Source organism: Mesoplodon densirostris, chromosome 16 (genome assembly GCF_025265405.1).
Source record: "Mesoplodon densirostris isolate mMesDen1 chromosome 16, mMesDen1 primary haplotype, whole genome shotgun sequence".
Lineage (NCBI taxonomy): Eukaryota > Metazoa > Chordata > Mammalia > Artiodactyla > Ziphiidae > Mesoplodon > Mesoplodon densirostris.
This window is the reverse complement of record NC_082676.1, coordinates 68,225,366-68,296,928: the sequence shown is the minus strand read 5'-3', so window position 1 is coordinate 68,296,928 and position 71,563 is coordinate 68,225,366. Positions and strand designations below refer to the sequence as shown.

At 46.0% G+C, this 71,563-nt stretch overlaps 2 protein-coding genes across 5 annotated transcripts; both read right to left on the bottom strand.

Annotated features, from left to right (window-relative positions):
- Window positions 1-25,604: 25,604 nt before the first annotated feature.
- KAT14 (lysine acetyltransferase 14) lies at window positions 25,605-65,974 on the bottom strand. 2 transcript variants are annotated; one of them, XM_060077689.1, is made up of 10 exons: window positions 65,716-65,974; window positions 63,434-63,552; window positions 58,518-58,639; window positions 43,365-43,546; window positions 41,374-41,793; window positions 40,696-41,261; window positions 31,332-31,468; window positions 30,252-30,427; window positions 28,538-28,728; window positions 25,605-26,582 (listed from the first exon to the last, which is right to left on the bottom strand). In XM_060077689.1, exons 1-10 carry the CDS (start codon window positions 65,972-65,974, stop codon window positions 26,409-26,411), a joined length of 2,346 nt encoding a protein of 781 aa, XP_059933672.1. In that variant the 3' UTR covers window positions 25,605-26,408. The 2 variants fall into 2 exon arrangements, with proteins under 2 accessions (XP_059933672.1, XP_059933673.1); XM_060077690.1 differs by having other exon boundaries at window positions 41,374-41,790.
- A 297-nt stretch (window positions 65,975-66,271) lies between these two features.
- Window positions 66,272-69,527, bottom strand: LOC132475994 (protein PET117 homolog, mitochondrial). 3 transcript variants are annotated; one of them, XM_060077693.1, is made up of 4 exons: window positions 69,341-69,527; window positions 68,627-68,878; window positions 67,627-67,911; window positions 66,350-66,425 (listed from the first exon to the last, which is right to left on the bottom strand). In XM_060077693.1, the coding sequence occupies exons 1-3, from the start codon at window positions 69,434-69,436 to the stop codon at window positions 67,900-67,902; spliced, it is 360 nt and encodes a 119-aa protein (XP_059933676.1). In that variant the 5' UTR covers window positions 69,437-69,527; the 3' UTR covers window positions 66,350-66,425; window positions 67,627-67,899. The 3 variants fall into 3 exon arrangements, with proteins under 3 accessions (XP_059933677.1, XP_059933676.1, XP_059933675.1); XM_060077692.1 differs by lacking the exons at window positions 66,350-66,425; window positions 67,627-67,911 and adding an exon at window positions 67,935-68,031; XM_060077694.1 differs by lacking the exons at window positions 67,627-67,911; window positions 68,627-68,878 and having other exon boundaries at window positions 66,272-66,425.
- Window positions 69,528-71,563: the final 2,036 nt, after the last annotated feature.

Sequence of the window (71,563 nt, the reverse complement as noted above, 5' to 3'; positions counted from 1 at the left end):
CTAACGGGTATGAGGTGGTATCTTACTGTAGTTTGATTTTCATTTCCCTAATGATGACTGATGTTGAGCTTCTTTTCAATTGAAAAAATTAGTTCTCAACATGAAGAATCTGGAAATTTCACAGCTCCAAATTCCTGGCCTCTTTTGACAAATCAAAGATCTGGCAAAGCTGGGCACTCATTCCCACAAGGCAGGTCAGCCCAGGGCAGGGTTGCTGTCTGGAAGGCACAAGCAATCTCCAGTTCACCACAGTCCCAGCCACTCCCTACTGCCTGACCCAGAGGGCACGGGCGTCTGTGACGTCCCCCTGTGGGGATGGTCAGCACTGCTCTCAACGTGTCCAGACACTTAGGCGAACGACTCACCCCAATCCAGCCACGTTTTCCCCACCTGGCCCCTCGGGCCTCTAGAAAACTGTCGGTCAGCTCTGGAGACCACATGTGACTGGGGTCTCCACTTCTTTTCCATATGCTTCTTGGAATCATCTCCCAAGGGGAGCCAAAAAGGCTTTGCCAAGCAAATAACAGAGAAGAACTTTCCCCGAAAAACTTAATAAATCCATCAAGAATCTGGGAGTGACCAGGAGTGACATCCTGAGCCCAGATGATCTCTGCCAGAGGGTTTTTGAAATAAAGAACAGGCTGAGCTCCCGGTCCCGGCATTATGCTTTTTTTTTTTTCCTCTTTTTTTGCGGTACACGGGCCTCTCACTGCCACGGCCTCTCCTGCCTTGGAGCACAGGCTCCGGACGCGCAGGCTCAGCGGCCATGGCTCACGGGCCCAGCCGCTCCGTGGCACGCGGGATCCTCCCGGACCAGGGCACGAACCTGCGTCCCCCGCATCGGCAGGCGGACTCTCAACCACTGCGCCACCGGGGAAGCCCCAGCATTATGCTTTTACAGATGCCGTGCTTTGGAGTAAATGGCATGACTTGATGAGGCTTTCTTGAGATGACAGAGTCAGAATACCAAAGAAGTTGCTGGCGAGGAGCATTTCTATTGCTACACCCACTAAACAAATGCGCAGAGGGCTTGCTCAGTGACGAATGCCCTCACTGTCCCCATGGGGAGAAGCCGGGGTGCTCCACTCTCCCACAGTTTGCAGCCCATACCCGGGATCTTTGGCAGAGACACCAAGACCTGCAGAAGAAAACCTGGGATATTGTGTGTCTGGGAAGACAGGCAGGACCCTCAGCGCCTGCTCCCAGACTGAAGCTGGTGAATCACCCAGCATCTCACGGTGAGGAAGGGCAGGAGCAGGAGAGTCTGGGGCAAATCCAGAGAGGAAAGGAGTCACCTGGGGCTACGGCCTTCCTGGGACCTCTTAGTCCTACCCTTATGCAAGGATCTAGTCCTATTAACCTGCCTAGCACCTTGAGGATGTGCACCCATTTCACAGGATAGGAAAACGGAGGTTTACGTCACTGTGGCACGTGACCTTGGATGTGAACTATAAAAGTGTTATTAAGCTGGGACGAAGTGAGAGAGTGGCATGGACTTATATACACTACCAAATGTAAAACAGCTAGCTAGTGGGAAGCAGCCACATAGCACAGGGAGATCAGCTTGGTGCTTTGTGACCACCTAGAGGGGTGGGATAGGGAGGGTGGGAGGGAGACGCAAGAGGGAGGAGATATGGGGATATATGTATATGTATAGCTGATTCACTTTGTTATAAAGCAGAAACGAATACACCATTGTAAAGCAATTATACTCCAGTAAAGATGTTTAAAAAAAAAAGTGCTATTAAAGGTCTATTTGGCTATTTTAAAATTCCGAGTCCCTAGCTAAGTTGATTACGTGCAGCCTGGATCAATTACGGCTTTAGCAAAAAGATGCTCAAGCTACCCATGGCAGCGTCTCATCATTTTGCAAATGTAGGCTGGCCCAGAAATCCTTAAGGGGCACTCGGGTTATCAGAACAAATGAGCAGCTGCATTATTACTGTAAGTAGGTTCATTGAGCACCTGCATCAAGCACTCAGGCCAAGTGTGCTTCTAAACCTTCCCACATACTAACTGTCACCACAGGTCTTCGAGGTCATACTGAATTCAGGATGTGGGGCACAGACAAGGTCTCAGGGCTCCGGCTTCAAGGACAGTGCTGTGAGCCATCATACGAGCCCATTCTTTCAACCACTCCAACCTCAGGGCTGTGTATGCTTCTCTACAAGAATTGCCATCTGCCCACCCCGCCTGCTCAGAGCATCATTCCAAAAGCAAATCTGCCCCCATACCCCTTTTTGTTTCCTACAAGAAACTAGAGCATCTGCGTCTGTGATTCTCTATTCCTCACGACCCAGTGAAGTGGGTGCTGATCTAGAACCAGGAGAGGATAAGCAGCGTGGGCACAGGTGAGTGGCAGAGGCGAGGTGCCCAGTCCCCCTGTCCTGGAGCTCGGGTCCCTGCAGTCCACCCACAGTGGGTGACCAGCAAACCTCAGGAGGATGAATAAGCAAGTCCAGGAGTTCTTCCAGGCTGCCCAATTCAGGTCATTGATGACTCCACCCCTACTCCTCTGTAAGGCACAAACTTTTTTTTTTTTTTTTTAAGATGTTGGGGGTAGGAGTTTATTAATTAATTTATTTTTTCTGTGTTGGGTCTTTGTTTCTGTGCGAGGGCTTCCCCTAATTGTGGCAAGCGGGGACCACTCTTCATGGCGGTGCACGGGCCTCTCACTATCGTGGCCTCTCTTGTTGCGGAGCACAAGCTCCAAACGCACATGCTCAGTAGTTGTGGCTCACGGGCCTAGTTGCTCCGCGGCATGTGGGATCTTCCCAGACCAGGGCTCGAACCCGTGCCCCCTGCATTGGCAGGCAGATTCTCAACCACTGTGCCACCAGGGAAGCCCCACAAACTTCTTGAAAGCATTCTGTGTTAACATTTTTGTAAAATACATTACATACTGTTTTCCTTGCATTTCTTTCTTCTTCAACTTTCAGACTTTATTTTAGTGATTTTGATGGAAAATTTACTAAATGGCTTTACACATCTTTACTTTTTTTTTTCAGAGCAACTTAAAAAAAATCTGTATTATGGAGAATTCTGAAGATACACAAAAGTAATTCATAGTAAAAACCTGTAGCGTGCACTCTGCCGGGTCTGGCTTCTGGGCTCACAATGCATTTGTAGGAACCATTCATGCTGTGAGTATAGCAGGAATATGTTCTTTCTCATGGTGAATTTTTCTTTCAGGCATTTTCTTTGCTACAAAAGATTATGTTGTGGCCATCATCAAAAAATCTACAAACAACAAATGCTGGAGAGGGTGTGGAGAAAAGGGAATCCTCCTGCACTGGTGGTGGGAATGTAAATTGATACAACCACTATGGAGAACGGTATGGAGGTTCCTTTAAAAACTAAAAGTAGAACTACTATATGACCCAGCAATCCCACTACTGGGCATATACCCTGAGAAAACCATAATTCAAAAGGATACATGTACCCCAGTGTTCATTGCAGTACTATTTACAATAGCCAGGTTATGGAAGCAACCTAAATGCCCACTGACAGATGAATGGATAAAGAAGATGTGGTACATATATACAGTGAAATATTACTTAGCCATAAAAAAGAATGAAATGGGGTCATTTGTAGAGATGGGGGTGGACCTAGAGACTGTCATACAGAGTGAAGTAAGTCAGAAAGATAAAAACAAATATCGTATATTAACTCATATATGTGGAATCTAGAAAAATGGTACAGATGAACCTATTTGCAGAAATAGAGACATAGACGTAGAGAACGACACGTGGACACAGTTGGGGGAAGGGGAGGGTGGGACGAATTGGGAGATTAGGATTGACATATATACACTACCATGCATAAAATAGATAGCTAGCAGGAACCTGCTATAAAGCACAGGGAGCTCAGCTCGGTGCTCTGTGACAACCTAGATGGGTGGGATGGGGAGTAGTAGGAGGGAGGTCCAAGAGGGAGGTATACATAGAGCCTCATACTTTACGGTTTTGAAACTTACTACAAAAGCTACAGTAATCCAAACAATGTGATATTGGCATAAAGACAGACATACCGACCACTGCAATAAAATAGAGAGCTCAGAAATAAACTTCATATATAGGGTCAAATGATTTTTCACAAGGGTGCCAACACCATACAATGGGGAATGACAGTCTTTTCAACAAATGGTAGTGGGAAAACATTTCAACAAGAAGATACACAAATGGCCAATAAGCACAGAAAAAATGCTCGACACCACTAATCATTAGGGAAATGCACATCAAAACTACAATGAAATACAACTTCACACCAATAAGGATGACTACTACCAAAAAAACAGAAAATAATAAGTGTTGGTGAGGATGTGGAGAAATTGGTACACTTGGGCACTGTTGGTGGGAATGTAAAATGGTGCAGCTATTCTAGAAAACAGTATGGTGGCTCCTCAAAAACTTAAAAATAAAATTACTGTATGATTCAACAATTCCACTTCTGGGTATATATCCAAAAGAACTAAAACAGGGTGTTGGAGAGATTTTTGTACACCCAAGTTCGTAGCAGTATGATCCACAGTAGCCAAAAGGTTAAAAGCAAACCAAGTGTCCATTGACAGATGAATGGGTAAACAAGATGTGGCATATACATAAAATGGAATATTATTCAGCCTGAAAAAGAAATGACGTTCTAATATACACCATGATATAGAAGACATTATTTGAATGAAACTTGAAGACATTATTTGAAGTGAAATGAGACAGATGCAGAAGGATAAATATTGTATGATTTCATTTATATGAGGTACCTGAAATAGTCAAATTCATAGAGACACAAAGTAGAATGGTGGTTGCCAGGGGCTGGGGGGAAGGGGTATAGGGAGTTACTGTTTAATGGGTACAGAGTTTCAGTTTGGGGTGATGAAAGAATTCTGAACATAAATAGTAGTTATGGAAATTCCCTGGAGGTCCAGTGGTTAGGACTTGGTGTTTTTACTGCAGGGGCCCAGGTTCAATCCCTGGTCAGGGAACTAAGATCCCACAAGGCGTGCAGCGTGGCCAAAAAAAAAAATAGTGGTTATGGCTGTACAACAATGTGAATGTACTTAAGGCCACTGAACTGTACACTTAAAAATGGTTAAAATGGTAAATTTTATATTACGTATATTTTATCAGAATAATAAAAAGAATATTATTTAATATTTTTAAAAAGCAAAGGAGGACTTCTCTGGTGGCACAGTGGTTAAGAATCCACCTGCCAATGCAGGGGACACAGGTTCGAGCCCTGGTCTGGGAAGATCCCACATGCTGCGGAGCAACTAAGCCCGTGCGCCATGACTACTGAGCCCGCACTCTAGAGCCCGCAAGCCACAACTACTGAGCCCGGGTGCCTAGAGCCCGTGCTCCATAACAGGAGAAGCCACCGCAATGAGAAGCCCGTGCACTGCAACAAACAGCAACCCCCGCTCGCAGCAATGAAGACCCAACGCAGCCAAAAATAAATAAATAAATTTAAAAAAAGAAAAAGAAAAGGATATAAAAATAAGCTGTCATTTGTGTAAATTTGTATGTGTGTATGTGTGTGTGTGTAGGAAATTTCTGAAGGCTATATGAGGAATATGGTAGGTCTCCGGGATAGCAGAGTCTTACCTTTTCAATAAAAACACTGGGTTTAGAAAGAAATATTTGCCATAAAACAGTAAAATAGTTAAGATCTAGTCATAGATCATCAAAATTCCTCCTGCCACACCAAACTTGCATTTCCCAATCTGCTCCCCACACCGGTCATACCACACCTACTGCTAGAGCCAATACTAGCCTGCTCAGCACCTTTGTGCAATTAGAATAAGGCAACCTTTCCTCTGGGTAGATGTGACCTTACAGGCATGCAGCTTGGCGGGCAGAGAGAAGGATGGGTTTCAGCCTCACTAGCCTTTCATCGGGGTGCCTTTTTTTTTGCAGTACACAACATGCACAACTGTTCGTGGTGGCCCTGCCTGAAGCCACTTTTTCCCTACTTGACCAGTGTTATTATTCATAGACCAATAAAGAACACACAGAGCCTTTGTTAAAAACACAATTTCCTGAAAAATAAATGTTTCTTTGAAAAGCTTACAAAAGGTAGAAAAGGGGAATATTCCCCTCTTTTCAGTTGTTTCATTGATGGTACAAAAGGCACCATCCAAATTTTCTGCTAATTGTTGGCAGCAGTGATTTTCATAACCACAATGACCTGTGAAACTTTCTGGTTACTTGAAATTTGATGTTTTTCTCTCAGAAGGGCCTAATTGTTTAGTTAGTAGGGAAAACTCCCTTGTTCTCTATTTTCCTTTCCATCAGTTGGGTCCACGTAACGGAAGCATTGTGTTGAGGGACGTGGTCTTTCTGGATGTGGTCTGAGGACTTTAATGCGCAATGTGAGGCCAGAAATTATAGGGTCAACATGACATCTGATTTCGGGTAAACAAAATGCACACCAAGTGGTTTCTGTATGGCTTTTTTTTTTAAGAACAAGGTACTGTATAAGCCACATTACCTCATGCAAAGAATTGTAATTATTTGTAATACTTTTGAGCCAGGGGTTCATTTGTACAAATCTGGAAAACCAAAACGACCTGGAAATACCAAGTCAGCAAGGGGCAAAGCAAGAAGGAAAGTCTCAGCTACCTGACAGTTGGTTTTTGGCTCTTTCTCCACAGACACACAAGTTTGCCTCTCTCAACGAACCTAAGTCCATGATAAACAGGTGCTTTGTAAAACCAGACCATTCTGAACCTAAAGGTAAATCTTTCTTTTTTTTCTTTTTTTTTTGGCCATGATGTGTCGCTTGCGGGATCTTAGTTCCCCGACTAGGGGTGGAACCCATGCCCCGTGCAGTGCAAGCATGGAGTCCTAACCACTGGACTGCCAGGGAATTCCCGCTAAATCTTTTACTATGAGACATAACATAGACCTACTTTCAAATGTATTCTATCCTTTAACACATTTCTTTAGACTTAGAGAAAAGTTTGTTACTTATCCTCTACCCAGATTCTCCTAAAGTTACTATCTAACATAACCGTATAAAATTAAGAAGTTGTCATGGGTACAATACTATTAACCAATCTGCAGACTTTATTTGGACTTCAGCAGTTTTCCCACTACTGCATTTGGATGTCACATATCCTTAATCTCCTTGAATCTGTGACCGTTCCTGTCTTCCCTTGTCTTTTTTTTTTTTTTTTTTTTTTGGCTGCATTGGGTCTTCATTGCTGCGTGTGGGCTTTCTCCAGTTGCAGCAAGCAGGGGCTACTCTTCGTTGTGGTGCACAGGCTTCTCACTGCGGTGGCTTCTCTTGTTGCGGAGCATGGGCTCTAGGTGCACAGGCTTCAGTAGTTGTGGCACACGGGCTCAGTAGTTGTGGCTCATGGGCTCTAGAGCACAGGCTCAGTAGTTGTGGCGCACGGGCTCAGTCGCTCCGCGGCATGTGCGATCTTCCCAGACCAGGGCTTGAACCCGTGTCCCCTGCATTGGCAGGCGGATTCTTAACCACTGTGCCACCAGGGAAGCCCCCGACTTCGATGTTTTTTAAGTGCTCTCTTGTGGGGCCTCATACATGGTGGCCTTTGAACAGATGTTGGTTCCTCTCCTAACCAGCATGAAAGGAGACCCTTTGCTGATGTCTCTTCAGCCTAATAGGGGTTAGTAAGCGTAGTAGAGCCTGTCAGGGCTCTGCCCAGACCCCTCTGCATCCCTTTAAGTGTTCGGCTATCACCCCTTGAATGTGCTTCTATGATTCACAGTGATACTCTTCACTAGAGCAGTGTTCTTGGTAAAAAGCTGGTAAAGTGTTGGTAGAAGTACCTGGGAGTTAATACTGTCCCCGGAGCGCAGCCCTCTAGACAACGTCTGGAGGATGCCAGAATTCCTTTGTCTCAGGTCAGGGAAACTCCGAGGCATAACTTACACTCCTGAGCCCCCAGGATGAAGCCACAGGACTTAACTTGAAAGCATAGAGCTGCTTACCCCTCCCGGTTCTGCTTCCCTTACTCCTACACCAGTCTTCCCAGCAAGCGCATCCTTAATAAACCATTAACACCCAAGTCCTCAGCCCAGAGTCTGCTTCTGACCCAAGACAGTCAGCTTCAGAACACCTCATGCAGAAAAGCTACATGATACTGCAGTTCTGATGGTCACAGTTAAAAGAACTGACCAGATGGTACATTCAAATCATTCACTACTTAACAGCCACAATAATCATACTAGTGACTATGCGTTCACGTGCCTAATACCTGCATTACGTTCAACACTAATCCTCATCACCAGCCTATAAGACAGGTAGTTTTATCCTTTGTGGCAGTTTTTTTAAATGGCACAAATCTTTGACTCTCTGTTAAGGTCTTTGTCCCTTCCCCTTGAATCCTGCTGCTTTTAGAGAGATCTGCTCTATTTTCATAACTTGTTCTTCTTCAGTTGACAGGACCCAGCCACCCAAGGATACTCTTCACCAGGTGAGGACATCCAGCCATGCGGGTTGATTACACTTCAATTTACCTCTAGTAGATGGCGGAGTTAGGTCTTGCTTTTACATTGGTAGGTGGTTCTAAATAAGTACATAAAGGTTGAGCTTTTCTTTTTGTTCCTTTGAATTAATATTCCTACTTGCCATGGTTTGTGCTTTGGTTTAAAAACTCGGCTTTGAATAAAGCATTTGCAGACTGAGTCATTTTGACTACATTTTCAGATGGTTGTGTCAGCCTCTGGGTGGTGGCACTGCGGTCATGGAGTCCATCAATGGCTTCTGCTGGCAGATGTGAACAGCCAGTGCGCAGGGCTCTACTGGGGTGGCTGCCAGCACCAGTGCCGGCCCTCCATCTCCCATCACTGCCGTGTGCCAAGTGAAGTAACTCTCCAGGGTGACATTCTAGTAAACGACCAGTAGGTAACAGAGCCAGGTCTCAGGCCCTCACGCTGTGCACCCAGCGGTGGAGGGGAGAGTCCTAGACAGCAGCCAGGAAGCTGGGCCCGCCACCGAGGGTGTTGCCAGGATCACCTTGTTAATTTTCTCAAGAGGCCTCTCTTTCTTCATGTTCTGAAATAACTCAGAATCCCTGTGCCCCACCAGCAAAGTTGGAAACACCATCAAGCTACACGAAATAAACTCCTAATAAAGTCCAATTGATCAATTTTTCCTTCATGGTTAATGTTTTTGTTGTTTTGTTTTACTGCTGTGTGTTGGCCTTGTCCATGGTTGCCTCTCAGAAAACTTGTGATGAATGAACGGGTGGAGGAATGAGCAGACCCAGTGGCCCGGAGGTGGTCTGGCCTGGCCTGGCCTCGCCAAGAGCCGCCTGGACTGGGAATCAAGGCCAAATGGCTAATGTTCTTTGTCTATCTCAAGATGCTCTTCTGGAAGCTTTATCATTTTGCCTTTTATGTCTACAACCCACCTAGAATCGATGTTTGTGTGTTTTTGTGTCACCCACTGTGGGCAGGTGTCCCCTGTCCTAACCGCGCTGCCGTGCGAGAATCAGAACGTGAAGAACTGGGGTAAATGCTGAAGCCCTGGCGACTGCCATGGCCGAGGTGAACAAACCACCCCTCACCTTTGACCCAGAAGACTCACATCTCCTACCAGCCCCCGTGAAACAGGCCAGCTCACTTGGTAACTTGGAAATAGGATAACATCTGAGACCCTTCACAGCTCTTGACACTCATGTGCAAGAAAATTGTCTATGATTGTAAATCTGTGTTGGGGGTGGTTTGCTACACGCCATGGTTGTGGTGATAGCTGACTCCCAGAGGGTAGATTTGGTCAAAGGCTGGGACTATTTTCAAGTTCTTGGTACATACTGCAATTTGCCTTCCCGAAAGGTGGCTCCCATGTACACTCCCACCCCCCAGGGATATCTGAGCAGATTTTTCCTACTGAAATGCTAAGGTCTGCTGTCCTTTTCCCCCTGCACGCCTCCCCTCAAGTAAGTTCTGCCTTCATGATGGTTTTTTTGGTTCGGTTTTGTTTTCGTGTTGGCAATAGGACCCAGGAAATGGAGTTTGTGAATGGCAGGTGGGTCTGTTGCCAGGAGTAACGGGAGTATCTGCAAGGCCCAGAGTGATGCCCCAGTAAACCCATGGCCTGCGAAGACTAGCTCCAGATTTACGTAATAAATTGCACCTCACAATCTACTCTCTGGCGCCTTCCTGAGTCATCTGCAACTGCAGGCTTGGTGGAAAGTGCCGGAGGAATGCAAGCTTGCCAGAGTTGGCCCTGAGGCCAACACTTAACAGCCTGCCTTAAACAGGACCGCGGCCCTTGTGGCAGGAGGGAGCCGCTCTTGCTCTGGGTGGAACTTTAATCCCCGAGGGCATGTCTGCACCTCTCTCCTCACCTGTCCCCACTCAGAGATGACAGTTCAAACACACCCACCAGCCAAACAAAGGGCCGCCTCTGAGCCTCTTGAGGGGCTCTTGAGGACCAGGATAAAGGCCAAGGAAACCCTTGGGGGTCAAGGGGGTTTGCGCAGAGAGGACAGCTGAGGCATTTAAACGTGCGACATCCACAGAAGCCACTTTTTCCCAGGTCAGAGCAGTTCTCATTGAAGCTGCAGCAGACCATGGTTGATGGTGGGTTTAGAAGATTCAGGGCAGGGGTCAGTAAGCTCACTCTGGATAAGGCCGGAGGATAAATGGTCTCTGTTGCAACTACTCAACTCTGCCATCGCAGCGTGAACGAGCCTTAGACAACACACAAACCAGAAAGCATGGCTGTGCGCCAATCAAACTTCACTTACAAGACCTGGTGGCAGGGAGGCTATGATTTGCTGACTCCTGACTCAGGAGATGGTGGTCAGAAAACAGGGCTAGACCTTGCCCTCAGCTGCTCAGGTGGAAAATATCTTTTTTTTTTTTTTCATGTCTTCGTTTAACAAACACTTAAACAGCCTCACGATGCCCCAGACATTTGGAAGAGCTTTATAAATACTGATGCACTTAATTATCACAGTGATCCTGTAAGGCAAGTAATATTATCCTCCCTGGTTTGGTACAGAGAGGTTAGGTAACTGGCCCAAGGTCACACAGTGGTAAGTGAGAGTGTCAGGGCTTGGAAGGCAGGCAGCTTGTGCTCTTACCCATCACCCTGTGCTGTACAGAGGCAGGCTGGCCTTCATGGAAGTCACATCCACTGGGCACGCTGCTCTGTATTAGCCTGGAGGGAAGGGAAACAGGGACAGAGGTGATTAAGACCCACTCCTGAAATGGAACAGGACCCTATGGGGCCTTCCCAGGACACAACCTCCCTACACCCACCCCACCATGTCCTTCATCTGCTTCTTGTCCGTAGAAAAGCTTAGCCAAAGAATAAATTTAATCAGAGAAATGAGAAAATATAGAAACAAAGGAAAGCCGTCAAACAGGACAAAATAATAATAGTTTAGCCATTAAACAAAGTTAAGGACCTTTAGTTCCTCTTCAAGGGCTATAGATCATATTCTGAGCCATGTCCTGTGAGCTGTCTTATAGATACTGAAACCCACACCAGGTTGAAGAAGTTAACTACCTGATGACCAGGCTGTAGCCATGACATAAACTGCCACAATTCCGAGAACTGGCCTCAAAGAAATGGCAACAAACCGACCCTGGAACTGAAGACAGACTGTGCTTAAAACAATCAAGATGATGCTGATCAGACCACTGGTGACATTTTGAGATGGCTGTCAGAGCTGACTGTGCTGTGCTGCATGCGGCCCCCTCCCTCTGCCTATAAAAGCTCTTGCCCACTGATAGGCAGTGGGGAGTTGGCCTTTGGACAGGAGTCCGCCTTCTCCTCCCATTGCTGGCAACTGGAATAAAGCAAACCCTCCCTTCCATTAACACTTGCTTCTCGAGTATTGGCTTTCCAGCTAGAGCAGCCAGAGCCCTCAAGGAGCCCTGTGGGGAGAGACCAGTGCAGATTAACGATGAGCGTAACCTCGGGAAAGCATGGGATGCAGGATGAGTTGAGAACTTGTAAAACTCACCTAAAGGTCAGAAAAGTGGTGGCCATGCAAAGTACAGATGAGTACAAGTGATCTTCTGCAGTGCTGGAAAGGGCTGGTGTCTTCAACTAGGTATCTCATATAACTAGGTGAAAAAGTCATCAAGCTGACGCAATAAAATACACAAATTTGGAAAAAAAAAAAAAAAAGAGCCTGGTGGTGCTGGGTGGAAGCTGGCAGGTGGTGAGGCAGCCATTCAGGCTGCTGCTCTCCAAGGCCTCTTCTGGGCACTGGAGGGTCCCTTGGCCCCCATCCCATCTTCTCAAGAGTTCTATGGGGAGGAAACAGGGTCATGGACAGTGACATGACCAACTATGAACCAGTGCATTTGGCCCGCCTGGCAGGCTGATGGCTGGGGGTGGCTTCCAGAGCAGAGTCAAGGCCTTTCCCACAAACCCCTTTGGGATGGGCTGGGATACTTGACACGCAGCCTGGGCACACATGAGGGATCCACAGCACAGTCACCCAGGTGACCCACAAAGAGGGATGGAGAAGGCCGCTCTCTTCTCTTTGGCCATCAGCCAGGACTTGTGCCTGCAGACTGTGTCCCTGGCCTTGCCCAGGGCCCTATGAGGGGACTCAGACTGTAAACTCCTTGAAGATGAGAGTCCTCTTGGGAATCCTGGTGCCTTGCACAGGGCTAGAGACTTGGGAAATGATCGGCCCAAACCCTGAGACTGAAGACTCTCTTGTAAAATTTGCTCTGGGCTCTCCCTCCTCTGAAGGAAGACTCTGCACTCACCGTCTCCAGCTCAGAGGACCTCTGATTGGAAAGGCCGACTCATCCCAGTGTGGACCCCACACCTCAGGCCCTCAGCCTGATGGCCCCAAGAAAGTCCACCTGGAGGCTCAGATTTATTTCCTGCCCCTCCACTTCAGAAAAAACCCAAGCGGAGATGAGGTGACAGTTGTCCTCAGCCCTCTCACATCATCCACTTGCCAACAAGCCGTCCACCCACCGATCCACTCAACCCCCCAACCACCTGCCGGGCCATCTGTCCACAATCTCCTCCAACTTCTGTCACATGCCTGTCCTTCAAGGAGCCAAGGGTCTTTGGAGATGATTCTCTCCTTGAGGTTGACTGGGTGTTGGGGATTTTCAGAGACGGCGAGATGATTCCGCAGTCAGGAAGCCTTCATGGACGTGGGCAGATGGGAGAGGGGCTGGATGCTGGAGCTCTGCTGTCTGCCCACCCAGGTCTGGACCTGCCATCTGCTGGCTCTGTGAGCTCAGGCGATTTAAGTAACCTGTCTGTTCCTGACTCATCTGACCTGCAAAAGCCGGTGAGGTAAACCACCAAAATGGCCACAGACCTTCACCCCTCCTTGTATCATGCCCTGTGCAACGTGACTGCAGCTCCTACCACCCAGAGGTGGAGTGATTTTCCTACCTCTTGAATCTGGGCTGACCGTGTGATTTGCTTTGGCCAAGAGAATGTGGCAAAAGTGATGATGTGCCGATTCTGGGCTAGAACTGAGCAAGCCTTGGTACTCTCTGTCTCCTGCTCTCACCCCTTCCCCCAGCACGTAAACACGCCCAGGCTAGCCTGCTGGGGGATGAGACACCACGTGGATGAAAATCCCCGTCGCTCCAGCCAACAGCCAGCCAACTCCCAGAAGCCTAGCTGAGCTGTAGGGAGCCGAGCCAAAGCCAGGACTGCCCATGTGAGCCCAGCCTAAACCATTCACTCACAGAATTGCAGGCAAATAACTGGTGGTTGTTTCAGGCCGCTAAGGTTTGGGGTGGTTTCACGCAGAACTGCTGTGACCACAGGTGAGTGATGTGATAGGATTATACAACTCTTGTACCTCAGGGTCACGGTGGGAGTTAAACGAGATGCTCTATGGAAAGTGCTTAGCTCCCTGCCTGGCACGAGGCAACATCCCATGGATGTTAACTGTTATCCCTGCTGTGGGACACTGTCCTGTGTGAAGATCACAACTACGATCTCAGCCACATCAACTGGACTACAATTTGTCTCCACTCAAGAATCCAACCAGCCACTCGTCCCCACCTACAGAAGCCTGGGCTCTGCCTGAAATTTCTAGTAAAACCTTCTTAAAGTTATATAATTAGCAGATGCATGAACTAGCTGAGGCGGGACGTGCCAGGTCTGGCTGACACGTGGAAATGCTGGACTCCCCGGCCACCTCAATATGGGGCCCCTGCCACAAGACAGCAGACCGTTCCAGCAGTCTCTTCAGATCCAAAGAGAAACGTGGGTGGGGGGGCACTGTTTTTCTTTTTTTTAAAGCTTTCCAGAGGACATTCTGGCCCGCCTTGGAAATGCTGGGCTTGCGTGCAACTGGACACGAGGGTGAGCAGATGGCTGGCCTCTGGAGACCAGCCTCACTCCCACGGTGCGACAGCTTTGAACATGATGAATCGCAAAGGGTTTGTGGTGCTACCTGACTCTGACTGAAATTCTAATTCCAGAAGTGAGTCACGGACTGGGCGCCAATACCGTGGGTGACACGTACAAGGATGGCTTCTGCTGCCTCGTCTGTGGTGACAAAAAAAACGGAAACTGCCCGAATATCCAACAGTAGGGGGATGGCTGAAGAAACTGTGGTACTTATAAACCTCTGTTTCAAAGTAAATTAAACCTATGTTGTTTGACCTAGAAGGACCGTTATGATGTATTGTTAAGAGAGAAAATCAAGTTGCACGATAATGAATGCACTGAGAATCATCCTATTTTAATAAAATGATAAAAATCCCATCTAAGTGTATAAATATTAGTACATGTTTGTGTGGGTAAGGAAAGCGTATGGAAGGATACACACCTGGAGGAGCGGAGTAGGGGGGAGACTATTAGCTTTTCTTTTCATTTTTTATTCGGAGATCATTTTAAACTTACAGAAAAGTTGCAAAAATTAAAATAGTACAAAGAATACCTATATATCCTTTGCCCAGATTCACCTACTGTTAACATTTTACCCCTTCAGCTTTATGATTTGTGCATGTTCCCTGTCCCACCTTCAGCTGATTGCAATCTACACACACACACACAGAGAATTCTTCCCTGATCCATCTGAGGGTAAGTTACATGCATCATGGACATTTACCCCTAAATACTGCAGCATGTATTTTCTAAGAAAAGAGATGTTCTATTACAGCACCACAGCATAGCCTTTGGCTTAAGAAATTTAACACTGATACAAAGTATGTTCTCTGATCATAAGAGAATTAAACTAGAAATCAGTAGCAGGAAGATGTATGAAAACATTCCCCCAAGATATGGAAACTAAATGACTCACTTCTAAATAACCCAGGGGTCAAAGAAGAAATCACAAGAGAAATGAGAAAACATTTTGAATTTAACAATGTTAATACAATCTTTGATCTAATCCACCGATGACACGCTGTTTATTAATTCTTCACGTCCTTTGCCATGTGACTTGATACTACCACTAACTGGCGTGAGTAGAATTTACCTCCCCTCCCTGCTGAAACTGGGCTGGGACATGGGACTTGCTTGGGCCAAAGGAAAGCGGGCAGAGTGAGAACGTGCCAGTTCCCGACCGACGCTGGTGTTCTTCCTCTATCCTGCGTCACTGCCACCATTATGTGAACAGCATCGCTCCGGCACCTGCTGCACTGCTTTCCTGGGACCCAGGGGGAACACCTGCGGGGCAGACCTGAGCTGTATGCACAGATTGAATGGGAGGGGCCGAGCCAAGCCCTGCCAACCTGCAGACACATGGGAAAGAAATGCTGATTGCTGTGGACCACCGAGAATTTCGCATCTGTTACGCAGAGATGACTGATCGTATAGTAGCCGACACACTTCCTTCACATGAGGGATTGTTGTAAGGCCTTTACTAATGTTAACTCACTGCATGGGCAACGGTCCTTTTTCACAAACAAGGACACTGAGTTTAAGCCGCCAGCCCAAGCTCACATGGTTAACACGCTAATGGTTAACACGCTAATGGTTGCATGACCATGGGACGCACTCCCTCTGGACGTCTGCTGGGTGAGACCACAGTTGGTGGTCCTCTGAGCCAGTCTGAGCCCGGGCTTCTCCTACTTGCATCTGGAAGTATCCTGCCAAGCCCACCTGCACAGCCTGCCTCACTCCCCCGGCCTTATCCTCTCCAGCCCCGGGGATGTCTGACGAGCTTGGGGAGAAAGACGCACTTTTCCCAAACACTAGTTTACAGTCGGGAGCCTCCAAGATGCCCCAAGGGTCACAAAAGCCGAGTCTGGTTTTCTGTCCACAGACGTGCAGGCAGGAAAAGAACAAACACCAACATGTGCGAAAAAGTGGTGCGACAATAAAATGGAATTAAACCCCGAGTCAGGAGAGGAAGTGGGCCCTGCTCTGGCTTCATCCAGGGAAGGTCAGTTACCAGAAGCTCAGGTAGGCCTTTGGGCTTGGAGAAGGGATGTATTTTGGAAAGTGAGATGAGGAGCCTCCCCTTGGGAGGCCCAGGGTGGCGGCAGGAGATGACAGGCAGATCCCCCGCTGGACTAGTCCTCCCAGCCTGTGCGTCTCAACCTTGGCCATCATTAGAATCGCCTGGGCTGGGAAGCCACACCCCAGTCCAACTACATCAAATTCTCGGAGGACTGGGACCCAAGTGTGGGCGATTTTGTGGCCAAGGCTGAGAAACACTAAGCAACAGCCTCATTTTAACTAGGGTCTCTCCCCTCCCCTGAGGGTAACCACCATTGTTCCATGGCCCCCAGCTACCAGGCAGCCTGCCGAGTACTCCACATGTTCTCACGGGTCCTCCTCACAACAAATCACAGGTTTTTAGCAAACAGGGAACTGAGGCACAGCCAGCAAGCAGCAGGTGGGGGACTTAGGCCCGAATGGTCCAGAAGCCAAGCTGTTTACAGCCATGCCACACACCTCAGTGATTCAAATGACCTGAGAACTAGGAGGACAGAAATTTCCAAGAGGCCCAAAAGGGGATCCGGGCTGGGTGGGCAGAAAGAGGGGTCTGCCGTCACACTGGGGAGGGGGGCCCAGAGAGGGAAGCGGGGTCCCTGGGATGGCCGGTCTGGGGAGACCAGGCCTTGGTCAACTAATGAGAGCAGATAAACGAGGGAACCAGGCCAAGGGCCCCAGAGACAGAGAATAGATGTCCAATTCTTCCCTGCAGCCTGCTCTCCCAGGACTGGGGGAAACCAGGACACGGGGTTGGCTGAGGACCAGGACCTACCTGCCTCCAAGTTGTTCTGTTTCTGCCTGGGTCCTTCCCTTCTCTTACCCCCTCCTCCACCCCCCTCCTTAATACCACAGGAAGGGGAATTTTGAGCGACCTTCTCCACAAATTCCCCAGATGGGACCAGCCAGTTAGACTGGGTTGAGAATCACCACTTCAATTGCGGGAAGAACTCATATGAATAAATGATGAGAAACACCAAGATCTCCCTACTCCCTGGAGATTAATAGACAAAGGATGCAACCAGGAATGCTACTAGGAAACAAACAATGGAAAATGTTCAACCACACTAATAATTTTTTAAATGGCAAATGACTGCCTATTTAAAAATTAGCAACAAGTACTTCAAGTGATAATAACTAATCCGGGTAGTTTTGAGGTGAGACTGGTACCTTAACATATTAATGACAGTGTTGGCAATGAGAAAGTGACAATGAAAATGTTCCCATCTTTTGACTTAAGAATACCATTTCTGGGATCTATCCAGAAGAAAAAAAAATCCAATCCATGGCAAAAAAAACTTAAGCACAAATGTGTTCACTGCAATGTTATATATAAAAGCAGGAATCCTAATGAGGAGCACTAAAATAATAAGAAAATAGAACCATTAAAGAATGGTCATGTAAACCATTTAGCAACTTGAAAAAAAATGACTGATATAACATGAAGCGACACAAGTAAGTAATCCCTAATCTATTTTGTGTCTCTATTAACTTGCCTTTCCTGGACATTTCATATAAAAGGAATCATACAACATGTGTTCTTTTGTCTGGCTTCTTTGAAATGTTTCAATTCGTGATGTTTCACCCCTGTTGTAGCATTTATCGGTGCTTTGCTCCTTTTTACTGCTGGGTAGTACTCCACTGTACGCATCTATCACATGTGTTTATCCATTCATCAGCTGATGGTCACTTGGGCTGTTTCCACCTGGAGGCTATTGTGAATAATGCTGCAATTAATATTCATGTACACGTCTTTGTGTGGATACATGTTTTCATTTCTCCTGAGAGGAACTGCTGAGTCATATGGTAATTCTATATTTAACATTTTGAAAAACTGCCAGGCTGTTTTCCGACACGACTGCACCATTTTACATTCTCACCAGCAATGTATGGGGGCCCCGATTTCTGCATAGCCTTAGCCACCTGATTATTTATGTCTTCTTGATTCTAGCCAGCTCTGTGAATATCATTTGAATTTCTCTAATGACTAATGATGCTGAGCATCTTTTCATATGCTTACTGGCTATTTGTATACCTTCTTCAGAGAACTGCCTAGTCAAATCATTTGCCCATTTTAATTGCAGTACCTTTTTTTAACACTTTATTTTTTAGAACAGTTTTAGGTTCACAGAAAAATTGAGCAGAAAGTACAGAGATTTCGCAAATATCCCTGCCCCCCATACACAGCCTCCCCCATTATCCACATCCCCCACCAAGGTGGTACCTTTGTTACAGGAGAACCTACACGGACACATCACTGTCATCCAAACTCCACAGTATACATTACAGTTCATCCTTGGTGTTGTGCGTACTATGGGTTTGGACAAATGAATAATGACGTATATCCATTGTTATACTATTATACTATCACAGAGTATTTTCACCGCCCTAAAAATCCTGTGTTCTGCCTGTTAATAATCCCACCCTCCCTCCCTAAACCCCAGAATCTGATCCTTTCCCTGTCTCCACAGTTTTACCTTTTCCAGAATGTCATATAATTGGAATCAGACAGCAAGCAGCCTTTCCAGACTGGCTTATTTCACTTAGTAATATGCATGTAAGGTTCCTCCATGTTTTTTCACGCTTGATAACTTGTTTTAGTGCTGAAAAATATTCTGTTTTCTGGACATACCAGTTTATTCATTCACCTGCTGAAAGACATCTTGGTTGCCTCCAAGTTTTGGCAATTATGAAAAAAGGTTCATGCGCAGGTCTGTGTATAGACATACATTTTAACATCATTTGGGTAAATATGAGGAGTGTGATTGTTGGATCACGTGATGAGTACGTATGCCTATTTTTGTAAGATACTGCCAAACTGCCTTCCGAAGCAGCTGTACCATTTCGCCTTCTCACCAGCAATGAATGAGAGTTCCTGTTGCTTCACATCCTCACCAGCATTTGGTGTTGTCAGAGTGGTGGATTTGAGCCATTCTAATAGATGTGTAGTAGCATCTCATTGTTTTCATTTGCATTTCCCTGATAACATGATGTGGAACATTTTTTCACATGCTTGTTTGCTCTCCGTGTTATCTTCTTTGGTGAAGTGTCTGTTTAGGTGTTTTGCCTGTTTAAAAATCAGGTTGTTCATTTTCTTATTATTGAGTTTTAAGTCTTCTCTGTACATTTTGGATAACAGTCCTTTATCAGATGTGTGCTTTGCAAAGATTTTCTCTCAGTTCGTGGCTTGTCTTAATTTCTTGACGGTATCCTTTCACACAGCAGTTGTTTTAATTTTAATGAAGTCCAGCTTAGAAAATCTTTCTTTCATGGATTGTGCCTTTGTAGAACCAACCAGGACCCTAAGGGGTCTTCCCTGGGACAGATCCCTCCCCCCACATCCTCTGCTTCAGCTCCCCTCTGAAGTACCTAAATGATAGTACCTGATGCACATTTCCTGAGTTGTTCTACAGATGCCAAAACCCCCACTAGATAGAAGAGGTTAACTACTTGATGACTATGAGTACATAGCCCCCCAGACCTACTACAGCCTAAAGACTGATCATGTGAACCCCTGTGACACCATCCTGTGACCTCACCATCAGCCAATCAGAGCTGATCACTTACCCTGGGACTCCCTTCCCTCACCTTACCTCTCAAAATGCTTCACTGAAAACCATCGAGGAGTTTGTGTGCTTTGAGCATTAGCTGTCCCGGATTCCTTGTACAGAGCACCCTGCAATAAATGCTGCTCTTTCTTTCACCACAACCTGGTGTCAGTTGTTTGGCTTTACTCCACGCCGGCGAGTGGACCCAAGTTTTGGCTTGGTAACATTTCATGTTGTATCAAAAAAGTCATCACCATACCCTAGGTCATTTAGATTTTTTCCTATGTTAGCAGTTTTATATGATCCATTTTGAGTTAATTTTTGTGAAGGATGTAAGATCTGTGTCTAGATTCCTTTTTTTTTTTTTTTTTTTGCACGTGGATACCTAGCTGTTCCATTACTGTTTGTTGAAAAGATTATGTTTTCTCCACTGTATAGCCTTTGTTTCGTTGTCAAAGATCAGTTGGCTATACTTATGGAAGTCTATTTCCGGGCTCCCTGTTCTGTTCCATTTATCTAGCTATCTGTTCTTCCACCAATACCAGTGTCTTGATTACTGTAGCTTTATAGTATGTCTCAAAGTTGAGTAGTGTCAGTCCTCCAATTTCATTCTTTTCCCTCAATACTGTGTTGGCTTTTCTGGGTCTTTTGGTTATAAACTTTAAAATCAGTTTGTCAATATCCACACAATAACTTGCTGGGATTTTGACTGAAATTGCTTTGAATCTATAGATCAAGCTGGCAAGAAATGACATCTTGACAATGTTGAGTCTGCCTGTGCATAAATATGGAACATTGCCGCATTTACTTAGTTCTTCGATTTCTTTCATCAGAGTTTTGTAGTTTCCCTCATATAGATCTTGTACATATTTTGTTAGATTTATACCTGCTAATGTGAATGGTATTGTTTTTAATTTCAAATTCGACTAATTCATTGCTGGCATATAGGAAAGTTACTGACTTTTGTATAAATAACCTCATATCCTGTAATCTTGCTATTCACCTGTTAGTTGCATTTTGGGGTCAACTTTTTTTTTTTTTTTTTTTTTTTTTTTGCGGTATGCAGGCCTCTCACCGTTGTGGCCTCTCCCATTGTGGAGCACAGGCTCCGGATGCGCAGGCTCAGCGGCCACGGCTCACGGGACAGCCGCTCCGCGGCATGTGGGATCTTCCCGGACCAGGGCATGAACCTGTGTCCCCTGCATCGGCAGGCGGACTCTCAACCACTGCACCACCAGGGAAGCCCTGGGGTCAACTTTTTATCAATTCTTTCAGATTCTCTACATAGACAAGCAGGTCATCTGCATACAAACAGTTTTATATCGTCCTTCCCTATCTGTATACCTTTTATTTCATTTTCTTGCATTAGCTAGAACTTCCATTAGCTAGTACAATGTTAAAAGGAGTGGTGAGAGAGGACACCCTTGTCTTGTTCCATCTTAGATGGAGGTCTTCTAGTTTCTAAGTATTCTAGTTTCTCACCGTTAAGTATGATGTTTAGGTGTAGGTTTTTTGCATAAGTCCTTTATCAAGTTGAGGAAGTTCCCCTCTATTCCTACTTTGCTGAGAATTTTTATCATAAATGGGTATTGGATTCTGTCATGTATCATATGATATGATCGTGTGATTTTTATTCTTTAGCCTGTTCGTATGATTGCATTATTTGGAAACAGGGGTATTTGTTAAACTATGGTACATGACTATAACAAAATATAATTCTATCATATATGATTTTTTAGAACATATGACAACGTGGAATGTTATCTGTGACCACCTAAAAAAAAAAACCCCCAAAAGTCGTGAATCTTATAGAACAAGATATACAATATGATCACAGTTCATTTTAAAAAACTAGTATATGAAAAAAAATGACATATGCAAGGGCATATGTATGTGCATAAGACAAAAGGATTTATACCAAAATATCTAAAGCAATGGGCTCTGCTGGGTTAGAGTAACCTCTCTGGTAGCTGGTAACAAGCCAACGTGAAGTAAAGCAAAAAGGGTCATTTGACATGTAACGTCTAGAAAAGGCAAATCTATAGGGACAGAAAACAGACTGGTGGTTGTCCGGGCTGGGGCAGGAGTGGGGACTGACTGCAAATGAGCACCAGGGGCCTCTCTGGCCCCATGTTCTACAAGTGGATTGAGTGATAACTCCATAAATCTACTAAAAACCTGAATTGTACACTTAAAATTGGTGAATTTTATAGTATGCAAATTACACCTCCACAAAACTTTAAAAGGAAGGAGGGATGATTTACTATAAAATGGGATGGATGTAAGGGGAAGCCTACCCCAATCCTGAGGGGGGAGCCTCAGCCAGCCTCAGGGAGAGGCCTCACCAGAAATCTATCTGAAACTGTCTCAACCCTTCCTGTTCTCTACAGACTGGCCCACAAACAAAACAAAAAACAAAAAACCGTGGCCACCGAGAGCTCCTGCATGCACTCTGGCCACGAGGAATGCCCTCACTGCCTTCCTAGCATGGATGAGGTGTCCACCAGATACAGCCCACCCAGCTGCCCCAAAGGGGAACAATTCCAAGCTGGGCAGCTGCCCTCTGGGTGTCACAACTTCACAGCCTTTTCCATAATGACCCTTGTGGTTGACTATACTTTGGTGCTCACCACCCCCCTCCCCTCAGGAACCACATATCCCAGTATTTGTCCTTGTGAAGCGCTCCCTCCGGCATGGTCTAGGAGTTCGGCCACGTCACTGGCTCCGGCTGATGGGTCAGCAGTAAGCACGATGCAAGGAGAGGCTTGAGGAGCACTTGCAGTGGGGTCTGTCTTCCTGGAAAGTTGGAAGAATGTTCCTTCTTGGAACCCAGCTACCTCGCCATGAGGTGGTGTAAGCAGTCCCACGGGGAGGCGGGAAGAGAACTGAAGCCCCCCCGGCCAGCACCCCTGCTGAGCTCCCAGATGACAGGGGCTGCCCCAGTGCCCCAGCCGGCACCACATGGAGAGAACCATCCAGAAAACCCTCAGAATCCCAAGAGAAAAGAAACTGCTATGGTGTTAAGTGGCTAGAGTTTGTGGTGGTTCCTTACGTAGCACTAGGTAACACAGACATCCTTTGGCCTCTAGGTCATCAGAGAAGTCCTGGTGAGTGTTGAGAAGTGCCACCTGTAACACTGAGTGCCCGGCCCACCTGCCCAGGACACCCTGCTGTGCCCCTGGGGAGGCAGGAGCTCTTGCCGGCATCTTACTGAAGGGTGACAGGCAGGCCCTCGCTTAAGCTCAGGCCACTGCGGAACCCACTCTAAAAGCCGCTTCCTCAAGGAGATATGAACCTAGAAGGCTACGACGCCACTGTCTGGATACTAAGACCAAGGGCGCAAAGTCTGAGCAGCAGGGTACTGACATATCCTCAGTGAACCTCTCCGTAAGACACGTACTTGCGAAGTCAACCCTGCTTGCCTTAACTCAAAGTTAATTTGCCAGAAACGGGACTGATGTCCATGGTATTCCTGCCCAAGTGCCTACAGAACCTGAACAGGAGCAAAGAGCAGATGCCCCCGAATCCTGGGACACTGCAAACCAACGAGCCCTAGGACACTTCAGAAATGTCCACATTCACAAAGACTTGGGGACGGTTCCTGATCACGGGAGACAAAAGGAGCCTGACAACTGAATGCAACATGCAATCTTGATCTTCTTTTGCTATAAAGGGCAGTATCAGGACAATCAGTGAAATGTGAATTAGGTCTGTACATGAACAGCAAGAGATCAAGGTTAACTTCCCTGATTTTGTCACTGTACAGCAGTTAGGTAAGAACATTCCTAGCTTTTATTAAGGGTAAAGTGGGCACAGTATCTGCAACTTACTTTTAAGTGGTTCAGAAAAAAGTGTGCAGGTGCACACACACGTATGTGTACAGAGAGCACAAACGTGTGAAATGTTAACATTTAGGGAACTGGGATGAAGGGTACCTGGGAATTCTTTGTACTCTTCTGTAACTTTTCTGTCAAGAATGAAATTATGTCAAAATTAAAATAAAACATTTCTAAGATACTGTTTGGTGAGTCATTCCTTCTGAACCTTTGTTCCAACCACTCAGCTGGCTCCAGAAAGGTCTCCCCTCCAGTCTGAACAGGGCTTGTTACTGCTTTTTGGCTCACACACCCTTCTAAACGTCTGATGAAGCTTCAGGCCCCTTCCCCCAAAAAACATTCACACTCACACATACCTGCCTTTGCACATGACCACAGACCCTGACCTGGGAGCCCAGCAAGGAAAACATGGAAGGTCAGAGTGGGAAGCGAATCAGCTCTGAATCCAGGCCGCCTGTCAGGGTCCAGGGGCCTTAGGCCCCGGGGGAGAGTTCCTCCCCAACGTCACACACCCCGCAGGCAGGGAGGGGCCGGCGCCAGGACTTGGGTCCTGTCCTCTGCTTTCTGTCTGTGCGCCCTGGCACGGACTTACGCATCCTCTCAAGCCCACTTTCTCTTCCCTAAAATTGAGGCAACGGTACGACCACCTCATGGAGTCGCTGGGAGAATTCAGAGCTCAGGAACGGGGCTGGCGTTTTTCCTACTCTTAGCACCTTGTACCTTGTCTGCTCAACACTGCCTACCCCTGAGCCCACTGGGCTGGGTGCTGGGTGCTGCTCAGGGCAGCCAGTGGCACAGACAGGAGGCCCCACCTCAGGCTTACGCCCCAGAGGCCCCAGTTGCCAGCAATTCTTGTTTTTCCTGATACCCTCTGAGATCAGGTCTTTGCTTTCCATCCCACTTGGAGCCCACTGCCTTTTGCTAGACATACCTTTGATTTAATGTAGCCTTTAGCCACATTCACTTTAACTAGAATACTAGACGTTTTGGCCAAACGTGAACACACGAGCAGTATATCTGCTTTTCAGCCGCCACTCACCCTCACCTGGAAGTTCTCTCTCAAAATGACGCGAATTATAAGGTGTCACTCAGAGTGCAGATTGGTCTGTCTTGAAGCCCTGGAGTTTCACTGCAGAGGGAAGTATTGAGAGGGCAGGTCCGTGGACACACAGACACCCGGGGCGCGTACGGGCCGGGGCTCAAACCGTCCGTCTCCCCCGAGTGTCAGCTCTTCCTCGAGCTCTGGGGTGAAAAAATCCATCACTTTAGCCATAAAACAGACACACTCAGATAGTAGAATATAACATACCTGTAATCTTAAGAACCTAAACCTTAAAGGCCAAGCAGGAGGCAGGTGACAGCTGGCCCCTCCCAGCCTGTTGGGGGTCCCCGCAGGGTCAGGTTCGGAAATGCTGGTTTTGACCCTCTGGAAGGGGAGAGGGTGAGCAGGAGCCCAGAAGACTCCTTTTCGGAGGCTGACCATCGCTGCTTTGATCCTGGCACCTGAGTGACTCCGCATGTCCAGCCCGGGGCCTCATGCGGGCGAGGGGAAAGGCAGCCCCGATCCCAACCAGGTTAACAGAGATAAGCAACAGGACAGCTGCAGACTCTTCCTGCGGGGGTGACACACATTCCCCTGGAACGAAGGGATTCAAGCTCCCTCTAAGCACAGCCTCCAGAACACAGATGCCTGTGGTCCACGGAATACCAATGCAAACTTTTAAACGTGCCGAGTTTTCTAGAGAGTGTTCAGCCTTTTTTGGATTCTCAAAGGGATTCATGTCCCCAAAAGATAAGTACTGCTCTTAATTAAAAAGAGTTTGAAAGCAAACTGATGAGACTGAAGCTCTGGCCATGGGTTGTCACAAGGAAAGATTTTTATTTGAGAACGTCGGATACTTCTGGAAATGTTCCTGCTAAATCCAAAAACACCTGATAGTCCAGCTCCAACACTCACAAACCCACCAACAGCCTTGTTCCGCAGACAAGACGGGACCGTCCATGGCCAGCTCCCCTCCCACCGCTGCTCGCCTCCATCCGGGGGCACAACTGAAATGCCAGGCCACTCAGCTACTCCAGCCACAGGAGGGGAGAATGGGATCCCGCCTCCCAGGCCATGGCCCCGGTGGGGGATGCTCACAGGGGCACAGCTGAGGCGACGTCACACACGAACACCATGACCAAAGTCAGCGAGTGCCCGAGGGGTCCCCCTGGCTTCAGTGACAGCACAGCCAGGCTGGGACGGGCTGGCGTCCCCCGTGTGATCATCTCACCACCCCAGGACAGCACGGTGCCTCTGAAGGAAGCACCGCAGGAACCCTTAACCGCGATCACATTTCTCACACTTTAAACGGGACAGAATCTCTCTCCCCAAGAACATCAGTCTGGACCTTCCTGGCTCAACAGGCTGTCGGGCAAAGGACAGCGCACCTGCCAGTCTTAGTTGACCGTGGAGTCCAAGGTGTGGGCAAAGGCCTGTCCAGAAAAGGCTGGACAGCGACTCAGCCGAAGGGGCGCCCACTACTGACGCCACTGCCCACGCCGCTCTCGGCTCAGCTGAGATCAGAACCCGCGGTGAAGCGAGCACCTGCCGCTGGGGGGTCTACTGACGGCCCTTCTCTGCGAGCATGTGTGCCCTCTGTGAAGGGGTGCACTCACATCAGCGTCGCAGTCGCAGGAAGAACGCGTGTTTACACTCCGCGCTCTCCAAGGGGTAATATTTATCGTAAAAATCTAAGACATATTCTTCAGTCTTGAATCCAAACTTCTGGTAGAGCAGCATGGCAGGGTTGCTCGCTGAGACGTGAAGGGTTACGTCCTTGCCCATGCAGGTCTGCCGAGAGAGTGGAAAAACACAAGGTGAAAACAAAAAAGCCGGAGGGAAAAGGAGTGGCTGAAGTAACTTTTAAGTGTAGGCAGTCAGTTACAGAAACCAGAGACACTGGGGCCTGAAGCTGAGACACTGTAGCACCAGCAACAGCAGGAAACCTGACCCTTCTCTGCCGCCACCAAAACGTTCAAGACCAAGGAAACAGACGGTAAGCTGGGTGTGTCCTTTTTCTCTTTGGAGCAAAGAGCCAACAGGGATATTTCACTGTCAATTGTTTTATATTCAGTTGCATTTAAATACATCAAGCATATCAATACCAACATCACAACAATCTTGAAGAAACAGAGGACAAGACGAGACATTCTGCTTTTAAAAACTAGACGTCATCCTGAAAGGGAATCGTAAAAATTCCCTGCCTAGACCTTCTAGAAAATATGTTAAATTATGTAGCCAGATATGAACTATTAAGACTTCTGTTTAATTATACAACTTGAATACCTTATACAGACATTCTGAATCCCAAAGACACTCTCTCGTCACTCCCAAACTTCTCAGAACTGAGGTGTCTGCATGTAGCACGGGCCTAATCCTAGGGGAAAAGAATGATGCTTGCTCTGTCAAGCCTAGGCAAGTTCTTAGATTCTTTAATTAGCTACACAAAAGAAAGTACCCCGAAAGTCACATAAATTCAGAACTTGCTCTTTAATGAGGAGGCACTGAGATCCTGGACTTGATGAGTTCCCGAGATTTTACAATCCCAGGTCAAAGGCAGACAGATACCCTCTCTTCCCTGCTTCCCTCACATTCTGCATCCAGAGGCATTTTTAGGAGAAGAAAGAACTACAAGCACACCAAGGACGATAGTCCTCTTTACGCTGCAAGTTGGCACAGTCCCAGCAACGCTGTCGCCAAGCACAGCTGACCATCTGGGTGGTACTGTGTCTGGGCCGGGGTTTATGGTCTGGCCGGGGGCCAGGCACCCACATAGAAAGACGGACACTCCTCCTCCCAGCCAGGGAGGCTCAGTAAGGACCGAGTGTGCCACCAGAACATCACCCCTGCCCCATCCACCGGCCCTTGCTGGTGAAGGAGGAGGCTGAAGCCCATGGCCATCCTGCCAGGAGAGGGTGAACAGGGGGAGGTCGGCCCTGCGTACGGGGTGGGTAAAGGCGGGGTGTGGTGGGGATAATGGAGACAGCCTCACACTAACTGCCAAGAGAGGAGAGGAGAACGCAATTCCTCGATAGAGGAAGGTTCTCACCAACACCTGGGAATTACTGAGCAAGTTTCATTAAAAACTGGAAAAAAAAAACCACTGAATCATCTCCATCTTCTATTTAAAAAGAATCTTGCCTACGTGACACACAATGCTCCATACCCAGTGGTTTCTCAATAAGCTACCAGATAAATTCTGGGGAAAAAAAAATCCTTGCATGTTTTTCTGGTGTTAGTATATAAATATATGGTCTATTTTCCTCAAAGGTGATACAGATATATCAAAGGATGAATTACTGAGAAGGTTCACAGCAACAGTAAAATTAAAAACAAGCAGCATTAACAGAATGCACATACCACTGATTGATAGTTTGGCTAAAATGTTTAAAAATACTTAAGAACTAAAAGTCACTTCTCACTTCCACTTCTCAGTCACCGCGGTGGTGATTCCAAGAGCAGCAGCAGTTACGATACGGACAGTACAAGTGCTTTAGGCTCCCACTTGTGGTACTTTCCTCACTTCATTTACTACACATGTTCACAAACTGATTTCTTTGAAACCTGGGTCTGAGGAGTGACCCTCTCTTAGGGGGTGAACGCTTCTCTCTGGGTGTTAATAACCTCGTGAGCGACACAGACCGGCTCCTCTTCACTGGCGTCGCCTGGCACTGGCCGCCTCCTCCTCCAAGCCTTTCAAGGAAGCCCAGAGGCAGGTGGGCAGACAGTGAGCAGAGACAACATACCTGAATCAGATGATAAATCATGAAAGTCGCGATCCCTGCTCTTCTCCACTCAGGATGGACAAACAGAAATGAAATGTACGCTTCGTTGTACTTCACATCGGGGACCATGAAGCCAAAGGCAATGATGACTTTCTTATAGAGGACGACGACGCTGAAGTCCGGGTACTGCAGGCACTCGGACAGGTCAACACCTACGGAGAGAGGCCAGCAGGGTCAGCCCGGGCTTGGGGGCTAGTGAGCAACAGGCCACTCAGTCTGTGCTTTCAGCTGCATCTGCGTGCTAAAACACCCAAACGGGAGACAGAGACATTACCATAGACACCACACATTCAGATCATAAAAATAAAAAAGTGAATTTTAGAAAATATCAAAATTAGCATCGCCTGGTCTACGTACATATGTTAAAAGAAGAGAAGCAGGACAGGGTGGGTAGGAGAGAGCATACAAGCTCAGAACTGGACGCACCTAGCGTCGCACTCGGCCTCCGGGGCTGCGAGTGCCAGCTGGCGCATCCCTAAGCGCCCCGCCTCGGTATCTGCCTTGGGTAAGATGAGAGATACCCAGACCCCAGGGGGCTGAGGAAAGATCCCGAGACCGCCCGTACACAGACAATTGACAAGCTCTTTAGTACAAATGCCACATTTTACAATAAAGGAGTAAAATATAACATAACTCCATGTTTAACGTTTGGAAGGCACCCAGTGTAGGGGCAGGAAGTAGCAGACACTCCCAGAATGCTCTTTTCAGCCCCATCCTAGCCCCCACCACGTGCACTGTGACATCCTGACAAAATCTCATCCAGCTCCTAGAAGACATGTATTATTTCCTTTACATTCCGAAGCAGTGCAGTAAAACAGATCCAAAAAGAACGTGTTTATATTTAGCAATGAAACTGTGTTCCTTTGATCGATGGCTTCAGAGACAATATGTTAAGGTGGATAAAATCACGAATCACATTGGATTTATTCTTGTTTTCAAAGGCTGTGGTTGGGGTATTTGGCTTTTTAAAAACAACTTTTGGGACTTCCCTGGTGGCGCAGTGGTTAAGAATCTGCCTGCCAATGCAGGGGACACGGGTTCGAGCCCTGGTCTGGGAAGATCCTACATGTCGCCGAGCCCGTGTGCCACAACTACTGAAGCCCACGCACCTAGAGCCTGTGCTCTGCAACAAGAGAAGCCACTGCAATGAGAAGCCCACGCACCATAACGAAGAGCAGCCCGCACGCGGCAACAAAGACCCAACACAGCCAGAAATAAATAAATTAATTAATAAAAATAAATAAATAAAAACAACTTTTGGCTGTGCTAACACTCTCAAAAGGACCAGCTAAATAAAGAAAGCACACAGAATTATTAAGCAAAAATCACAAGTGTCCAAATATGCCCAAGCTACCAGCCTGTGTGGTACTGATGGACATTACCTGGGATCTAGACACATGTGGAAGCAAAACAGGGTGAATCATTTATTCTGGAACCAGAGACAAACAGGGAAGAGGAACAGACAAAAACACTGTTTATTACTTTAACTGCTGGCTTCTTCTTGACCTTAGGAAAGAAAGAGATGTTTATATTTTAATATTTCTATGTTAGTAGAGACAAACTGAATGAAATCATGTAAGGTTTTGGGGGTCACATGACATACACTAATTTTAAAAACTGCTAAAATGAATGACACAGAAAATGGATCTGCCTAGTTCGGGAGGGGAGAACATACCAGGCCAGAAAAACTCCTGACACATGGAGTTTATCGTCGGGATGTGATTTGGCCGGACATAGCAGTAGTCAAGAGGTGCGTCCGGCTCTGGCGTCCAGTGAGGGTCACTCCTGTGCAGGTGGGAACGAATCTGGGACAGGAGCTGCAGTTTGGGTGGCTTTGTTTCATAATCACGCCTCCAGAACCCAGAAAATAAACAAACTGAAGTCAAGAAAAATACCCATTATTCCCAGCCATTTGATTCACAAAACTCTTTGATCTGCTTGAAATTTTAAATTAATTTGCACTACTTTATACGGCGGCTGACTTAACGGCTACAATACTTTTCTGGTATGAAATTTAAAATTCATTCTATCAACATTCGTCAGACCCAACCCCTTAGTACCTGCCAGGAACTCTACTAGTGCTGGTGAGCCTTGATGAACAGAATGGGGAAACAGAAACAGCATCCTAATTCAACCCTCTGAGTGCTGGGACACAGGACAGAGCCCAGGAGAGGAAGGCCCAACCCTGCCAGGACAGCTGGGGACCAGGAGGTGGAGGAGGCTGGCATGCTGCTTCCCCTTGTCTGCCCAGGAGGGCAGGGCTGTGCCAGGAGGACCGCATGACTGGGGGCTGCAGAGCAAGCGTGGTCAGCAGAGACAACTGTCAATCATGCACAGCCCAGCGCTGGGGCCTCTCCAGCCAGCTCGGCGTCCAGGGCTCTGCCTACACAAGGAGACGCATCAGCAGTCCACATACAGGCCCGACTGAGACATCATCCCATTTTTTCATTTCACAGACGACTAAATATATATACAACTTTGAAATTTAAAACAATGAGTATGATAATCATAATGAAATCTAACAGAGTTAACTTATCCTTGCCTTTTATGTTTCTTTCAAAGGACCATCCTTTCTGTAAAAATGTACAGTTGAAATAAGCCAAGGATGAGACTGGACACAGAGCACAGACTCGGTCCTTGCTGATGCCAACTCACAGATCTTGGTCTTTATTCGCTCCAGTGGGGGAACAGGGCTTGAAAACCACCAACATTACTCCCCGCGACACACTCGACATCACAGCTCTTCTCTGTATACCTGATGTAAGGCTTTAGGATCCGAGAAGTGTAAGGGCTGACAATGCTCTGGTCCACAGCCATATCTTCTGACCCCACCAAACGGTACAAAAACTTCGTGGTCTGGTGCCGAAATCCTCTCCTGGATGGCAAGGCAGTCTATGAGAAAGACATGCTAGTTATATAAAAATAAAGTTACTCAAAGGATTGGTTTAATTTCCACAGGTAAGTAGTACTTACAACATTTTTATGTGTCAGAAAGAAAGTCTTTCCACAGGACTTAACTGGAAAGCTCAAGGTTCAATACAAACTTCATAGGTACCTTTACATAAAAATGGATATGAAAAACTAATCCCGGTTTAACAGTTTAAAAGCAAAATAATTTTAAAAATTTTAAAGTTTTGTAAAGATTTTAAAAGAGATCTAGACAGGTGAAATGCAGAATTGATCCCTGGATTTACAGCCTCTCCAGGTTTCATGTTGTCTATAAACGCACAGTCAATCCACTCATCAAATGTTCACCAGTCCAAGCATCAGGGGGGAGGGGTAACACACATAGGCCTCCTGTCTCATGAGTGGTCTCTGTTATCACAGGGGCGTGGGGGTCAATCACTGCTGCATCTGTATGTGGCTCTATTACAATATGTCTCTACCAAATAAATCTGATAAAAGTAGGACTGATGCAGATTATCATCCCTAAAACATAGCATGAGCGGAGAGGCCCGACCGGAGGGTCAAGGGGGACGCAGTCCTGCTCCTCCAGAGGATGTCCCCATAGAAGGGCTGCAGACGTCTGCTCTCCAGACACTGCTGCTCCGGGGCCCTCGGTCATGTCGTAACAGAACATGACAATTAGGGTTTTATAGCAAAGAGCTCAGATGGAAAGATTAAAAGGCACATTTATAAAGTGGTGTGCCAAGGGTTGGATGAAGTTTAGAAACCTGAGTTGTTTTTGTAGAAACAGCTTGCTCTTAGCATAGAAAATAACTTTGTTGGAAGAAAAGCAAGGATTCTTTCCTTAATAATTTGCTCTGATTACTTTCCCAAACCGGACACCAAAACTTTCAAAGGCCAACTCTGAAATTCTTCCAGGACTTTGCATTTCAAAGTGAAATTCAAAGTTGTGGTAAACAGTTTGCAAATATGGCCCAATGCTTCCTCTTGTGCCTGAAGGTACAAGTGTCTCTCCATATGGAAAGGTGGAGTCAATGTTCCCTCCCCTGGAATCTGGCAGGCCTGGGACAGGCTGGACCAGTCAGAACATGGCATAAGTAACATTCTGGGACCTCTGAGCCCAGGCCATAAGGGAGCCGGCGGCTTCCACTTCCTCCCTCCTCGAGCCCAGCTGCCACGGTGCCCAGGCGCAACCACTGAAGGGCTGGCGGCCACATGGAGACAGGCTCTGGAGGATCCAGCTCCCAGCTGAGTGGAGCCACAGGGTGCCCCTTCCTTCAGCACATGAAGGAAAACACCCAGCTGAGCCAGTCAACCCACAGACTCAGAAGAAGAATTAAATAGTTACTGTTTTAAGCCACTACGTTTTGGGCTGGTTTGTAATGCAGCAGAGATTACAGCAGCCCCTGAGCCCATGAAACAGCATCAGGTTAAATGGGAAGGTGAGGTCTGTGAAAGCCCTGGATGCGCACAGTCCCCACCCCTTTCCTCTCCCTTGCTTCCACACCAGTTTAAACATCCTCAGCTTCTGCCTGGAACACTACTCTAGAATCTACTCCTGGTGAAGGTGCTGTGAAAACTGTTGAAATGACAACAAAGGACTTAGAATATTGCAACTTAGTTGACAAAGCAGCAGCTGCAGGGTTTAAGACGACTGACTCCAATTTTGAAAGAAGTTCTAACTGTGGATAAAATGCTATCCAACAGCACTTCATGCTACAGAGAAACTGTTCATGAAAGGAAGGGTCAATCAATAAGGCAGACTTCACTGTTGACTGATTTTACGAAACTGCCACAGTCACTACGATCAGACCACAGCCATCAACATCAAGACTCTCCACCAGCAAAAAGATTACAACTCACTGAAGGCTCACATGATGGTTAGTATTTTGTAGGAACAAAGTATCTTTTTAAAAAAAGAATAAATTTATTTCTTTTATTTCTTTTTATTTTTGGCTGCATTGGGTCTTCGTTGCTGCATGAAGGCTTTTCTCTATTTGTGGCAAGCGGGGGCTACTCTTTGTTGCGGTGCACAGGCTTCTCATTGCAGTGGCTTCTCTTCTTGCGGAGCACAGGCTCTAGGCACACGGGCTTCAGTAGTTGTGGCACACGGGCTTAGCCCTGCACCAGGGCTCGAACCCGTGTCCCCTGCATTGGCAGGCGGATTCTTGACCACTGCACCTCCAGGGGAGTCCCAGGAATACAGGATCTTTTAATTAAGGTATATATATTGGATTTTTAGAGATAATACTATTACACACTTGATAGACTACACTATACTGTAAACGTAACTTTTACATGCATTGGGAAACCAAAATATTCACGTGACTCTCCCTGTCGCAATATTTGCTTTAATGAAGTGGTCTGGAACTGAACCCGAAACATCTCTGAGGTCTGCCTGTAAGCACTCAACAAACAATGTTAAGGATAGGTCTCTTCAAAAAACCAAATGAAGAGATAAAGAAGTAATGGCGTCAACATTCATACTAGGAGTCCAGAAGGGGAGGAAAAAAATAAAGGAGGAATGTATTTAAAGAGCATGATGAGGAATTTCCCAAAATAAAGAAGCATGAGTTTCCCTTCGGGTTCCAGTCCTGCATGTAAGGAGCTCGGAAGTGCTCACTCCACCATAACAAGGAAAAGGCTGAACAAGCTGCAAATCAACAACTCTTCTCCGACCCATCAGAGAAGTAAGGTCACAGGGCAAACCGCTGCCTCGCAGACTGGAGACAGACAAGTGGATACAGAGGTTCACAACCTACTGGAGTAAGAAGCCTCGGGCAGCAGTGCTGGGAGAGAGAACAGAGACCAGGGAGGCCCCGCACTTGGTGAGTTTTACCTCTAGCAGGCTCTACCAGGCGCTCACTGCGAAGATCAAAGAAAAGTCCCCTCCTGCTGCCACTGGCAGCGGCTCATTTTGAACTGTCAGGGTATCTGTGCTCCTTAACAAGGATGCCCTCAGGCGAAACTACTCTGCCAGAGCCTAACCTACCTGAGGGAAGGGAATAGCCAGTCCCTGCCCCCTCTAGCCACCCTGTCCCACCTAACTGGGGAGGAAAACTGAGAAGCCCTTGTGGAGTCTCAGCCCAGGGGCACACGCTCACTTAGAGACCGAGGACCAATCCCAGGACTGTAGAACACCTCCCCACCACATCACGAACGGCCTATTCCCACAGTGCCTTGTACCCAGGACACCATCCTTGGCTGTCAACAAAAAATTACAAGGCAAGCTAAAAGGCAAAAACACAGTTTGAAGAGACAGAAGCATCAGAACCAGACTCAGATATGGCAGAGATGTTGGAATTACTGAACCGGGAATAACTATGATTAGCATGTTAAAGGCTCTAATGGACAAAGTAGAGGACATGAAAGAACAGATGGGTAATTTAAGCAGAGATGGAATTTCTAAGAAAGAATAAAGAGGAAATGCTAAGATCAAAACCACTGTAGCAGAAATGAAGAATGGCTTTGATGGGCTCATTGGTAGACCGGACGTGGCTGAGGAAAGACTTCCTGAGCTTGAGGACATGTCAACAGAAACTGACAAAACTGAAAAGCAAAGGGAAGAAAGGCAGAACGGAACAGAATATCCAAAAACTGTGGTACAACTACAAAAGGTGTAATATATGCATAATGGGAATAGCAGAAAGAGGAAAAAGGAACAGAAGAAACACCTGAAGCAATAACAACTGAGAATTTCCCCAAGTTAATGAGACACCAGACCAAAACCACAGTCCCAAGGTGCTCACAGAACAAGGAGGATAAACACCAAGAAGCATGTCGGACACGTGTAACTGAAAGAGAAGAGGTGCCAAGCAAGATAAATGAGAGCAAAAAACACTTGAAACGTATGAACACAAGTCAAGATCAAAAACAAAGAGAAAACTCGGAAAGCTTCAGGACATGGGACAATAAAAAAGGAGGCCACCTACAAAGAAACAAGAGTAAGCCTGACATTGTGGCTCCAGGAACGACATTACAGCAAGACGATGATGGAGTAATAATGCTAAAACGTTAAAAGAAAAGACAATTTTATATCCAACTATGTTAGCATTTAAATGCAAGAGTGAAGTGAAGATCTTCTGAGGCATACTGGTTTAAAAATTAACCTCAAAAAGACCGTATTTTAAAGAACTATTAGACGAAGTACTCTAGCAAGAAGTTAACCCGGAAGAAGCAATGGGAAGTGAGACTGAGTGAACACTTTAGTGAGATTTACTGGTACCTAAACAAGCAACACAAAAGAAAAAAGGCAAAGGAGAGCACACAAAGGTATTTTTTTGTTTGCAGGGTGAAGAGCACATGATAATATTAAAAATTAATAGAGAAAAATCAATACATGTCTTAAGTTAGGACCTATAAAAAGAAGAAAAATAGAACATACAATTTTCTTTTTTTTTTTTTTTTTTTTTGCGGTATGCGGGCCTCTCACTGTTGTGGCCTCCCCCGTTGCGGAGCACAGGCTCCGGACGCGCAGGCTCCGGACGCGCAGGCTCAGCGGCCATGGCTCACGGGCCCAGCCGCTCCGCGGCATATGGGATCCTCCCAGACCGGGGCACGAACCCGTATCCACTGCATCGGCAGGCGGACTCTCAACCACTTGCGCCACCAGGGAGGCCCTACAATTTTCTTTATAGAAAAGATTCAACATCACATAGACTATTTTCTTTGACTGCAATATAATTTGATTAGCAATTAAATCAATGACTAAAAGATACTGTAAAAATTCTCATGTATCTAAGAAAACTACGAGTTATTTACCACTAAATAAATAACTCTTGGGTTAAAGAGGAAATGCTAAGAAAAATTACAAAACACAAAGTACTGACTGATAAAAAAAATCACATCATTTCAAAGGTCATGAGTCATGGCTAAAATATCATAGAGACAGTTACAGCTATGAGTATGTTGATCAGAAGACAAGAAAGAGAATGGATTGAACAAATGCATTTACGGCTGCTCCCTATGTAACTGCATAAAAGTGATACTAAAATTCCAGGTTAGGATGGGGGATTAAACACAAACATCCAATTTTATTTCCTCCCCAAACCCAACTACAAGAAACAGACTTAAAAAAAAAAAAAAAAAAAAAAAGACAAGCAGGCAAGAACAAAAAGATCAGGAGAAGAAACCAAAGTAACTGGGAAGCAGATGGACACAAAGTAGCAGATTTAAAGCCAAAATCCCAAGCTGGCTTTCAGTGAAGTGAGAACCGGCCCAACCTATACTGCAGAATCCTCCTAAATTAACCCAGGTGGCAGCACCAGGTTCCTCTGGAACTGGGAAAAACTAAGGAGCAGGTAAAAGCTGTGGGTGGAACAGGAAGGCCCCAAACCTCCAACCCCCCTCCCACCCGCGGGGTGGCTGCCCTCCCCACAGGAGTCTGGGGCCCAGCTCTACAGAAGGCCTAACCAGGCTCTGGACGGGCAGCTCACGTGGCACTGAGTGGTGAGGCCTGCACCAGCTGAAGGCTGAGACCCCCTCTCTTGGTGGCCACAAGGGTCCCGAGACTGAAGAGTCTTCTACAGGGACTCTGACTGGCCTAAGGGTCTAAAGGAAGTGACACTGGGGGTCCTCGGCAGAGGACTCACTGGCCTAGAATTCCCTGTTCAACCTAGCTTTCCCGAAGACTCTGAAAGCACTGCTCCACTGCCGGCTTCCTTCCAGCATTGCTGTTAAGCTGGCACTCAGCTTTACCCAGCGCTAGCTGGGGATTCTGGCTCTAAGTTCAAGGCCTTTCAGACACACAAGGTCTCAAAGTTTACTTCCCGGGCAGCTTTCCTCTGGAAGCTACTAAAGAAGGGAGTAAACCTATGAAAAGGTAAAGATGGGAAGCAGGAGACAGGGGGTTCAATTCAGCAGAGGGGAAGATGGGGCTCCGGCGAGGGGAGATGCCAGGACCACGATGGCGGCCGGTACAGAGCGACAAGTGTGACTCAAGGGGCAGACATCCTGAGGCTACCGCCACTAAGCCTCTGCCCCACTGGACCGTCTTGTAAACCCGAGGAGGCCTGTCCGTGCTCAGCTTGGTTCACAACGCCACGTGAGGCTCCCCTGCTCCCTCCACGGGCTCCCTGGGTCAGCGGAGGACACTTACCCCACAGATAACCGCCCTGACCTCTGACAAGCTGGAGGGAAGCACGGCAGCCCTGACGCAGGACAGGGACCCACCCGCCACCACCCCGACCAGATTTCCGCACACTCCCTGGTACACACTGCAGCCTGCTGATGCTCAGACTCCCAGGACTCCTTAACGACCTTAGCCACCGACTTCCCCAGGAAGGGGTCACGTCACGGCAGCTGAAGCCAGAAGACGACTGGACGAGTCTGCTGGGGCTGCCGTATCAACGCTGCACAAACAGGGGGCCTTAAACAACAGAAGTGTGTGTATCCCTTCTCCATGGTTCTGGAGGCCAGAAGCCAGCCATCAGGGTGCCAGCAGGGCTGTGGTCTCTCAGAAGCGCTGGGGGGCAATCTATTCCATGCCCTTCTCTTGGCTTCTGGTGTGGCTGGCGAGGCTTGCGGCCCCTTAGCTCTGCAGACACATCACTCTAAAAGCTGTGAAAGCTGCCTCAGGCATCACATGGCATGTCTCCTGTGTGTCTCTCCTCTTGTAAGGACAGAAGTCACACTGGGTTAAGGGCCCAACCTGCTCCAGTGTGACCTCAGCTTAACTACTTATACCTGCAAAGGTCCTAGCTCCACATGAGGTCACATTCACTGGCACCAGGGGTCAGGACTTCAATATACACTTTGGGGGACACAATTCAGTCTACATCAGTGACCCAAAAAGCCCGTCAAGCTTATCTTCTCCTGGAAGCCTTCAACTAATAGCAGCAATTTCCTTACACAGCTCAGTCTGTGCTTCCTACTTAGTTTTCAAAACAAACAAACAAACAAACAAAACAACTAAAAGTACACTGTTTAGGGATAAAGAGGTTAAAAAGGCAGAGGAATGATTAACACTGAACGTCAGAAAGTGGTTCCCTCTGGAGGGAGCAAGCAGTGCCCAGAAGGATCTTTAAGGTGTTTGTTTTTTTTTTGCGGTACGTGGGCCTCTCACTGCTGTGGCCTCCCCCGTTGCGGAGCACAGGCTCCGGACGCGCAGGCTCAGCGGCCATGGCTCACGGGCCCAGCCGCTCCGCGGCATGTGGGGTCTTCCCGGACCGGGGCACGAACCCGCGTCCCCTGCATCGGCAGGCGGCCTCTCAACCACTGCGCCCCCAGGGAAGCCCTTTAAGGTGTTTTTAATGCCCTGTGTCTTAACCCAGGAGCTAGATTCATAATGAAATAACGTATTAACCTCTAAATTATATCCATATGTTCCTTGCATTCTTCTATGGGTACAATGCATTTCATACTTTTAAAAATTAAGTGTAGGGATTAAAAAGACAAACCTATGAGAACAAAGGAGAGGGGAGCAGATGACAGCAACGCAAGCGTATGAGTAAGTGGCAAGTGACTAAGACCAGCAGAGCCGAACCCTGGGGCAGTGGTGAGACGGGCCAGAGCCGATGCCTCAGGACAGCGCGGCAACGGGGGCGTCAGGTCCTGCTGAAGTTGAGGGTGAGCAGGGTGGCTAGGGACCGAGCGTCTCTTTAGTCAAGAGGTTAAAGCTCCAGTGACACCTCTGCCGTTCACATCCAGAAATGACTCCTCCCTGCAGGGGCAGGCTAGACCCTGGCGGCTCCGAAGAGATTCTGAGGCAGCCAAGGGTGGAAGCTCTGGCCTGAAAACAGGGAAATTCAGGTGAAGTTCAACAACTGCATGGTCAGCTCCTGGTCCTACCTATGAGGCTTCTAGGACGTGGGCAGGCAGGTTACTACTTCCCAGGAAAGGAAAGCTGGGAGATAGGGAAATAAAGAAAATTAAGGGGATCCAGCTACAGCAAGGGTCTTTGGCAAACTACAGACCCCACAGGTCAAATCCAGCCTGCTTCTGTAAATACATGTTACTGGCATACAGCGACACCCCTTCATCATGTATCATGTACGCTGCTCTCACACAGCACAGCAGGGCTGGCCTGCAAAGCCACAGTTACTTACTACTATCTGACCCTTTACAGAAAAGGCTTGCAAATCTCTGGTCTAGAGCGTCCAATATCCAAACAAGAGGGGTGCTCTAAAGAGACAAACCAGAGAAAATAGAAGCTAGGAAATTCCAGAACTCAAGAAGGAACGTTTCAGGGACTTCCCTGGTAGTCCAGTGGCTAAGACTCTGCACTCTCTATGCAGGGGGCCTGGGTACAATCCCTGGTCAGGGAACTAGATCAAGGATACCATAACTAAAGATCCTGCATGTCGCAAAGAAGATCCCGTGTGCCACAACTAAGACCCAATGCAGCCAAATAAATAAATAAATATTATTTTTAAAAAAAAGAAAAAAAAAGAAGGAGCGTTTCAAATGGCAAGGCCCACAGAGCAAAGGCCCAGCCCCAGGGAAGAAAAGCCCCACACGTGGTATCATCACTGGGTAATATCAGAACACTGGCAACAAAGACCGGACCCCACTAGTGTCCAAAGACGCAGATAGGAAAATGTGCAAAGAGTCCAAACAGGCAATTCACAAACAACTAGGAAACAGGAAAAATGTTTAACTTCACCTGTCATCAAAGAAATGTAAATAAAAAACAAGGCTTCATTTTACAGCCACCAGATTAGCAAAACCAGTTAAAGGATGGTTAGTAGCAAACTCCAGCAAAGATAAAGGAGAGAAGCCGTCTTGCTCCTGCCGTGGGAAGGCGGATTCCAGCACTTCTGGGTGGAATCAACTGTTCCCGGGAGCGCTCACACACAGGCATCCTCTAGCCACGCTGACCCACACTGACCCCAGCTGCTCTTTCTGCAGGGTGTCACCTAACTACACAGATGTCCACACGCCTTCACTCCTGCTCAGCTCAGTGTCCAGTATGCTCTTATGTCCTCAACAAACCTGTCCATCAAAGCCATGACCCAAACCATATACAGTCACCCTCAGGGACTAAGAGATACAAAGAGAACATCTAGGTTCCTTCTGGAATCCCCAAAAGGAAATTTCCAAAAGGAAAACAAAAATCCAAACTCAGATGTATGAAAGGATGTTCATATTGGACAAATAAAAAAAAATACAGCCCAGCCATTTTTGTACCTCCCTCCCTTGCTGTTTTCTTCCACATGCCCACGTGCTCCTTGGAGCTGCGGCCCCAGGAGTTGGAGAGCGAGGCCAGCACTTACCTGGTACCGGTCAAGGATTCTGAAGTCCTGACAGGTCGTCCTGTACATGGCTTGTCCAGCTGGAAGCCTGGAAACTCCTTCTTTGGCCCCATAAATCCCGTCCACTAACAGAAGCGCGGCATTCACAACCTGATCCAGGTCAAAGAGGGGCAGCCCCCGGTCCCTCTTCGCCTGCCGGACAATCAGCTTCCGCTTCAGCCGTCGGGCCTCTGGGGTCATGGCCACGGCCCCAGGACAGGCTTCCAGCCGCTTGAGGAGCAGCTTCTCCTCGTAGATGCTCACGGGGGTGAACCTGGGCCCTTTGGGCTTCCGGTCCTTCTCCAGCACGGGCTTCCTCTTCTCTCGAGCCCTTGTTTGCAAGGACGTGTTGGAGTCTGTGTCCTCGCTGTCAATGTCCATCCTGTCGGGCTTCTCCTCCTCACTCTCCACCTCCTGCTTGATCTGCTCAGGGGCTCTGACCTTCTTCCTGCCTCCAACCCCTGGACCCGAGGCGGCCGAGCCGGGAGGGGGCGGGATGTATTCCATCCCGGGGTCGATGACGCCGTCGCCTTCCATCTCATCGTCATCTGCGCAGAGCAGAAAGCAGGAGGGGAATGCGGACCCGCCGCCCACAGGGACAGCGCACACTGTCCTCAGGGCCACACACAACCCAAGAGACCCGAGGACGGGCCGTCTTACCGTGAAACAAGGCTTGTGGCGGCATCACGTCTGGAATCAGATCGGCTTCTGAGAGCAGGCTGGGCGTGGCTGAATGAGAGGCAGGGGTCCCAGGGGCAGAGAAATCCAGAGACGGGGAAGGAGATGGGCTTGTCAGCGGGGTGCGGTCGGAGGAGCTCAGGGACGAGAAGTCGATCACTTCTCCTTTTTCCAGAATCACATCCGGCCTGCGTCCTCGGCTGATGAACTTCACAGGCGTCGAGGAGGTGCTGCGGTCAAGAAAGCCAGCCGCCTCTTTCTGGGCTCTCCGGATGTCCTTCGCTTCCTGAGTGCGAGACCTCTTCTCTTTCAATTCCATGGCAGATTCCACAGGATTCCGACTCACCCGCTTTCTAAGTCCCTCGACAGTAATGATGGGATCTAAAGTTGGTTTCGAGGCTGCTGGAAAAGAATAAATATCTAAATTTTTTAATAGCTATTCAACGTTAGCTTCTTCTTCTACCTTACTGTGACTCTACTTACATGTTTGAAAGAGAAAAATGTTAAATGAATGCCCTAAACCAAGATTTAGATTTCTCTTAACCAGGAAAAAGGAATTATAATGCAAATGTAAACACTTCTGCAGCGTCTTTCTCCTACTGGAACTGGTAACCGTTAAACGTTTGATAATGCTCAGAGAGTGTAGGGGGAAAATGGATAGTTCATGCCTTTTTGATAGGGCATAATTTTATTACAACTTTTTGGAGGGTAATTTGGCAATATGATTAAAATTCTGAATAAATATGCCCTTTGATACAGCAACCTATTTCCAGGAATTCATCACAAAAAAACTGGCAAATGTGTGTAAGTATAGTATTGTTTAAATACCAAAAGTGGACAGAAATAACCAAAATGTCCATCAACAGGGTAAAGGTTTAATAAATTATCACATAGCCATTCAATGGAATGCAATGAAATAAAAGAAAATAGGGTAGATCTACATGTACTGTTATGGGAAGATGTCCAATGTATACTGGTAAGTGGGGAAAAAGATGGAGAACAAGTAATATAGTATGAATCAGTTTATGGGGTTATTTTTAGTAAAAAAAAAAATGCTTCAATATGCAGAGAGGACTTCTGAAAGCTTCACAAGAGACAGGAGTGAAGCTGCAGGCAGGCTGGGCATGTGGGGGACGTTCAGGCTTTACACCTTCAGTACTAGGAGATTTGTTCCCAATTAGATTTTTAAAAATTTAAAAGGTCATTAAAAACTTTTCAGATAAAAAAAAATCAGATCAATGTGTGATATAAGGAGCTACTGTTAATTTTTTGTCAGTGTGAAAATGGCATTATGGTTAGGCTACAAAAGAGAGCCCTTATGGATAAGAGATAAATCATGAAATATTTAAGAAGGAAGTGCTGATGCCTGGAAGTTGCTTCTAAATAATCCGAGGGTGGGGATGTGTGGAGGGTTGGGAGAAAGGACCCAGGGGCCAAGATAAAATGAGATTGGGACGTCCCAAGTGATCCAGTGGTTAAGAATCCACCTTCCAATGCAGGGGACGAGGGTTTGATCCCTGGTTGGGGAACTAAGATCCCACATGCCGAGGGGGAACTAAGACCCAACACAGCCAAATAAATAAATACATATTTAAAACAAACAAACAAACAAAAAAATCCCCCCAAGATTGCCAGTGTTAACTGCTGAAGTGAAGACAAAGGTACCACGGGATTCACTATATTACTTCACTATATTACTTCACATTTGTATATTTAAAATTTTCCATACTAAAAAGATTAAAACCATAAACAAACAGATCGAAACTAGAGAACCTTTCAGATACTACAGGAAATTTATTAAACTGGTAACTTGATTAGGCAGTTATGAAACATTTTTCGTATAATATTTATTTACGGCATAAACAACTGTGTTAGAATAAAACCGTGGGGCAGAGCGGCTCCGGGGAGGCAAGGGCTCCGTGCCTGGTAAAAGCGGATTGTCTACACTGGCACCTCTCAGCTCACGACAGTACCTTTCACTTTCAGAGTGGAGATGGACAGCTTCTCTCCCTCGGGTTTCAGGGTAGGGGGCCTGTTGTGGACGAGCTTCCACCATCCCGGTTCTCCAAATTCCTGAGCTCCCGAGCGGAAGTACATGGGGCTCCCCACGCTAAGGCAGCCCGCCACCGTGCTCCACCAGGTGGAGGTCTTTTTCCTGGAGAGTCCAAGCATTTAAAAATTACTGGCTTTTCAACTCTATCCTTACATAGACAGTGCAGTCTCTGCCTCCAAGTCTGTGATAGGCTATGGAACTTCCCGTCTTTGAAGGAACAGAACACATTGGATAAGGGAGAGGCTTGGGGTTCTGCGTGGCTTCAAATCCCAGCTCCACCACCTTCTAGCTGCCTCAGTTTCTTCATCTTTAAAATTAGGATAATAGAACGTGCAAGACTGCTGTGGCGATTAAATGAAGTTAATTCAAACAAAGCTCATAAAACACTTCTTATCCATGATTATGGAGTTCTACAGGCTAATTTTATTTAACCTGACCTGCTTTTATGTATGAGTTAAACATAACTCTCAGGAAAGAAAGCAGGAGAGTCATTAGCCCTGGTAAACAGTTCATTTTACCCGTGGAGAAGGATGCATCCCTCAGTCTGCTACTTGCCTTCGCATAGTAGAGTAGGAATAAAACTATATGGTATGTCCCACAAACACAGAGTTGAACCTTGGGGGAATTACCAACTCTGACCAAACCCCTCCAAAATACAGCAAGCGTTTCAAAATAACTACACAACAGTGTATACAACAAAAATTTTAAATGATATGTAAAATGTCCACTATTCAGGTTCCTGTTAAAAGTGCTTTTTTAAGGAAACTGTTCTATTTCCACCTTGAAAACATAAATCAATGACCAGAAATCCTAAAGAACAGTTTTTCATAGGAAAGTCAGCCTAACAGATGAAAAATACTGCTAGAGAGGCAAGAGAAAAAAGTATCCTTAGGAACACAGATGTACTAGAAAAATACAGACAAACCAAAAGAACCCCACAAAAAACAAAAAAACTTTATAAAGGCATGAGCACATATCTGAGACAGGAGAATGACCCCCGGCATTCTGGGTCAGAGGACAGCGAGGTCTCACCTCGTTCTGACCTTTCCAGGCCCCCCTCCTGTTGCCCAGCGGTCTGACCAGAACGAACCCATTCGTTTATTTTTTTCCTTTGAATGGGCCATACTTTCCTTGTTCCTTGTATTCCTTGTGTTTTGTTGGACAGTGGACATTTGAATCTAATGATGTGTTAACTCTGGACACCAGACTCTCCTCCTTCCCCGGGGTTTACTGGTTTCTGACAGGTGCAGGCTGTCTCTGTGCCAAAGATCAGCCGGAGCAGAAACTCAAGGTCCTCTCAGCTCATGGCTAAGCCTGTGCCTCCCCCTGGACATGCAGGGTGGCTAATTCCCCTGTATATGTGGTTGCTTTTGAATGTCTTAGTCTTCAACGTCTGGCTCCAAAAAGGGGACAAAGAGGAAAGTGAAAGTGGGGAGGTAGGTGCCAGCCCTGTAAGTCCCTTTAAAGTCACCTCAGCCAGACGGGGAGGGGCTTGCAACAATGGAGGAGGTGCAACAACAAAGGCCGCCCACGCCTTTATCAGCACCTCTGTGATCAGAAGCAGCGGTCAGTGATCAGCACAGATATGATATTTGGAGGACAGCGTCCTTTGTGTCCACCCCGGATCCCATACTGTGTGCAAGCTGCTCCAGGAATATGTGCATGGCTGTCTGCCACGGTTAAAACTGACCAACACTGATTGTAATTTATGGTCCAAGGCTTCCTCTGGAAGTTGCAAGCCTTCAGCTGACTCCAGAGTTCCAATAAAGTTACACTGGATTCTGCCAATGCAACTGCTACCAAGGTGGGCAGACAGATTTCTGGTGCTTCCTACTCTGCCATCTTCCCAGAGCCCTCATCATACAGGCATAGCTCATGTTACTGCACTTCACAGATACTGTGTTTTTTAAAAACTGAAGGTCTGTGGTAACCCTGAATCAAGCAAGTCTATCGGTGCCATTTTTCCAAAAACATCTGCTCACTTCATGTCTCTGTGTCATATTTTAGATCTTGTAGTATTTCAAAGTTTTTCATTATTATTGTATTTGTGATGGTGATCTGTGATCTGTGACTTCTGATGTTACTCCTACAACTTGCTGAAGTTCAGACGATGGTTAGCATCTTTTAGCAATAAAGTCTTTTTTTAAAATTTATTTATTATTTTTGGCTGCGTTGGGTCTTTGTTGCTGTGTGTGGGCTTTCTCTAGTTGCAGCGAGCGGGGTCTACTATTTGTTGCGGTGCACAGGCTTCTCATTGCGGTGGCTTCTCTTGTTGCAGAGCACAGGCTCTAGGCGTGCAGGCTTCAGTAGTTGTGGCTTGCGAGCTCTAGAGCACAGGCTCAGTAGTTGTGGTGCATGGGCTTAGTTGGTCCGCGGCACGTGGGATCTTCCCAGACCAGGGCTCGAACCCGTGTCCCCTGCATTGGCAGGCGGATTCTTAACCACTGAGCCACCAGGGAAGCCCAAGTATTTTTTAATTAAGGTGTGTACACTGTTTTTTTAAAAATAATGCTATGCATACTTAACAGACTACAGCATAATGTGAACATAACTTTTATATGCAGTGGGAAATCAAAAATTCATGTGACTCATGTTATTGTGATATTTGCTTTACAACAGCAGTCTAGAACTGAACCTGCAACATCTCTGAGATATGCCTGTATAATATTTTTAATTTTAAATACTATGAATGTGTTTTATCATATTTCATCAAACATAAGATCCACTGACTTTAAGACACACCATTTTGTGTACAAGAAGGAAAACTAGCTATCAAGTAAGCTATGACACACCATCACTTCTAAGATGTATCCAGCTGTCAGAGATGTCAAAGTGGGAAAAACTGTTTATTTTAAAATAAATGAAATATGGTAATAGAAAAAATATTCAAACTATTCTTCACTAATCAAAATTATAACTTTGGGAACAATTCAAGGCCAGGACTGTAAAACCAGATTAACTGACCACACATAAAATTAAACTGTAGTAATTAAGCTTTTGTGTACTTTTTAACTTGCTTCTACAGTAGGTACATAAAGTTATTTAGGTTAGCCCTTAATAAACCTTTATACGTTTAAACCTGAATAAAATATTACGGACATATAAGATCTGAAAGAAAATGTATTCAAATTTAAAACTTCACTATACAGTATACTATTCTCTCAGATCCTACTGGCAAATGAGAAATGGTTAACATTGTTAAGAATTTTAAAGTATGCTCCATGGATAGCAGACTGTGAATCTTTAGCAGCTATGAGAAGTGTTTAATTGCGGAGGCAGTGAGTCTGCGTTTTCATACATGGACACATCTGAGTACTGGAGACCATCTCGGGTGAGTGGTTTTGGGGCTTTTCCAATCATTGATGCTTAAAGCAGAGTTCCCAAAGGGAAGAACAGCACTGAGGCAGGAAACTGAGTGCCAAGGAGTCACAGAGTAATTTTTAATTCTCTTTCACTCCTCTGGTTAGATCAAGGAGAAAGTTAGTTGCTTTAAATTCTCACTAACACACAGTCTCCCTTTTTGATCAAGAAAGAGGCCTCACAAAGAACTCATACAGTTCAACATCAAAAAAATGAACAATCCGATTAAAACATGGGCAGAAGATCTGAAAAGACATTTTCCCAAATAAGACATACAGATGGCCAACAGGTACATGAAAAGATACTCAGCATCACTAATCATCAGGGACATGCAAATCAAAATCACAATGAGCTATCACCTCACACCTGTGAGAATGGCTGTGATTAAAAAGACAACAAATAACAAATACTGGTGAGGATGTAGAGAAAAGGGAACCCTTGTGCACTACTAGTGGGAATATAAATTGGTGCAGCCAACGCAAAACAGTATGGAGGGTCCTCAGAAAATTAAAAATAGAACTACCATATGATCTAGCAATTCCACTCCTGGGTACTTACCCCAAGAAAACAAAACACTAATTTGAACAGATATATGCACCCCTATGTTCACTGCAGCATTATTTACAATAGCCAAGACACGGAAGCAACCCAAGTGCCCATCAATAGATAAAAGGATAAAGAAGGTGTGAGGGGGAGACCTTCAAGGTGGTGGAGGAGTAAGACGTGGAGATCACCTTCCTCCCCACAAATACATCCAAAAAAATCTACATGTGGAACGACTCCTACAGAACACCAACTGAATGCTGGCAGAAGACCTCAGACTTCCCAAAAGCCAAGAAAATCCCCACATACCTGAGTAGGGCAAAAGAAAAAAGAAAAAACAAGAGATGAAAGAATAGGGACAGGACCTTCGCCTCTGGGAGGGAGCTGTGAAGGAGGAAAAGTTTCCACATACTAGGAAGCCCCTTCGCAGGCAGAGACTGCGGGTGGTGGAGGGGGGAAGGCTTCGGAGCCACAGAGGAGAGCACAGCAGAGAGATTCCCACACAGAGGATCGGTGCCAACCAGCACTCACCAGCCTGAGACGCCTGTCTGCTCACCCATCGGGGCGGGTGGGAGCTGGGAGTTGAGGCTTGGGCTTTGGAGGTCAGACCCCAGGGACAGCACTGGGGTTGGCTGCATGAAGACAACCTGAAGGGGACCAGTGCGCCACAGCTAGCCAGGAGGGAGACCGGGAAAAAGTCTGGACCTGCCGGAGAGGCAAGAGATCATAATTTCAGAGTGCACAAGGAGAAGGGCTTCTTGCTCTGTGTGCCCACAGACGGCAGAGCACCGCCTAAGCGAGCTCCAGAGATGGGTGTGAGCCGCAGCTATCATCTCGCACCCCAGAGACAGGCATGGACCACCACCGCTGCCGCCACTGCCACCAAGAATCCTGTGTGCAAGTGCAGGTCACTACCCACACCTCCCTGGGAGCCTGTGCAGCACGCCACTGCCAGGGTCCTGTGATCCAGGGCCAACTTCCCTGGGACAGCACATGGCATGCCTCAGGCTGTTGTAATATGCTGGTCTCTGCTGCCACAGGCACGCCCCACGTTCCAATTATGACTACCGTACCCCTCCCTCCCCCTGGCTTGAGTGAGCAAGAGAGCCCTAATCAGCCGCTACTTTAACACCCTCCTGTCTGGGCAGGGAACAGAGGCCTGAGGGCAGCTTACACGCAGAGGTGGGACCAAAACCAAAGCTGAACCCCAGGAGCTGTGCGAACAAAGAAGAGAAAGGGAAATTTCTCCATGCAGCCTCAGGAGCAGTGGAGTAAATCCCCTCAATCGGCTTGATAAACCCTGCATCTGTGGAATACATGAAGAGACAACAAATGTTCCCAAAACTGAGGCGGTGGACTTTGGGAGCTACTGCAGACCTGGGGTTTGCTTTCTGCATTTGATTTGTTTTTGGTGTTATGTTTATCTTAGTTTAGTTTTTAGTGCTTGTTTTCATTGGTGGGTTTGTTTATTGGTTTGGTTGCTATCTTCCTTTTTTTGTTCTCTCTTTGTGAGTGTGTCTGTGAGTGTGTGTGTCTGTGTGTGTATATGTTTCTTTGTGTGATTTTGTCTGTTCAGTTATTTTTTATTTTTTGGCTGTGTTGGGTCTTTGTTGCTGTGTGCAGGCTTTCTTTAGTTGTGGCGAGCAAGGGCTACTCTTCATTGCAGTACATGGTGGCTTCTCTTGTTGCAGAGCACAGGCTCTAGGGCCATGGGCTTCAGTAGCTGTTGGGTGTGAGCTCAGTAGTTGTGGCTTGCGGGCTCTAGAGCACAGGCTCAGTACTTGTGGCACACAGGCTTAGCTGCTCTGCGGCACGTGGGATCTTCCCAGACCAGGGATTGAACCCACGTCCCCTGTATTGGCAGGCAGATTCTTAACCACTGCACCAGCAGGGAAGTCCCTTGTCTGTTTAGTTTTGCTTTTATCATTTGTCTTGGGGCCGTCTTTTTTTTTTCCATTTTTTTCTTTTTATGAGTGTGTGTGTATATTCCTTTGTGTGATTTTGCCTGTTTAGTTTTGCTTTCACCATTTGTTTTGGGGTTCTGTTTTTTATTTTTTTCTTTCTTCCTTTTCTTCTGTGCTGTGAAGCTGGCAGGGTCTTGGTGCTCCGGCCGGGTGTCGGGCCTGAGCCTGCGAGGTGGGAGAGCCGAGTCCAGGACACTGGACCACCAGAGACCTCCTGGCCCCACGTAATATATATATATATATATATATATATATATATATATATTTTTTTTTTTTTTTTGCGGTACGCGGGCCTCTCACTGTTGTGGCCTCTCCCGTTGCGGAGCACAGGCTCTGGACAGGCAGGCTCAGTGGCCATGGCTCAAGGGCCCAGCCGCTCCACGGCATGTGGGATCCTCCCGGACCGGGGCACGAACCCGTGTCCCCTGCATCGGCAGGCGGACTCTCAACCACTGCGCCACCAGGGAAGCCCCCCACGTATTATTAATTGGAGAGAGCTCTCCCAGAGATCTCTGTCTCAACACTAAGACCCAGCTCCAGTGCTTGATGCCCCATACTAAACAACTAGCAAGACAGGAACACAACCCCACCTATTAGCAGAGAGGTTGCCTAAAGTCATACTAAGTTCATAGACACCCCAAAACACACCACCGGATGCGGCCCTGCCCAAAGAGGAACAAGATCCAGCCCCACCCACCAGAACACAGGCACCAGTCCCGCCCCACCAGGAAGCATACCCAAGTCACTGAACCAACCTCACCCACTGGGGCAGACGCCAGAAATAAGACAAACAACGAACCTGCAGCCTGCAAAAAGGAGACCCCAAACACAGTAAGTTAAACAAAATGAGAAAACACAGAAATATGCAGCAGATGAGGGAGCAAGGTAAAAACCCACCAGATCAAACAAATGAAGAGGAAATAGGCAGTCTACCTGAAAAAGAATTCAGAGTGATGATAGTAAAGATGATCCAAAATCTCAGAAATCGAATGGAGAAAATTAAAGAAACGCTTAACAAGGATCTAGAAGAACTAAAGAGCAAACAAACAATGATGAACAGCACAATAAATGAAATTAAAAATACTCTAGAAGGAATCAATAGCAGAAAAACTGAAGAAGAATGGAGAATACTGGAAATAACTGCCGCAGAGCAGAAAAAAGAATGAAAAGAATTGAGAACAGTCTCAGAGACCTCTAAGAAAACATTAAATGCACCAACATTCGAATTATAGGGGTCCCAGAAGAAGAAGAGAAAAAGAAAGAGTCTGAGAAGACATCTGAAGAGATTATAGTCGAAAACTTCCCTAACGTGGCAAAGGAAACAGTCACTCAAGTCCAAGAAGCACAGAGTCCCATACAGGATAAGTCCAAGGAGAAACACGCCAAAAGACATATTAATCAAACAATCAAAAATTAAATACAAAGAAAAAATATTAAAAGCAGCAAGGGAAAAGCAACAAATAACATACAAGGGACTCCCCATAAGGTTAACAGCTGAACTTTCGGCAGAAACTCTGCAAGCCAGAAGGGAGTGGCAGGACATATTTGAAGTGATGAAAAGGAAAAACCTACAACCAAGATTACTCTACCCAGCAAGGATCTCATTCAGATTCCACGGACAAATTAAAACCTTTAAGACAAGCAAAAGTTAAGAGAATTCAGCACCACCAAACCAGCTTTACAACAAAAGCTAAAGGAACTTCTCTAGGCAGGAAACACAAGAGAAGGAAAAGACCTACAAAAACAAACCCAAAACAATTAAGAAAATGGTAATAGGAACATACATATCGATAATTACCTTAAATGTAAATGGATTAAATGCTCCCACCAAAAGACACAGACTGGCTGAATGGATACAAAAACAAGACCCGTATAGATGCTGCCTACAAGAGACCCACTTCAGACCTAGGGACACGTACAGACTGAAAATGGGGGATAGAAAAAGATATTCCATGCAAATGGAAATCAAAACATAGCTGGAGTAGCAATACTCACATCAGAGAAAATAGACTTTAAAATAAAGACAAGAGACAATGAAGGACACTACATAATGATCAAGGGATCAATCCAAGAAGAAGATATAACAATTGTAAATATTTATGCACCCAACATAGGAGCACCTCAATATATAAGGCAAATGCTAACAGCCATAAAAAGGGAAATCGACAGTAACACATTAGTAGGGGCCTTTAACATCCCACTTTCACCAATGGACAGACCATCCAAAATGAAAATAAATAAGGAAACACAAGCTTTAAAAGACACATCAGACCAGGTGGTTTTAATTGTTATTTATAGGACATTCCACCCAAAACAACAGAATACACTTTCTTCTCAAGTGCACATGAAACGTTCTCCAGGATAGATCATATCTTGGGTCACGAATCAAGCTTCGGTAAATTTAAGAAAATTGAAATTGTATCAAGTACCTTTTCCAACCACAACATTATGAGACTAGATATCAATTATAGGGGAAAAAAACTGTAAAAAATACAAACACATGGAGGCTGAACAATACACTACTAAATAACCAAGAATCACTGAAGAAATCAAAGAGGAAGTTTAAAAATACCTAGAAACAAATGACAATGAAAACATGATGACCCAAACCCTATGGGATGCAGCAAAAGCAGTTCTAAGAGGGAAGTTTACAGCAATACAATCCTACCTGAAGAAACAAGAAAACTCTCAAATAAACAACCTCACCTTACTCCTAAAGCAATCAGAGAAAGAACCAAAAAAACCCCACAGTTAGCAGAAGGAAAAAAATCATAAAGATCAGATCAGAAATAAATGCAAAAGAAATGAAGGAAACAATAGCAAAGATCAATAAAACTAAAAGCTGGTTCTTTGAGAAAATAAACAAAATATTGATAAACCATTAGCCAGACTCATCAAGAAAAAAAGGGAGAAGACACAAATCAACAGAATTAGAATGAAAAAGGAGAAGTAACAACTGACACTGCAGAAACACAGAGGATCATGAGAGACTACCACAAGTAACTATATGCCAATAAAATAGACAACCTGGAAGAAATGGAAAAATTCTTAGAAAAGGACAACCTTCCAAGACTGAACCAGGAAGAAACAGAAAATATGAACAGACCAATCACCAGCACTGAAATTGAAACTGGGATTAAAAATCTTCCAACAAACAAAAGTCCAGGACCAGATGGCTTCACAGGCGAATTCTATCAAACATTTAGAGAAGAGCTAACACCTATCCCTCTCAAACTCCTCCAAAATATAGCAGAGGGAGGAACACTCCCAAACTCATTCTATGAGACCACCAAAACCTGATACCAAAACCATACAAAGATGTCACAAAAAAGAAAACTACAGGCCAATATCACTGATGAACATAGATGCAAAGCTCCTCAACAAAATTCTAGCAAACAGAATCCAACAGCACGTTAAAAGGATCATACAGCATGATCAAGTGGGGTTTATCCCAGGAATGCAAGGATTCTTCAATATACACAAATCAATCAATGTGATACACCACATTAACAAACTGAAGGAGAAAAACCATATGATCATCTCAATAGATGCAGAAAAAGCTTTCGACAAAATTCAACACCCATTTATCATAAAAACTCTCCAGACGGTGGGCACAGAGGGAACCTACCTCAACATAATAAAGGCCATATATGACAGACCCACAGCCAACATCGTTCTCAATGGTGAAAAACTGAAACCATTTCCTCTGAGATCAGGAACAAGACAAGGATGTCCATTCTCACCACTATTATTCAACATAGTTTTGGAAGTTTTAGCCACGGCAATCAGAGAAGAAAAAGAAATAAAAGGAATCCAAATTGGAAAAGAAGTAAAACTGTCACTGTTTGCAGATGACATGATACTATACATAGAGAATCCTAAAGATGCTACCAGAAAACTACTAGAGCTAATCAATGAATTTGGTAAAGTAGCAGGATACAAAATGAATGCACAGAAATCTCTCACATTCCTATACACTAACAATGAAAAATTTGAGAGAGAAATTAAGGAAACACTCCCACTTATCATTGCAACAAAAAGAATAAAATACCTAGGAATAAACCTACCTAAGGAGAAAGGCCTGTATGCAGAAAACTGTAAGACACTGATAAAAGAAATAAAAGACAATACAAACAGATGGAGAGATATACCATGTTCTTGGATTGGAAGAATCAACGTTGTGAAAATGACTATACTGCCCAAAGCAATCTACAGGTTCAATGCAATCCCTATCAAACTACCAATGGTATTTTTCACAGAACTAGAACAAAAAAGTTTTACAATCTGTATGGAAACACAAAAGACCCCAAATGGCCAAAGCAATCTTGAGAAAGAAAAACAGAGTGGAAAGAATCAGCCTCCCTGACTTCAGACTATACTACAAAGCTACAGTAATCAAGACAGTATGGTACTGGCACAAAAACAGAAATATAGATCAATGGAACAGGATAGAAAGCCCAGAGATAAACCCACACACATATGGTCACCTTATCTTTGATAAAGGAGGCAAGAATATACAGTGGAGAAAGAACAGCCTCTTCAGTAAGTGGTGCTGGGAAAACTGGACAGCTACATGTAAAAGAATGAAATTAGAACACTTCCTAACACCATACACAAAAATAAGCTCAAAATGGATTAAAGACCAAAATGTATGGCCAGAGAGTAAAAAAAACTCTTAGAAGGGGACTTCCCTGGTAGCACAGTTGTTAAGAATCCACCTGCCAATGCAGGAGACACGGGTTCGAGCCCTGGTCAGGCAAGATCCCACATGCCACGGAGCAACTAAGCCCGTGTGCCACAACTACTGAGCCTGCGCTCTAGAGCCCGCAAGCCACGACTACTGAGCCCACATGCCACACCCTAGAGCCCATGCTCAACAAGAGAAGCCACTGAAATGAGAAGACTGTGCAGCACAACGAAGCGTAGCCCCCTCTCGCTGCAACTAGAGAAAGCCCACACGCAGTAACAAAGACCCAACACAGCCAAAAATAAATTAATTAGTTAATTAAAAAAAAAACCTCTTAGGGCTTCCCTGGTGGTGCAGTGGTTGAGAGTCCGCCTGCCGATGCAGGGGACATGAGTTCGTGCCCCGGTCCGGGAAGATCCCACGTGCCACGGAGTGGCTGGGCCCGTGAGCCATGGCCGCTGAGCCTGCGTGTCCGGAGCCTGTGCTCCGCAACGGGAGAGGCCACAACAGTGAGAGGCCCGCGTACCGCAAAAAAAAAAAAAAAAAGAAAAGAAAAGCAAAAAAAAAACCTGTTAGAGGAAAACACAGGAAGAACACTCTTTGACATAAATCACAGCAAGATACTTTTTGACCCATCTCCTAGAGAAACAGAAATGAAAACAAACATATGGGACCTAATGAAACTTAAAAGCTTTTGCACAGCAAAGGAAACCATAAACAAGATGAAAAGACAACCCTCAGAATGGGAGAAAATATTTGCAAATGAAGCAACCGACAAAGGATTAACCTCCAGAATATACAAGCAGCTCATGCAGGTCAATAAAAAAAAAAAAAAAAAACAACCCAATCCAAAAATAGGCAGAAGATCTAAACAGACATTTCTCCAAAGAAGATAAACAGATTGCCAACAAACACATGAAAGAATGCTCAATATCACTAATCATTAGAGAAATGCAAATCAAAACTACAATGAGGTATCACCTCACACCGGTCAGAATGGCCATCACCAAAAAATCTACAAACAATAAATGCTGGAGATGGTGTGGAGGAAAGGGAACCCTCTTGCACTGTTGGTGGGAATGTAAATTGATACAACCACTATGGAGAACAGTATGGAGGTTCCTTAAAAAACTCAAAGTAGAACTACCATATGACCCAGCAATCCCACTACTGGGCATATACCCTGAGAAAACCATAATTGAAAAAGAGTCATGTACCACAATGTTCACTGCAGCACTATTTACAGTAGCCAGGACATGGAAGCAACCTAAATGTCCATCGACAGATAAATGGATAAAGAAGATGTGGCATATATATACAATGGGATATTACTCAGCCATAAAAAGAAATGAAACTGAGTTATTTGTAGTGAGGTGGATGGACCTAGAGTCTGTCATACAGAGTGAAGTCAGTCAGAAAGAGAGAAACAAATACCGTATGCTAACACATATATATGGAATAAAAAAAAAATGGTTCTGATGAACCCAGAGGCAGGACAGGAATAAAGATGCAAACGTAGAGAATGGACTTGAGGACATGGGGAGTGGGAACAGGAAGCTGGGATGAAGTGAGAGAGTAGCATTGGCATATATACACTACCAAATGTCAAATAGATAGCTAGCGGGAAGCAGCCTCATAGCACAGGGAGATCAGCTCAGTGCTTTGTGACAACCTAGAGGGGTGGGATAGGGAGGGTGGGAGGGAGACGCAAGAGGGAGGGGATATGGGGATATATGTATACATATAGCTGATTCACTTTGTTATAGAGTTGAAACTAACATAACATTGTAAAGCAATAATACTCCAATAAAGAAGTGCAAAAAAAAAGATGTGATACACACACACACACACACACACACAATTGGATATTATTCAGCTATAAAAAAGAATGAAATCTTGCCATCGTGACAACATGTATGGACCTAGAGGGTATTATGCTAAGGGTATTATGTGAAGTAAGTCAGAGAAACACAAATATTGTATGATTTCACTTATATGTGGAAGCTGAAAAACAAAACAAATGAAGAAACATAACAAAACAGCAACAGTCACAGATACAGAGAACAAACAGGTGGTTGCCAGAGGGGAGGAGGGTGGGGAGAGGGGAGAAATAGGTGAGGGAAATTAAGAGGTACAAACTTCCAGTTACAAAATAAATAAGTCACGGGTATGAAATGTATAGTGGGGGGAAAAATAGTCAATAATTATGTAGTATCTTTGTATGGTGATGTATGGTAACTAGACGTACTGTGGTGATCAGTTTGAAACGTATGGAAATACTGAATCACTATGTTGTGTAACTGGAACTAATGTAGTGTTATAGGTCAATTATACTTCAAAAACAAACTCAGAAAAAGACATTAGATTTTCCAGAGGTGGGGGGATAAACTTCCAATTATAAGATAAATAAGTACTAGGGATGTACTGTACAACATGATAAATAAAATTAACACTGCTGAATGTTATACAGGAAAGTTGTTGGGGGTAAATCCTAAGAGGTCTTATCACAGGAAAAAAAATCTTTTTTCTATTTCTTTAATTTTATATCTATATGAGATGATGGATGTTCATTAAACTTTGTGGTCATCATTTCATGATGTATGTAAGTCAAATCATTATGCTGTACACCTTAAACTCATACAGTGCTGTATGTCAATTACATATCAATACACCTGGATGAAAAAAATATATAGATGGAATCATATGATTAAAAAAAAGGAAAGAGGGTTTCAGACTACCTTTACAGGTCATGGGATCTAGCTACGAGTCAATAGCATTGCTTTATTTTTAGTGCACTTATTTTTACAGTTTCATTCTATTTATGTAAGTGATATGGGTTTTCCACTTACCAGGGTGGTGTGAAGTTTCTTTTTTTTCAGTGACTTGATTTAAATAAGTAAACGATAATTCAAGTGATACACTAATATGGCCAAAACCCACTAGTTTAATGGTTAAATTACAAGAAGCTGGAGAGTAATTAATATCTTTCAGTAGAAGTATTGAAAAGAAAAAGAGCCTCAGCTGATGCCTCTCAGAACATGCTCTAGAAATGAACAAATGAAACTGAGCACCTGCTGCTAAAATAAGCCAACTTCTTTAAAACAGGCAATTTAAATCCAACTTCTTCCAGAAGACAATCCACCAGGCAGAACAGCACTGAAAGATCATGAAAACCTTCCAAGATCTAATTTTATCAGTTTTTTTCCCTTCCTTGTCCCTTATAAATGGGGTGTATTAAGTTCCATAAATAGAGCTAAATCATTAAACTAAGACAACAGATTTCCTTTCTTTAAGAAAAAGAACCAGTTATGCTGTCAATTCTTTTCCTAGTTCTATTTTTCAGTTCTATTTTTCCCTCACAGCAGCCTGCAGAAAGTCACCCCTCCATGATTCCTCAGCAACTTTGGCAGAGCTGTGACTTCTCAGCACCCGAGAAAACGGGCTGCAGGGAGTTCCGAGTGAGGACAAGCACAAAGTCCCTGCTCTGACCTTTACCGTGTCCACACCAACCCAATTATGTAAGATTTATGAATCTCACACAGGACTTCAGAAGGCAACTAACAATCAGAATTTCAAACAAGGGACTTCCCTGGTGGTCCAGTGGTTAAAACTCCACGCTCCCAATGCAGGGGGCCCGGGTTCAATCCCTGGTCAGGGAACTAGATCCCACATACCACAACTAAGAGCCCGCATGTCTCAACTAAGATCCAGCTAAATAAATAAATAATTTTTTTTAAAAGAAAAAGAAAGAATCTCAAACAATCCGCCAATGCAACTGCAAACTTGCTAACCTCTAATAGCAATAAAAATCTTTCTAGATGCACACGGACCCTTAGTTAAAACATCTGGTGTGGATGTCTGTGCCCCGGCACCCCTAAGTCTGATGAACCAAGGAGGGGTCACGGAGGAGAAGCACTCAGCAGCAAATTCAAAGCATCATGATGAAAAGAGTATCAAAGGAATAAACCATATGCGTGTTAATGTGCCCGGAGTTGGCCAAGCACTGTGAATACCAAACAGTATACAACGCTTTCTACCTCCCAGAGTTAATAAACACAAATACTAATAATTAACCAAGAGCAACTTAAATGAGTGCAGTCAATAACTGCCATCATTTCTCTTCTTCTGACCTCCTATAAGGCACTGATTTTAAAAGGACATAATATTCCTCTATCCTCAAATTAGTCACCTACCCAACTATTAAACTGCCTTATTTAATCAAAGTCTCTATTTTTTAACATTCTAAGAATCTGTTCAACTGTCTTCCTGCTCAGTAGAAACCAACAGTTTCCTCCGAAAGTAGGATAAGAAGTATGGAAACCTACCCTTGTAATTACGTAAACTTCCACTTCGATTTTTAACTTAAAGTAACAACATTTTCTGGATTAAAAAATTCTCAGTAACTGCCACAAGTAATTACTCTAATTCTCTAAAGGCCTGCATTAGGCTGTCTCAAGTCTCATATACTTTATTCTTTACATCTTCATTCAAGTATAAGATTTTTTAAAAATCACATTACCTATTCCCAAGCAAAAAAGTCCAATGTTTCTCAATGAAAGCGCAGATGTCTTCTTTCCACCGGAAATAGCCCTGACGCCCACTACCTTCCAGGGACAAGTTGTACATCGCCAGCATGACCACCTGAAACAGAAGCAGAACAGGCTGGGAGAAAAGCACAAACAGGGATGGTAAACTTCAGGGGGGAACATGTGTTGTTTTATACTCTGAGTATGAATAGAGGGGGGAAAAGGAAGGATAATATCTTGGAATATTCTCAGGATAGAATTCTACTTCCTTTTTCGCTTTCCATAGATGAGTATCACTGTTCCCCTTAATCACGTGCACTTGTTCCTCCCATGTTACACGTGCAAGGCTGCTGTGTGGCTGAACTGGTGATGAGTAACTACTGCCCTAAGCAGCCCCCATCCCAGTCCCCCTCCACCACTCAAAGGCAGCGCTAAACACCATGTTAAGCAATGCCATCAGGAGGCCCCAGGGCCTGCTCCAGCCGGCATTTCTGACGGACAGTGCTGACCTTTACTAAATATTCCAGGCATCACCCCTGCACATATACTTTCCTAAGCTCTTTAGAGGGCAGAAACAATAGACTCTCAGAATTTCAGAGCTGAAGTTAACGTGAGGTACCATCCACTCTGGGTTTAGCCTTTCTCAGCTGTGGAAACTGTTCCTGAGGTGAAATCAGAATAGAACAAGGGGCAGGGACCTGAAAGGCCTGGCTGCCTGGCTCATCCTCAGAGAGGAGGACACCCCCAGCTCCACATCTCATCCAACTTCATACTGAACAGATAATGAATTCACAGCCCCAAATGGGGAAATACTTTGCAGAAATATGAATAACACAGTCTCACTGTAAAAGACTTCACTAAAAGAGAAAAGAGCAAAGAAGGAAGTAAAAATCATTTTAAATCCACCATCAAGAAATAATCCTTTTTAACATTTTCAGTGATTATCCTATTAGACATTTCTCTTTGCATCTAAATGCAATTTTGTAATCATAAATGGAGAAGAAACTACACATGCTATTCAAAACCATGTTTTCAACCTAATAAAAATAATGATTAATTTTGGGCCAGCACAACTGAAAAGGGGACAGAACCTAAGAAAAGAATCCTTCCATGACTCTTCTTTCCATGAGGAGCAGCCCAAAGCTGTACAGGGTCTAAGAGACTGCAGTTCACGCTCCCCGACGTCGATGTTCACAGCCCCAAATCCCGATGGCCCAACAGGGAGACCTACAACCACACCCTCAAAGGGGCCTGGGGATGCTGATGCTCCTACCAAGTCTCAATTTCCCCCATCCTTAAACTTGTAAAATTTGCAGACAGTCTGCCAATTAACCCCATGAACAGACTTTTCTAATCGTTCCACTCATTTTTGCGTCAGGTCTGCATCAGCCAACAAACCTCTCCCTTTAAAGTTATTGTTCACAGGGAGTCGTTGTTTAATAGACACAGGATTTCACTGTGGGGAGATGAGCACCTTCTGCAGATGATGGTGGTGATGGTTGCCAAACAATGTGAATATGCTTAACGCCACTGAACTGTGTGCTTAAAGACGGTGGAGAGGGTAAGCTCTGTTATGTATATACACGTTTTTATAAATCTATTTATTAATTTCTTTTTGGCTGCGTTGTGTCTTTGTTGCTGTGCACAGGTTTCCTCTAGTTGCGGCGAGTGGGGGCTACTCTTCCCTGAGGTGCGTGGGCTTCTCATTGCGGTGGCTTCTCTTGCTGCAGGGCACAGGCTGTAGGCGCACGGGCTTCAGTAGTTGTAGCACGTGGGCTCAGTAGTAGTGGCTTGTGGGCTCTAGAGCACAGGCTCAGTAGTTGTGGTGCACGAGCTTAGTTGCTCTGTGGCATGTGGAATCTTCCCGGACCAGGGCTCAAACCTGTGTCCCCGGCATTGGCAGGCGGATTCTTAACCACGGCGCCACCAGGAAAGCCCTGTTACATATATTTTACTACAATTTAAGAAAGGTATTGTTCAAGAAATACCTTAAGAAAAGGATGGAATGAGCTCTTCTGCCCACTCAGACTCCTAGAGTAACTTGGAAACGTGTATTCACTGTTAATCTCTGTGGTATAGACACAAGTGTGTTGTTTCATTTCCGGTATTTTTTTTTTTGGAAACATTTCATGACTTTAGAAAGTTAAAATTCACATACTTACTTGCAAATAACTTTTCCTATTATCACCGTATTTACTGGGCAAAGTAAAAATCCAATCATGAAGGACATGGTTTTCCCCCTCTTCTGGAATTTGTAATCTTTAAAGAAAGAAGCCCAGTTGCGTTTCTGCTCTTACACCACCAGCCCAAGCGCATAGTAACAGGCTGGCCTTGGGAACCAGCACAGCTCCAAGGCCTTGCTCAGGCTGGCACAGCCCAACGGGCACCTCCCAAGTATCTGCTGAAGAGCATGTGGAAAGATAATGAGCGTGTCTAGGACAAGAATGTAAAAACTACCCTACTTGAGAGCTTCCCCACTTTTCAGACTGTTGTTCACACATCACCAAGGAGGAGGACGCAGAAAGTGTGTGGAAGGGGCCTTTTAGTCACCTCATTACTGTTGGCATTTTGTAATATAAACAAGCATTTCTACTTCTTATTTTGATAAATCAACAAAGTTTAAGATTTAAAACAACAGAAAACCCACATTCCAATTGGAATATGACATCAATAGAGTCTATTCCAGACCAACGGATCCTCTTTTAGCTCTTGCATGAGACAGAGAGACACAGAGGGAGAGGGAGAAGGAGAAGGGAAGGGAGAAGGAGGGGGAGAGGGGGAAAGAGGGAGAGAGGGAGAGAGGGAGAAGGAGAGAGAGGGAGGGGGAGAGAGGGAGAGAGAAGGTGAAAGAGGGAGGGAGGGAGGGAGGGAGAGAGAGGAGGACAGAGAGAGGAGAGAGGGAGAGAGGGAGAGAGAGAGAAGGAGAGAGAGGGAGAGGGGGAGAGAGGGAGAGAGAGAGAAGGAGAGAGAGGGAGAGGGGGAGAGAGGGAGAGAGAGAGAAGGAGGGAGAGGGAGGGAGAGGGAGAGAGAGAGAGAGAGGGAGAGAGGGAGGGAGAGAGAGAGGGAGAGAGGGAGAGGGAGAGAGGGAGAGAGAAGGTGAAAGAGGGAGGGAGGGAGGGGGAGAGAGAGAGAAGGAGAGAGAGGGGAGAGAGGGTGAGAGGGAGAGAGAGAGAGGGAGAGAAGGAGGGAGAAAGAGAGAAAGAAAAAGAGATGCAACTAGAAACAATGGTCATTACTTTTCCAAGAACCAGGTGTGTCTGGTCCCAGTTTTCACTTCATTATCCCAGGGTATTTATTATCCATATGTCTTTTGGAAGTGAAAAAATAATTTTCAAGAGATGTTAGTCTGATTAAATAAGCAAATTGAGGGCTTCCCTGGTGGCGCAGTAGTTGAGAGTCCGCCTGCCGATGCAGGGGACACGGGTTCACGGGTTCGTGCCCTGGTCTGGGAAGATCCCACATGCCGCAGAGCGGCTGGGCCCGTGAGCCATGGCCGCTGAGCCTGCGCTCCCCAACGGGAGAGGCCACAACAGCGAGAGGCCCACGTACCGCAAAAAAAAAAAAAAAAAAAAAAGCAAATTGAGCCAATACTGCCAATATATTGAGCAATATAATCAAAAGCCACTTTTTCTTTTAAAAAGAATCTCCACAGAAAACTCATAGTCTTGAAAATAACAAATTATATACATTTGCTCTTCTTCCATTTTACAATTTTATGAGAAGCTACCTGCAGGCCAAATGCAAATCTGCCTACGTGTGCACACTTCAGAATAATCTACTAATATTAATCTGACCTTGCCTCGACACAGTATCCCATGCACACTTAAAAAAAAAAATCCCAGTTAGAATACTCATAAGACTGTATCCTCAATACAAACTTCCGTTCATTTTCTACTTACATATTCTCAGGCAAGTCCAAAAAGGCTCCCTAAGATCACCACTGACAGATTTCAACCGATGTCCTAATAAAGCACCGATAATTAACACGATAGCCTCTGGCTGCGAACACAGCTACAATTTACAAGGAACACCCTAAGTGCCTTGGAGGGTACAACCTAAAATCTTTCTCATTACCCTGTTTATTTCCTTCACAGCAAAAAGTGCTATAGGGGTAATTAACTTGTTTATTTATCATCTAAAATAAATGTCCACTGCCTGGGGCTAGGGTCTTGGCTGTCTCACTCACCACAAAGAAAAAACAGCGAGAAGGATCAGCTGGTCTCCACGAGATTCTACTCTCCAGGCCTAGAACAGTGCCTGGTTCGTCATGTGCACTCAATATGTGTCGAATGAATAAACATAAAAACTGAGTGAGTGATGTCTAATACATTTTTAGAACTTAAAGACTGCATATACCATTGGTGCCTTGTTATAAACATATTAATATAAAAACAAAACCCCAAAAATTAATACAACCTGGAGATCAGTTAAAAGATACTGTTCGGGCTATAGCTGGCTGGGATGAAGGTGACCATCTTTACTTTTTTTTTAAATTTAAGTACAGTTGTTCTACAATATACAACTAGTTGCTAGTTTCAGGTGTACAGCATATTGATTCAGCATCTTTATATTTTTTAGAATGGTTTTATTTTTCTAAAAATAGCTGCCAAAAAAAATGTGAACCTCTTCGATTAAAATCAGAGTTTGGTATTATGTATAAATGAAACCGTGGGTGGGATTTTCAGAATCTCAAACCCAATTCACTAAGTTGGCAGTGAGTATTTTTACTAACTCCTTTCTCCACACATTCAGTATGATTTTCATTGTGAAATAAAGTGACCCTCAAAACAACTCAGAAGCTCCTATGTAGGTTCCTCATTCCCTAGTTACTTATTCCAGTAAATTTCGCTGGGGCGGGGGAGGTGGGGGGACCAACCCCATGAATTCTAGAGAAAGAGCTTTAACTCACTTGCTGCCATGTCAGCTTCAGCCGCTCATACTGCTCCTTGCCATCTTCAGAGCAATCGGAACAAGTAAACCTAAAAAAATTATCGCCCTTAAGGTAACTGAGCTGTTCCCTCAGCTGACCTAGGAGGAAAACAAAAAGGCACATCACAGGTGTATCTAGAACAGAGGAAACCCAACGTTTTAATCAATCTACCAGCCATTTCCTAAGTTTCCCAGGCTGTGTTCTTCCATTTCTTTCGGCCAGCCCGTGAGGGCAGGATGGGGATGGGGAAGGGAGTACAGAAGGTTTTTATTCTTCTAACATCAAGTGCATGCCCACTAAGATAGAGCTGTGGTTCCCAGACTTTCAGAAGAGACACTGGAAAGGCAGGTAGCGTTGTTCTCACTGGCTGTTCCAACTGTTAACATTCCCGACTCCTACAGGAGGTCTCCTCACACATTCTTCCAAGAAAACATCTGAGCTCCCACTGTGCCACTGGGCTAGGAACCAGGAACACAACACCTGAGACAGACGAGGTACTGGCTCTCAGAGGCTTACAGACGCGGTGAGGGCTAAAGAGGAGAGTAGGTAATCACAGTAGCACAGAGGCTCTCCGTCCTGACTGTGCATCAGAACCACCCAGGAAGTTTTGTGTTTTAAATATGCCCAGGTCTATCCCCCGCAAAATAAATCGACCTCTGGAAGTTCCCCAGGTGATGCTGATGCTCTGGGAGATGTGGAAACCCTGGAGTGGGATGTGATGGGTGCTGTGGGGCAACGTGAGAGCACATAAAAGAGATGCCCACCCACATGAGGAAGACAGCAGCGCTAGAAAAAGTGGGGTGGACGGGGGCCTGACGGATGGCTAGAATTGGCACGTGAAGAGGTGTTTGTGTGTGGGGCGGGGAGTGTAGAGGCTGTAGAGACACATGTTTCACAGAGGAAATTTACAAGCACAAAGCCCTAGGGATAAGAAAGAACTGCTTGGGCTTCCCTCGTGGTGCAGTGGTTAAGAATCCGCCTGTCAATGCAGGGGACACGGGTTCGAGCACTGGTCTGGGAAGATCCTACATGCCGTGGAGCAACTAAGCCCGTGCGCCACAACTACTGAGCCTGCGCTCTAGAGCCCGTGCTCTGCAACAAGAGAAGCCACCGCAATGAGAAGCTCTCGCACTGCAATGAAGAGTAGACCCCACTCACCGCAACTAGAGAAAGCCAGTGTGCAGCAACGAAGACCCAACGCAGCCAAAAATAAATAAATAAAATAAATTTATATTAAAAAAAAAAAGAACGAACTGCTTGTGGAGAAGGAAAAGCTCACCCTAACTGCAAAGCTCCGTTTCCACGTGGGGATAGGAGGGCACGAAGGAGAGAGGCTGGAGCAGTTAGCAGGGGCCCCTGGAGGCAGGGCATTTACAGCGCAGGCTGTGAGGATGGGGGAAAGCCACCCAGGCTCTCAGGCAGAACCCTGAATCTATAAGCAGAGACAGCCCGAAGGCAAAAACTAGCTAATGTATAATAAAGTTTAGGTTTGCTTTCTGTGAAAACGGTGTTAATTTATTAATAACTACGAATCCATCTTAAAAACACCTCCACATACCAGAAAATGACCCAGTTCACAACAATATATATACACATACACATATATAAATTTCTCTGACCTAGTTACAAATTCTATTACACAGAGTATTCCTCTAGTACATACGTCTTTACTACTCTCCGCGTAATGGAAACATCCTGTTTTGGTTAAGAGCCCTGATGACTGGCAAAGCACCTTACTGCATGTATCTACGGCCAGCAGATCAAGGTGGCCAGCAAGGAGAAAACACGAATGGCCCTAGAAAAAGGCATAATACATATTTAATCTCCTAATTCCAACCTTATATCAACATAGTATAGCAGTTGTTTTCCATGTAAGTTAGACACTACCAGAGTTATGTTTATGAGTCTGAAGTTTAGCTCTACACTGGACCTAGAATTTGGCCCCAAAACCACAATAATGTGACCCTGATAGAAAAATGTGGCTAATTCTTTAAGTAACACAGAATTTCCAATTTTCTAATTTTTATTGGGTTAAAATTGAGAATGTTAATTTAACAATGTGATAGAGGTTGGCAGTAATATATATTAGTACAAATGTATTTATGTTTTATATAAATTTACAGTTAATCAACTACACTAATAATAAATATAAGAGTTATCTTTTTATTTGGGTCTCTTTCACATTCATGTTTCTTTCACAGGTTAGAAAAACAAACCTTCCTGCGGGAATTGACAAAGGAAAGGAAAGGAGAAGCTCTTACTGGCTGGGATCCACTTCTGGCACTTGTCGCAGAAGTAGGACAGCTGCTCCTCCATCCACGACACGTCCCCTTCATCACTGTTTAGGGAGTCCCCGCTCTGGTCGTGAGACAAGTCCACAGACGCCTGGTCCTCTGACTCGACGATCAGCAGAGTCTCCCCCTCCACCTCCCCCTCCTCCAGCCCCTCCGAGGTGGATGTTCTTGTGGCTTCATCGTCGTGCCGACTGATCAAACTGCTCAGATGGATGTTACTCTCCATCCCTCCCGGCTTGCAGGTTCAGTGCTCTCGGGAACAATCCCAGTTTCTGGACACTAAGCTTGAAGGGTCTCCTTGCTGACCACACAAACAAACTCTCAGAAGAGCGTCTGCCTGACTCGACTCAGACACAAGGGGCACTTAAAGCAATTATTTAGAATATACGATCCATTGTCCTTTTCCTCATCAAGTTTAAAAGGACGGTGACCACAAAAAGGCTGAAGATCTCACTAAGCTGTTCTCCATCAACACTCACACACACTTAACGCTGTCTGTTCCATCAATATCTCACACGCATTTCAAGTCACGTTTTTTGAGATCCTTTTGCCAACACCATCTTCTCCCTTTCTGCTTCAAGTTGCTCAGTCAGAAGAATCTGTTCTCCCAAAAGACGAATATTTTCTTTTTTCCGATTTTGCCTCTCAATGTCTCTGATCACTCCGTCACGAAGCCTCTAAAATCGTAAGAAACAGATTTTAGTGAAACTCGGGAACAGGTGGTTCCCATCCTTGTGTCATTCAAATCCAAAAATCAGTGTTACCAAAATACACTTAAAACTCTTAGATTCCAAGTACTCAATTACTATTTTAACTTTCTGTGTGGATGTAAATGTAATAAACCATCAAATTAACTTGGTAGCGTGACAGTATTATTACAGATCTCTTATCATACTTTAAGAAATTTTGCATCATTTAATATAAAAATGGGAAGTAACAATTAAAAAAGAAAAACTGCCACTATGCTGAATTTTAAAAATTTAGTTAATATATGATGCTTTAAAAACTTGATGAGGGACTTCCCTGGTGGTCCAGTGGTTAGGACTCCGCACTTCCACTTCAAGGGGCACGGATACTATCCCTGGTCAAGGAACTAAGATCCTGCAAGCAGCGGCTCAGACAAAAAAAAAAAGAAAAAACAACTTGATGAGAGTTACTTGAGTAACTGTGAACTACATTCCTGTTAGCAATTGTCCTAACTGAATAATAAACATCCAAGAAAGAAAATTACTAAAAATTTGAACAAACTGTAAGGATGCAAGAAAGTAAAGAACTCGGCTTCTTCTATTATGTACAGAGAAAAAGTAAAAATTACAATTACATGATGGGGGGAGAAGGGGAAAAAGAACACTACCAGCAGAGGAAAAAATTAAGGCCCACTGATGGTCGTTACTTTGATAAACACTAAAGACAGGTAGAAAATTCCAGAAAATGGACCTGGCACCTAAGATGAGACTTTCTAAAGCATCAATCCAGTCATTACTAATAACTTACACTTTACAGGTCATAAAATACTCTAATAACTTAACAGTGGCCTTGGGAGGCAGAATAATGGGGGCAGGGCCTGGGGCCTGGGTAGGGTTTTTTTAAATTACTATTATGTCTATTTTAACAACTCACCAAGTACCTAATTGCTGGCCCTCCTCCGGGCCTAGGGCTCCAGTCCCCATTACGGGGGAAGCTGGGAAATTTAAGAGTCCTGGGACTGATAACACAACTGAAAACCAACTGTCCTGAACCCTGTGCCCCTGGCAAGATCTCCAGGCAGAATCGGAGGCTCTCTTTCCACTCCTCCCTCCCCAGCTTCTCTCCTGTGCTTCTTCCATCAGGACACACCTACACACGCCACCCAAGCCCCTTAGCCCACACCGTCCACACCTGCTCTGAGGTCCTCCCCTCCTTTCTCAGGGACTTTAGCACTGGGCTTGGGATCTTGTTCTCCATCCAGCATTCGCTAGTTTCCTCCAGGTTTCAAAGTCTGTGCCGACTGCCTCGCACATCCCTCCTGCGACTTCCACTTGACTACCTTACTAAGCACCGAGACCTCTTCACCATCACAACTCTAACACCTAGAACGCGGCTCCTCGTGTAGTACTCACTGCTGGTTTTGCTGGGCTCCTGTGAGGATCGAGGCTGATGTATGTAAAGTGCTTAGTACAGCGCCTGGTATGTGGCAGTCAGTCAGGAAACAATGGGGGACAACAGTCATTGTTTTATTTCTTGCTTCCTTGAACCTTCCAACACACCCACTGTGTCAAACATTTGTTCTCCTCTTTCCCGCTGCTAGAAAGTAACCCCGCAATGAATGATTGGACGTAAAACAAACACAGGTTATTCCGGTCAATCTCAACCTCTAACTTCCAAATACCTAAACCTTACACTTGTCCCATTCTGACAGTGGTTCTCAACCCTGGCTGCATGTTAGAATCCCTGGGTCGCTTTTAAAGAGTACCTAAGTGGGACCCGCATCCCCAAGAGATTCTGATTCAATAGATCAGGAGCAGGGCCCAGGCTGCTACCTGGTAAAAACTTCCAGGAACAATCGCATGTGTAGCTGGAGGTCAGAACCAAGCTTTCACCCAGCCGTACTCCATACTCGGAAAATCCCTGCTCGCTGACCTCAGAGCTACATCTGACATAGCATCTTCTACTCTATCTCAAATTTTCTCCAGTCACCATCTTTTCCTTCTTAGAGGAGAAAATCTCCCGCTTCTGTTCCAAAAGCTAAACCCTTACAACCATTACGTTAATCCCAATCTCTAATCTCTTCCGCGCCCCGTCACCATTAATCATTTCACTCCCTCCCCTAAAATCTTGTATCATCACAGGCTTGCTCTCCTCTGACTTCCAGAGTGTGAACACGGGACAAAAGCCTCACCTGCTGCATCTCTGCACCCCGAGCACCCGGCGCGGTCCCACGCAGACAAGCCTGTTTACAGTGACTCACCCAGCGGCCTGCGTCCACCCCGGGCCAACCGGGCTCCACCGCACCCCTCCCCACACAAACACACACCCCCGGCTGCCCCTGCTCGAGCTCGGCCTTCCGTCCCCGGAGCAGCTGCGCGTCTTCATCTCTGTTTCCCGACGCGCCCGGGGCGGAGCGTGGCGCACGGGGGCCCGGCAGTAACCTCTGCCGATGGGAAAAGGAAGAAAATAGGACTAGGAAACACAGCAAGACGGACAGGCCCCTGAGCGGTCAAGTCAAGCATGTTTCCGCACATAAAACCACCGAAAAGAGAAAAATTGGAGACCGCTATCTCCATCGTCCCCAGAATCTAGTTTCCTTAGCAAACTGTTCCGTAAGAAGGAAAAGCCCACCCCCCACACGAGTATCTCTCCCAATTCCCGAAGGCGAGATGCAGGGGAAGCGTCACCAGCGCTTCGACACCCGCGGGGCGGGGGCGGGGCCGGCCCAGAGCACCGGGTACCACCGCCCCCACTTCCCGGACGCCACAGGGAGCGGTCTCCCCGCCTCGGAGGCGGGAGGGGAGAAAGGAAAGGCGAGGAGGAAGCGGCGCCACGCGGAGCCGGACCCCAGGCCCCAGGCCTCCGCCGCCGCGCGGGCCCGAAGGCGCGGGCACGTGACACTCACCTGCTGGTCCTGCCGCTGCTTCATATGCACGCCCGCCACGGTGGCCGCCGTCAGCACCACCGAGAGGCCCAGCACCACCTTCGACCTCCCCGACATCCCAGCGCCGGCCGCCGGGGCCTGCACTCCCCGTGCCCCAGGCCCAGGGCCGCGGCCGAGCGCGCGCCTTTGCCGGGGCGGGCCAGGCTCGACCCCTCGAGCGCAGAGCCCCAGCTGCAGCCAGGCGCGAGCAGTCGAGAGCCGAGCGCCGAGCGACGCCCAGGCTCCGCGGAAGGCGCGGCTTCCGGTAGGGCCTAGGAATCGCAGGCATCCCCTCCCTACCCTGCGGGCGGGCAGGTAATAACACTCCCAAGAGCCCCGGCCCAGAGCTGGCCCCAGCACCACCCAAGGCGGGGTTCCAGGCCTGAGCCCTCTCAGTTCATCATCCGCCCCCAGCGGCGGGAGAGTCCGGGGGTCGGGATGCCGGACCCGGTACCTTGCGGACCCTCGACTGCGCGCGTCCCTTCGGAGCGCGGGGCTGTGTCGCGCAATGCCAGCCCCACCAAACGCAGGCCTCGTTGCCCCTTCGGCGGGGAGGTGCCAGGAGATAGAGTTTTTCTCGTTAGATGCTGTAGACACGGTCACCTGCTTTCACCTTGACGCTGTGGGGTGGCGGGTCAGGTCTGGTTTTTCTTGACATCAAAAAGCCTTCTGGCTACAGAGCAAGCTCTCTGGGCAGCGGCACGTCTTCGCCTGCGGGCACGAAAGGCGCTGGCCCCTTGTCGCCCAGGTAATCCTTGAGGCATCCCTTCTACACCTAGTTCCCGCCCTCAGATGCCCGAAATGATCGAGCAAAGCAGAGCGTCGAGAACCGCCGCAGAAGGTACTGTGCAAGGCGCACACAGAGGTTGGGCTTTCCAGTGAAACGGTATTATCATCAAGTCATTCTTTCCCACTAGAATTCCCAAAGGACAGACTTCCTCCTGGGCAAGCAACTGTGGACGCTGTTGATTTGGGCTGAGTCTCCGTTAGCCTCACCCCAGGGCTTCTTCGACATTGATCTCTGTAGTGCCTTGCTGTTCCAGCGTCTGTTGTGCGATCATCAATGGCTTGAGGTGAATGTTGCTCTCAAGAAATGTAATAAGGGCTTCCCTGGTGGCGCAGTGGTTAAGAATCTGCCTGCCAATACAAGGGACATGGGTTCGTGCCCTGGCCCGGGAAGATGCCACATGCCGCAGATCAGCTAAGCGCGTGCGCCACAACTACTGAGCCTGAGCTCTAGAGCCCACAAGCCACAACTACTGAGCTCACGTGCCACAACTACTGAAGCTTGCGCGCCTAGAGCCTGTGCTCTGCAACAGGAGAAGCCACAACAATGAGAAGCCCGCGCACGGCAACAAAGAGTAGCCCCCACTCACCGCAACTAGAGAAAGCCGGTGCACAGCAACGAAGACCCAAGGTGGCCAAAAATAAATGGATTAATTAATTAATTACTTTTAAAAAGAAATGTAATAAGATAAAAATAAATTAAAAAAACGCAAATACCCTTTTCAAATGTCATTTTTCTCAGCAGAGGAGGAAGTACCATTGAATTGGAGAACGGGGTCCCTGTGCTGACCTCGGAGTTAGAAGCAATTTAATTCAGGACATATTTGGGTGTTTCTCTAAAGAAAAAAAAATCTATATTCGACTGCTTTTTACTTGTGGTAGGTTCCAGATATTTTTTTCCCCTAACTCAGTGCGTCTTCAATAAAGCTGCATGTCTTTAATGTATGTCAGAGTGAGATGGCCTTTCATTCTATCATGACTGATGTTTCAACTTGTTTTCTTGAAATGTATTGTTATTCTACTTTTTAAAATCCCTTATGGGGGGACTTCCCTGGTGGTCCAGTGGTTAAGAATCCACCTTCCAATGCCGGGGACATGGGTTCGTATCCTTGGTCAGGGAACTAAGATCCCACTTGCCATGGGGCAACTAAGCCCATGCGCTGCAGCTACTGAGCCTGTGTGCCACAACTAGAGAGAAGCCCACCTGTGCACTCTGGAGCCCACACACCACAACTAGAGAGAAGCCCACCTGTGCACTCTGGAGCCCACACACCACAACTAGAGAGAAGTCTGTGCTCTGCAACGAAAGATCCCTCATGCCGCAACAAAGATCCTGCATGCTGCAACTAAGACCAAATACAGCCAAATAAAATAAAATTTAAAAAATAAAATAAAATCCCTATGGGGAATTCTGTGGCA

Bases quoted from the DNA above. Each gene is read 5' to 3' on its own strand.
- KAT14 (XM_060077689.1), bottom strand. From the start codon at position 65,974: ATGGAGAGTAACATCCATCTGAGCAGTTTGATCAGTCGGCACGACGAT. The intron at 58,640-63,433 runs GTGAGTTAAAGC...CTTCTGTTTCAG, and splicing joins TGAAGCTGACATGGCAGCAA to GTGGTCATGCTGGCGATGTA. The intron at 43,547-58,517 runs GTAATGTGATTT...TGGACTCTCCAG, and splicing joins ACTTTTTTGCTTGGGAATAG to GAAAAAGACCTCCACCTGGT.
- LOC132475994 (XM_060077692.1), bottom strand. From the start codon at position 69,436: ATGTCGGGGAGGTCGAAGGTGGTGCTGGGCCTCTCGGTGGTGCTGACG. The intron at 68,879-69,340 runs GTGAGTGTCACG...TCCCATCGGCAG, and splicing joins AGCAGCGGCAGGACCAGCAG to AGGTTACTGCCGGGCCCCCG. The intron at 68,032-68,626 runs GTGAGGCTTTTG...GTTACTTTCTAG, and splicing joins GGGGTGCAGAGATGCAGCAG to CAGCGGGAAAGAGGAGAACA.